This window comes from Puma concolor, chromosome D3, assembly GCF_028749965.1.
Source record: "Puma concolor isolate L17-30 chromosome D3, mPumCon1.1.hap2, whole genome shotgun sequence".
Classification (NCBI taxonomy): Eukaryota; Metazoa; Chordata; class Mammalia; order Carnivora; family Felidae; genus Puma; species Puma concolor.
Genome location: NC_141678.1, coordinates 43032683 through 43104771, shown reverse-complemented (window position 1 = coordinate 43104771; position 72089 = coordinate 43032683). Strand labels below are relative to the sequence as shown.

General features: G+C 36.3%; 1 pseudogene; it reads right to left on the bottom strand.

Annotated features, from left to right (window-relative positions):
• Positions 1-34760: 34760 nt before the first annotated feature.
• LOC112868132 (small ubiquitin-related modifier 2 pseudogene) lies at positions 34761-35150 on the bottom strand (annotated as a pseudogene).
• Positions 35151-72089: the final 36939 nt, after the last annotated feature.

Sequence of the window (72089 nt, the reverse complement as noted above, 5' to 3'; positions counted from 1 at the left end):
TTGTGAGAAGGATGACTAGCACAGTGATATTTAAAAAAAAAAAAAGTAAACGATTTAAGGCTATAAATACCTGGCTATGAAGGGGGGCAATTAGTTAAATAAATGTAAACGTATTTATGCATTTGCTAGGGTGATATCATGCTGGTACATATTTTTTTTTCTTTTTAAACTGGCTTAATGTTTTCTAATTTAAAATGGAGGCCAGGCAGGAACCCTGCTGCAATGTCACAGTGTATAATTATTGGACAGCCAGCAGCAATCTTTAAAGCAAATTTCACACTATCTCTGAGACTAGTGTCATACATTGCTAGTTTGAATTAGTTTGTGAAAGTTATTTATATATCAAACACTTTAAATTAATGAAAGACAGCATTTCATTAATAATTTAGGCCTGGAAACTTATGTTTGCAGAGGTAATATAGCTACAAATAAGTATGTTAAGCAAAGATTAAATATTTAGATTTTATTTTCTTTTGTGATAAATCACTTATAAATTATTTCCTCCCTTTAACTTGTTGTTAGGACCTGAAGGTTAGCTTCTAGTATCTACCAGAAAACAAGTAGCATGTTTAAGCTTAACTTCCCATAGGACCATACTTGTGTCTTTTGCTTCCCACTGCAGCCAGTCAATTCCATCTGTGTCTCCCATGCTAGTTCTCTTCTCACCTTGTGACTCCATTTCCTGTAACAAATTTCAAGTAACACTTGGCTGGGAGCTTTGTGATTACCAGAGGGGGGACCCCTCCCTTTCATATAGCCTAAGCCATAAGGGAGAAATGACAAGGATAATCCTAATATCCCTACTATTTACTATGCAATCTTATTTGCGTTTTCCCTTCTTAAAGAGTACCTTAGACAAGATAGTGGTAGGCTGATTTGTTAAGAATCCAAGCAGGGAATGGGGCTCCTGGGTGGCTCAGTGGGTTAAGTGTCCGACTTTGGCTCAGGTCATGATCTCTCAGTTTGTGCGTTCAAGCCCCTCCCCCCCCACCCCCCCATCGGGCTCTGTGCTGACAGCTCAGAACCTGGGGCCCGCTTTGGATTCTGTGTTTCCCTCTCTCTCTGCCCCTTTCCTGCTCACACTCTGTCTTTCTCAAAATAAATATTAAAAAGAAAGAAAGAAAGAAAGAAAGAAAGAAAGAAAGAAAGAAAGAAAGAAAGAGAAAGAAAGAATACAAGCAGGAAATGAAGCTATGGTGGGATCATGGTAGCACAGGCAGGGCCTAGAAAAGATAGATGGTCAGGAGGTAAAAATCTGGACAAGGCTAGATTGTAATAGAACTGAAGATATGTAAAGCCTTGTTTAGAAGCGGGATCTACCAACAAGGAAGGTCAGGGTTTGGTTAGCAGGCAGAATCTGAGTGGAAATATGGAAAAGCAAACTCAAGCCAGAATTTCAGTCAACACCACGGACAGTTCCCAGTGCTGTCTCAGCACAGGTGTTTGCTCTGATAGCTGCCTCTGGCAGCATAGTTAGGGACAGTGGTAGTACTTGGCACAGTGACTAGACTTACTAATAGATGCCAGTAATAGTACCTCACTCTGAAGTGGATTTGAAGTTGATCAGAATTAGTAAATGCTTCATTGTGTGCACTTTAGAAGTACAATAGTCAGTATACTATAACGCATGGACAACTTGCAGTTTTGAGGTTGAACAATTAAGCTTTGCTTCAAGGACACTGGAAAGATATAATAATTATCTTACAGATCTCTATGGAAATTGGGAAGCAGTAAGTCATAATGGTTAAATGCAGGCATTTATGGCCCTGAATATCAGCTGTATTATCTGAGTTCCTTAATCTTTCCAAGGCATAGTGTATACATTGTGAGCATACTCCAGTTATAACACATGGATGATAATAGTGCTGACACTAAAGGGTTGTTGAGAGGATTAATTGTTAGTCTTTATTACTAGAACAACAATAGAAGTAACAACAACGACAATAGTAATTGTAGTAGTATATGATATTTACTATACTATAATCCTACTTATTCCATTAAACTCTTCAAAACTGGCCACATTGCCACATGGGCCTGAGGATCCTGATGAATGTCTTAAATATGCCAGTCTTATTTGTATGAAAGACTTTATAAAGGTTAGTAGATATTACTTCTTACATTAGAGAAGTGTGGTAAAATCTCTATGGGTTGGCCGATTGAGAACCACTGTTAAAATATAATAAAAGTTAAAAGTCAGAACTACCAATTTAGAGGTATAAATATGCCTGGATACTTGAGTGACCAAAGCTAAGATTGAAAGCTTTAACTTAGGGATGTGTACTTTTATCTCAGATTTATTTTTCTTTAAGTTTATTTATTTTGAGAAGGAGAGAGAGATAGATTGAGCAGGGAAGGGTCGAGAGAGAGAGAGAGAGAGAGAGAGAGAGAGAATCTCAAGCAGGCTCTGTGCTGTCAGCGCAGAGCCCTATGTGAGGCTCAAACCCATGAACTGTGAGATCATGAGCTGAGCTGAAATTAAGAGTCTGACGCTTAACTGACTGAGACACCCAGGCACCCGAGATTTATTCCTTTTAGGGTTGTTTGCTTCTTAATCATGTAAGAAAAACCTTCAACAATTTTGAGTCTACTGTATAGTAATACAGTTAAAATAGTTAAATGATCTGGGGCCCCTAGGTGGCTCAGTTGGTTAAGCTTCTGACTTCAGCTCAGGTCATGATCTTGCGGTCTTTGAGTTTGGGTCCTGCATCAGGCTCTGTGGTGACAGCTCAGAGCCTGGAGCCTGCTTCACATTCTGTGTCTCCCTCTCTCTCTCTGCCCTTCCCCCACTCATGCTCTGTCTCTCTCTCAAAAATAAACATTAGAAAATTAAAAAAATAATTAAATGATCTGGGTGGGAATAGTAATAAGTTTGGTATAAAAACTCATAATTCGGGGCGCCTGGGTGGCGCAGTCGGTTAAGCGTCCGACCTCAGCCAGGTCACGATCTCGCGGTCCGTGAGTTCGAGCCCCGCGTCGGGCTCTGGGCTGATGGCTCAGAGCCTGGAGCCTGTTTCCGATTCTGTGTCTCCCTCTCTCTCTGCCCCTCCCCCGTTCATGCTCTGTCTCTCTCAGTCCCCCCCCCCCAAAAAAAAATAAGCGTTGGAAAAAAAAACCCCAAAAACTCATAATTCTAATAACTAGTTGTGAGTGGTGTGCACATGTGTATATGTGTGTTGGTGAGTGGGTGTGGGTGTGACCAGGGTAGAAATCTACTAAAGAACATGTAATTCACTGCTGTTATTTTGAGTGCCCACATTATATAGCCCATTGCTTAAGGTATAGGTAGGCTTCAGATATCTCAGGGAGAGAGTTTGGAATTGTGAAAAATTGTCAGGGTTATTTTGGAACCAGAATAGCTTAAGTTTGAATTTCAGAACAGAAACTTACTGCACCTTGGACAAGCCCTTGAACTTCTTTGAGCCTCCAGTCCCTCCTCAATAAAATGCAGATAATATTTATTTTGAGAATTGTTAAGGAAATTTGGGATGGCACACAGTAGGCATTTGATAATAGCAGCTGTCATTATTTTTGTTAAATTAATGTACCAATTCAGCCAGTCCTTTGCACCAAATTGTTTATATTAAAAATTCTCTTCTTTTGTGATTTTGCCAAAGGTGAGTATTATTCTTTAAGAGTCCTCTTCAGTGATAGTTTAAACTTTAAAAGTTAAAATGTTTTTAGAATTTACTTTATCTTCTTTAAATATGTAAAACTACACATTTCCCTGCTTTTTTGATGAAGTTTTAAATTGAAATCTTTAAAAAATTTAATGTTTATTTATTTTTGAAAGACAGAGAAAGACAGAGAACAAGTGGGGGAGGGGCAGAGAGAGAGGGAGACACAGAATCTGAAGCAGGTTCCAGGTCGGCACAGAACCCAATGTGGGACTCGAACCCATGAACTGTGAGATCTTGACCTGAGCCAAAGTCAGACACTCAACTGACTGAGCCACCCAAGGGCCCCTAAACTGAAATTTTAATAGCTGCTTTCAGACATTTCCATGAACAATGTTCACACTCTATTAATAGTTTTTCAGGTCATGTGACAGTATGTATTTGTATCTTTAATTGAAAAGCCTGCATGGCTGTTGAATTTAAACAGACTGTTCTTTTCATTAACTTTTACATTTTCTGTGTTATTATGTTTAAAATGAACTTCTCCATCACAGGGAAAACACATTTTCCTTGGTGGGATGAATCACTGTTGACTGATTCATCTTCCTCTCAGGGCGGAAGCTTGGTCTAGTGGCTCAAGCTGTGATGTGTGAGTCAGTTGTTCAGGCTCCATTCCCCTTTTGGCTCTCCAATAGTTGGTTAAATCTCTTGCCCAATGGAGATGGCACCTCCCCTCATAGGGGGATTGTCAGAAGTGATGAATTTGCTCAAGGAAGAGTGGGAAATGGGCTGATGGGGAAAAGTGAGAAAAATATCCGTCCTCATTTAAAGCAACACATTTGGTATTCACCTTTTCCCCTGGATCCGCATTGACTTCAGGGACTTAGTTGTAATCAGAAGCGGTTGGATATTGGAACTTCAATTGCAGACCAGAAGAGATTATTACCTATACAGCCCTTCTCCAATAGTGACATCGAAGTGACTTAATAGGCAATGAGGATTGATTGTTAGTCTAAAGATAGGAGGCCTGTTAAAGCTTTTATTACAGTGATGTTTTCCTTTTAAACAGCACTGAACTGAAGATTTTCTCAGTGTGGTTTTAATCTCTGAGAGGAGAGATACACAGGACTAAAAGCAAACATATTGTTAGTATTTTATATTACTCGGTAAGCTTTTAGCTCTAAACAGGCTGTACATTTTACATTTAGCATATAGAGTAAGGAGAGCTTTAAAGCAAAATGAAGTGGTCTTATGTCATTATGCAGCTATTTACAAAAGAATCCATAAAAGAAGAGATTTTCTTTAAAGATATATCAATAGAATTATAAAGCTAACATTACAATAAGCCAATCATGTACTGATTAAATAAAGATATGCCAAAGCACACTTTTAAGTTTTATGATTTGATATATTGTTTATTTAAATGTATAGGCACAGTATTGGGGCTAGTTTGTGTATGTCCACTTTTGTATCATATTACTGTTTAATTATTCTCCAACTCTGGGCCGCTTGGCTGTTAGAAAGAACATTTTTCAGTCTCATGCTCTTTTCCTTTTCTGTGCTGTTTCTGGGGGCACTTTCATCATGGTCTTAGAGTTTTGTGTCTCAGTTTGGATTCACCCAGGACTTGAATACAGTTTATTTGGGAGATGATTCCAGGGAATAGGAGAATGAAGAAGGGATACAGAGAAGAAAGTCAATAGCATGTTACTAAGCAAGTTACTACAGTGTGCAGCTGTAGCCCAGTGTTACTGGGATTTCTGGGATACACGTGAAACACACCTCAGAATTATCCTCACAGAGGGACAAGGAAGCTGAGGTATTTGCCCCCATCCAGCAGTGGCTGACGGCTCCTTCCTGGGGCATTAACTCTCTTACAGTTTGCCTATGCATAGGCTGAGTGTGCTTCCATCGGTAGAAAGAACTTGCAGGCATGGAGACACAAGTGTTCTTGGTAAGCAGGTTTCAACACATAGAGGTGGTGCCAGTGGGATATGAGCAGGCATTAACCCTGCTTGCCACATACTCTTTTATTCGTAGTTATTTTTTCCAGCACAAATTTCTCCCAGGTCTCTAAGAATACATTTGTTTTGCTTCTTCCTTTGGAAGTATTGCCATAATAGTTTTTTATTCTGTTTCTTTTTAAAAATTGCGGCAAAATATAGGCAACATAAAATTTTACATATTACCATGTGGAAGTTCAGTGGCATTGAGTACATTCACAGTGCTGTGCAACCATCAGCACCATCTATTTTCAGACCTTTATTGACATCCCAGACTGAAGCTTCTTCTCCATTAAACAACAAATCCCAATTCCCCTCTCCTAAGGCTCCGGCAACCACTATTCAACTTTCTGTCTGTATAAATTGGACTATTCTAGTTGCTTTATATGTGTGGAATCATACAGTATTTGTTCTTTTCTGTCTGGCTTATTTTATATAGTGTCATGTCTTCAAGGTTCATCCGTGTTGTTGCATATACCAGAATTTCATTCTTTTTAAAGATTGAATAATATTCAATTGTATGTATATATCACATTTTATCTGTTCATCTATTGATAGACACTTGGATTACTTCACCTTTTGGCTGTTGTGAATAATGCTTCTATGAACACTGATGTATAGATCCTTGCTTTTAGTTCATTTGGCTGTGGAATTGCTGAATCACATGATAATTCTACGTTTAAGTTTGGGGAACTACCAAACGGCTTCCCCAGTAGCTGAATCATTTTACATTCTCACCAATACACAAGATTTTAAAAAAAAGTTTTTTTCTTTAATGTTTATTTTTGAGAGAGAGAAAGAGAGAGAGAGAGAGAGACAGAGTGTGAGGGGGGGAGGGGCAAAGAAAGACAAATAGAGACACAGAACTGGAAGCAGGCTCCAGGCTCTGAGCTGTCAGCACAGAGCCTGATGCAGGGCTTAAACCCATGAACTGTGACATCATGAACTGAGCTGAAGTTAGACACTTAACCGACTGAGCCACCCAGGTGCCCCAATATATAAGAATTTCACTTTAACCACATCCTCATGAATACTTGTTATTTTTAAAGATAATAGTCTACTAATGGGTGTGAAATGTATTCTTTCTCTTATAACTTACTTTAATATTATTTTGCTGTATTCTTTGAACATCTCTGGTGTAGAGAAAAGCACACTTTAAAATATTTATATAAAATTTAGTTGATCTAAAAAGTTCTTTAAAAAATTTTTTTTATTTTGAGAGGGAGTGCATGTGCAAGCAGGGGAGGAGCAGAGAAAGAGGAACAGAGAGAATCCCATGCAGGCTCCCTGCTCAGTACATACCCCAATGTGGGGCTCAATCTCATGACTGTGAGATCATGACCTGAGTCGAAATCCAATTGGAAGCTTAACCCACTGAGCCACCTAGGTGCCCCTAAAATGTTCTTTTAGATAAACATTTACATTTTCTGTTATATATTGATACATTATCATTATAGATAATTTAGAAAATATAAAAATATATGAAGCAGATAAAATTCACGTGTAGTCTTATGAATTAAATATAATTAATGAAAAATAAAATTTATTGAATAATGTATTCAACACATTTATATGACGGTAATTTTTATATTTTATTTTCTCTTTTAAAAATTTTAAACTTATTTAAATTCAAGTTAGTTAACATACAGTGTAGTATTGGTTTCAGGAGTAGAACCCAGTGATTCATCACTTACATAAAACACTCAGTACTCATGCCAACAAGTGCCCTCCCTAATGCCCATCACTCATTTAGCCCATCCCCCCCACCCACCTCCCCTCTAGCAACCGCCCCATTTGTTCTCTGTATTTAAGAGTCTCTTTTGGTTTGCTTCCCTATTGTTTTTATCTTATTTTTCCCTCCCTTCCCTGATGTTCATCCCCTACATGCTTCTCGAGTTCCACATATGAGTGAAATCATATGGTATTTATCTTTCTCTGCCTAACTTATTTTGCTTAGCATAATGCACTCTGGTTCCATCCATGTTGTTGCAAATGGCATGATTTCATTCTTTTTGATTGCCAAGTAGTATATTATATATATATATGTATATATATATATATATATGTGTGTATATATATATATATATATATATACACCACATCTTCTTTATCCATTCATATATTATGGTGACTTTTAAAGCCTGGATACCAAAGCCACACCGTCTTGGAGTTAAATCCTCACTCACTCTCTGTTTGACTTTGGGAATGTTGCATGACCTCTCAAAATCTCAATTTCTTTTTGTATAAAGATGGGGATAATAACAATAACTTAAGATTGTCATGGGCATTAAATGTTCATCATTGCAATGGTGTGTTATCAAGCAAATTACTGAAAAAAATAGACCAGAGGCCTGCTGCTTTAATAGACTAATGAAGAAAGAGATCTTAATAAAGAAATCATTATAATGAATATATAATTGCAAACTAAGAAAGGTTCTGTGAAAAAATACACAGTTCTAGAATAGCTTCCAAAATAAGTAAGTAAGTAAGTAAGTAAGTAAGTAAATACATACATATATACATAAAAAGGCCTGACTTGGGGTGCCTGGGTGGCTCAGTCGGTTAAGCGTCTGACTTTGGCTCAGGTCATGATCTCACGGTTTGTGAGTTTCAGCCCCGTGTTTGGCTCTGTGCTGTCAGTTCAGAGCCTGGAGCCTGCTTCAGATTGTGTCTCCTTATCTCTGCCCCTCCCCCACTCGTGCTCTGTCTCTGTGTCTCTTTCTCAAAAAATGAATAAACGTTAAAAAAAAAAGGCTGACTTAATCAAGGGTCCCTGAAGTCTTCCTTAGGGAAGTAATGCTTGGGGGAATCTAAATATTGAAGATGTGTTAACTGTATGGATTTTGGGGTAGGATTGCCATGGGAAAGTATTTTAGGCAGAGGAAAAGATTGTTTTATGATGGAAGGAGAAGATATGGGAATATACAGGAAATAGCACTATGTTCAAGATTGGAGAGTCAGAAAATTACTCATAGAAGGGGAGATACTGAGTTTGGTTTTGAAAGAGAAGGAATATTTTGCAGGGTAGAAGTTGGAGGAAGGCAGACAGTATGCTCCAGGCAGAAGGAACGTTTTAGAAGCTTCATTCATACTTATCATTTGGTGTACTGGGAACCTAAAGTATGAAGAAGGTAGTGGTAGGACGTTAAAATGGAGAAGTAGGTAGAGGCCAGATGATGAAGGATGTCAAAGCCATGAAGAATCTAGAGTGTTATCTGTGGGCAGTTGGGGAACATTGAAAGAGTCATGGAGGAATATGACCAGTTTGCATTTTTGAAACAACACTGTGGGATATATGAAAAATGGTTTCAGAGTTGAGGTGAGATTGGAAGCAGAGAAATAAATCAGGGGTTAGGGTAATTATTTGGATAGTCATTTCAGGAGATGATGAGAACCTGGATTGTAGCTGTGATTGTGGGGATAAGCAGGATGGAGAGTTTTGAGAGACTAAGTCCTAGAATAGCATTTAGTGACCCATGGGATATGGAGGATGAGGGAGAGAAATACAGAATAAAGTAAGCTTTCTGGTTTGGGTGGTTGGAAGGGTTGGAAATATGGATTAAGCATGCACCCGTCCTCCCCACCCCCCACCTCCATCCTCTTGATCATAGAGGAGGAAATGGAGACAAAAGATTTCAGTTTGGAACAAACAATTCTAAAATTTGTATGGAATCACAGAAGATCCCGAATAACCAAAGCAATCTTAAAGAAAAAGAAAAAAAAAAGCAAAGCTAATGGCATCACAGTTCCAGACTTCAAGTTATATTACAAAGCTGTAGTAATCAAAACAGTATGGTACTGGCACAAAAATAGACACACAGATCAATAGAACAGAATAGAAAACTGAGGAATGAACCCACAGCTATATGGTCAATTAATTTTTGACAAAGCAGGAAAGAATATTCAATGGGAAAACAATCTCTTCAACAAATGGTGTTGGGAAAACTGGACAACAACATGCAAAAGGAAGAAATGGGACAACTTTCTTACATGATACACAAAAATAAATTTAGAATGCATTAAAGACTTAAATGTGAGGCCTGAAACCATAAAAATCCTAGAAGAGGACACAGGCAGTAACCTCTTTGACATCTAGCATAGCAACTTTTTTCGAGGTATGTCTTCTGAGGCGAGGGAAACAAAACCAAAAATAACTGCTGGGACTACATCAAAATAAAAAGCTTATGCACAGTGAAGGAAACAATCAACAAAACTAAGAGGCAACCTACTGAATGGGAGAAGATATTTACAAATTACATCTGATAAAGGGTTAGTATACAAAACATATGAAGAATTTATACTACTTAACACCGAAAAACCAAATAATCCAATTAAAAAATGGGCATAGGACATGAACAGACATTTCTCCAAAGAAGACATCCAGATGGCCAACAGATAAGAAAGATGTTTATCATCACTTACCATCACTTACACCTGTCAGAATGGTTAAAATCAACAACACAGAAAACAACAGGTGTTGGCAAGGATATGGAGAAAAAGGAACCCTTGTGCCTTGTTGGTGGGAATGTAAACTGGTTTGTATTTACCCAAAGAATACAAAAACACCAGTTCAAAGAGATACATGCAGCCCTATATTTATAGCAGCATTATTTACAATAGCCAAGATATTGAAGCAGCCCAAGTGTCCATCAATTGATGAATGGCTAAAGAAAAGGTGATATCTATCTATCTATCTATCTATCTATCTATCTATCTATCTCTATATCTATATCTAATAATATTATTATTCGGCCATAAAAATGAATACAATCTTGCTATTTGCAAAGACATGGATGAAACTAGAGAGTATAATGCTAAGCAAAATAAGTCAGTCAGAGAAAGACAAATACCATGTGATTTCACTCATATGTGGAAGGTAAGAAACAAATGAGCAAAGGGGAAAAAAGGGAAAGAGAGAGAGACAAATCAAGAAACACTTTTTTGTTTTTTGCTTTATTTTGAAATAGACTCTTAGTATAGAGAACACACTGATGGTTACCAGAGGGGAGGGGAGTGAGGGGATGGGTGAAATTTGTGATAGGGATTAAGGAAGGCACTTGTGATGGATACTGGGTGTTGCATGGAAGTGTTGAAATCACTATACTGTACACATGAAATTAATATAACACTGTATGTTGGGGTGCCTGAGTGGCTCCAATCAGTTAAGCATCTCATTTTGGCTCAGGTCATGATCTCACGGTTTGTGGGTTCGAGCCCCACGTCGAGTTCTGTGGTGACGTCTCAGAGCCTGGACCCTGCTTTGGATTCTGTTTCCCTCTCTCAATACCCCTCCCCTGCTCACAACTCTGGCTCTCTCTGTCTCTGAAAAATAAATAAATGTTAAAAAATTAAAAGAAGGTAACACTGTATGTTAACTAGCCAGAAATAAAATAAAAACTTAAGGATTTCAGTTTGGACATACGGCTGGAAGGTAGCTGAAGGCTATATATGAGCTTGGAGGTGTCACAATTGTCTGGGCTGGAGATACAAATCTGGGAGCTATCAGTACATAGATGGCAGTAGAAGCCAATGAAATACTGTTTTACCTGCCCCTCCTTTCCATTTCTTCCCTCATATCCTCTTCTCAAGGCTAACTCCTTTTTTTATTTTGTTTTTCAGCCTAAAAGTTATTGCCTCCGACAGGCTTTCCATCCTCTGAGTAAATTAGGTGCCTTCTTTGTCCACTGTCCTGAGCCTGTTGACCCTCAGCACTCTCCTTAGTTGCTTGTCTTCCTGGCACGATCAGTGGGGGCAGGGACTATGCCCATCTCATTTTCTTTTGTGTATCCAGTGTCTAGCAGAATGCTTGGCACGTGGAAGGTACTTAAGTAATATATGTTGATTTATTGAATACATTAATAAAGAAGATTGTTCAGGAAAAATCAGTAAGTGAAAAGAAAACATCAGGGTCCAATGGAGACAGAGATCAAATAAAATGAGCATTAAAGTATCCTTTAAGAGCCAATTATTGATCATGACCATTTATGTTTCTGTCTTTTTTTTAATATATATAGTTAAAAAAATTCAACACAGTAATTATTCCAGACATAGACATTTTATTTTCTCTCACTTAGTATTTTAACACAAGGATTTTTGTCGTTATTGAAATATCTTTGTTTTTCACTTAGACTTTATTTCATTTTTGTCGGTTAGGTAGTAAGTTTGTGGGCACTCATTTGCTGTATAGTGGTGTGTTTTATTCATACTGGGATGATTTCAGAATTCCTATCATCTGATCCTTATGTGCTTACTCATTTATACATTCATATAGTTACTTAATAATATGTAAGATTTAGATGTTAATCTCAGAGAGCTCATTGTAGGATGGAAGAGACAGATGTACATACTTAATTACAAAAAGAGAACTTATGTACTCTAACACAGGTCTATGCTAAGTACCATGAATGTATAGTGAGGTAGCACCCTGCACATATTCCCCAAAGCCTGCTTCAGGATGATATCTGAAATTGAGTACTGTTGTATTCTCTTCTTAATATTGAACAACATAAAAATTCTGTGTCTAGATATTTATCTTTTAAAGCTTTAGATCATATGTTTGTTTACTTCTGTTTAGAAAGAAGGGAAAGTGGTGTTAATTACTTGCTATGTACCTGGCACTGTACTAGGTAAACTTATTCATATCGTTTACTTTAATCTTCATTATTTCCTTAAAAATAGTTGTAGTTATCCTTGTTTGACAGAAGAAGGAGTTGAAGCTCAGAAAAGTTAAATTATCTCCCCTTAATCACGTGAGTCACAAATAGGAATTCAGAGAATTAGTATTCAAATCAAAGTCTGCCTAATACAAAAGACATTGTGCCTTTATTTATTCTAAATATGTAACTCAGTGTGATTCTTAAAGAAAACTAGGACCTTGAAAAGAGACTTTTGTAGATGTAGAGGATCTATATATCCTTATCGTTTTGTATAAAATGTTTTAATGTTATACTGCCCCAAAAAGTTATTGTTTGATTTTCCATGGTAATACAGAAATGTTATAACACAAAAAGGACATTCATAGATAACCTCATACTTTATTTTTTACAATTTTTTAAATGTTTATTTTTGAAGGAGAGAGAGACAGAGCATGAGCGGGGGAGGAGCAGAGAGAGAGGGAGTCACAGAATCCGCAGCAGGCTCCAGGCTCTGAGCTGTCAGCACAGAGCCTGATATGGGGCTCGAACTCACAAACTGTGAGATCATGACCTGAGCTGAAGTCAGAACACTCAAACAACTGAGCCACCCAGGTGTCCTCATACTTGCTTTTTATCAATAGTTTCACCCTATTCCCTTCCTCTCCTATTGGGGCTTTTCTCAAATCTATTAAATAGAAGAAAAACAACTGACTTATTTGATTTCCAATTCTTTTAAATGTCTTGTGGTAGCACTAACAGTAGACAATGAATCCCGCTAAGAAATTATAGGTCAAAATAAGGAAGAACACAGCAATATTTGAGCACTAATCTTCAGTTATTTGCCATATGTGCACCTCAATCAGAGCAGTATTCCTCAGGCATGAACTGTCTTCTTTCTCCCTCTCCCGCTCTCCATCCCTCCTCTCTCCACCCCCTTGCAGCTTCTCACCACAGTGCTAGGTACAGAGTAAGGCCTTGATAAATACGTATTCAGTTGACAGGAGCAGGAGCCAGAGGCTGAGCTTATCCCACAGTATAATGTCAGCTGCAGAATAACAGAGCATGCTCTGGGTGATTAATGTATTTATGTATTCAACTGGTATTAGCAATATCCTCCCTGCCATCTTTCCACTCCATGTCCCTCATCTCTCAGCCCTGTGTTTGTAGAAAGGTATTTTATAAAGTGTGGTTGTTAATAAAATAAGCAAGAGGAGGCATGTGTGGGCTAAAGGTGTTAGGGAATTATTTATTAGAAGACATTCAATTCATGTAACTGTTCTGCTTCATATATACATACACACACACACACACACACACACACACACACACACACACACAGATTGTAGATGTGGCCAATCAACATTTTCTCAGTAGCAGTAAGTGAGATTGAAAAATTATATATTCATGGAATGGTGACTTTACTGCATCAGTCAGGGCTAGTTTTTTTTTTTAAATGTTTCTTAGGAATATAACATACGGTCTAGTTAAAAACAATGTCTCTAATGAAGGTCATAAGTGATGTTTTATTTTGTAGAAATGCAATGAATAAAGCAATAAGCAGTGATTCCTGTTACCTAAAGTATTCCAAGCTGATAAACAGAACCAGAAGAAATGATAAATAATTGCTGTTTAGTTACCAGAGAGTTGGATGTTTTCTGGATGATTCTTCTTTCTCCCTCCTCCGTCTCCCCCTCTTCCTCCTTATTTTCCCCCTCCTCCTCTTCCTCCTCCTCTTCCTCTTCTTCCCCTTCTTCCTGATTTATTGAGATATGATTGACATGGGAAAAGCTGTACGTATTTGATGTATACAACTTGATGAGTTGTATACATACCAACGAAACCATTGTCACTATCAAGGCCATAAACATATCCATCACCTCCCAATTTTCTTCTGCCCCTTTAATTATTATCATTATTATTTTTTGGTGTGTGTGGTAGAAACATTTATGTAAGATCCACCCCCTTAGCAAATTTTTATCTTTTATCTTTTCAAATCTGGAGTTGGAATAGTGATTGAAGCAATTAGAATTATAGTTTTATATTCACATCAATACAGAAAGGATATTTTTGGTCAGTTCTACATAGATTTAGGTATATTACGTACAATTCTCAACAAGATACTTAAGGCAGTACCTTTTAGCAAAAGGGGTTGTATAAGAAATACTTGGTTCATACAATGTGTGGGGGTTATAACTAATGTTTACAAAGCATATATAGCTAGCCACATGTCTTTTGCTTATATTGTGAGCTTTGTAGACCATTGAAACCTTTTTTTCAAGTGGAAAGTTGGCATCTTTCCACTGGCCAGAAGTAGCCAGTCATCCTTAATGAGGCACATGTTGTTTTGTTGGCTTAGTACTCTGGAGTCCTCCTTTATCCTTATTTCTGGATCCATTCCACAATGTCTTGATCTATTTCTTCAGAAACTGTGGTGGTTAGCCTCTAGGGAATTCTTGTTTTTGTTGCTAGACAAGTTGGAGGGACTTTAACATTCTCACTGTAGACCCTTTTGGGTTGAAGCCAGGGCTTTGCTAATTGTTAGAGACCCTACCCTTCTGGGTTTATTGTGGGGGGTTCTCCTTGTCCTTGCTGTTGGCTTCCTACACTTTAAGCTGTCTGGTGTGCCTTGTGTCTCTGTACCTGGTGGAATGGGTGAGGTAGTATTTAATTCTTATGGAAAACCGATCATTTTTGGCAGAGAAAGTTTTGCTGGAAGTATCATGTGGAAGATTAACTCCTTCGAGAAATACTTCTGTTATAACCTCTGTACCTGGGAACAGACACTCAGATTTCTTTATGTTCAAGTCATTCATAGTCATAGCTGTGCCATGCTAGTAGCATCAAAGGGCCTTTGATCATCTTTTTATTTTAAGCAGTATTAGTTGTTAGCTACCATATATGATTTATACTTTCCATTCAGATGTGTTTTATTTAATCTTGTGTGTTGATTCAATTTTAGGATTTCAGTTCTAAATGATTCCTTTTTTTGATGACCTCTTACCTCTTTCTGCAGTTTTACCATTCAACTCAATATTGGTTGGAGATGAACATCTCAGTCAAAGAGACTCAATGCATTGACCTGCTAATGGACAGTCAGCTTCTCTTTCTGGGAATTTGAATGTTGATATATTGAGAGCAGTCATTTGGCAGTGACCAAGACTCTATATATGGTCATGAAGACTTTAGGCTAGGGGCCATGTGAGAACTTTGGTTTTAGCTAACTTTGGTCAGATTCCAATTCTAAACAGTCATATGATCAAAAAGGTCTGGTGGTATGTTAAGGGGGTCATTTGTGCACCAGAAAATAGGGAACACAAAACAATTATTTGCTAATAATATTTGAATGTTTGCCATACTATTTAACTGTTTCACTATCTCGCTGACTTTTCTTCCCTCTGCTAACAGTTGTGAGTCTAAGAGACTAAAATTATTTGGGTGAGAAACCTTAGTTATCTATATGCAAGAATCATGTGTTCATTCCTAGAAAAATTGTAATGAGGCCTCAAGGTAGGCTAGTTTAAGAACATGCTTAGAATGAAATTGGATTTAGGGTCTTGGCAATACATGGCCTTGTGAGGTAATTTGCCAAACTTGTCTTCTGCTCAAGGGAAATGAACTTCAAGGCAATGAATGGGCAGTTAGAGTCCTTGAAAGAGTAGGGGTTAGTTCTGTGAAAAACACAGACTAGTTTGGAAGAATGTCAGGGGTAAATACCCACCCAGTTGGTGGTACTGGCATCCTGCTTCTTGGAGGAGAATGTAGAGTAGGAGAGGGAGGTCTCCACTCCCCTAAAAACATGAAGATTTTATTCCTGGAGGCTCTGAACTTAAGTATGGTTAAGTAGAGGCAATGAAACTGAAGCAAGTGGGACAACCTTGAAGAGCAGAATTATCTACACAATGGAGGAAAATAATGACTACTATTTATTGTATGTAATATGTGCTGAAAGTTGTATTAGGTAATTTAGATCATTTCTATCCTGACAGTAAACATGAAACATTGATATTAGTTTTATTTTGCAGAACAGGAAATTATTGCTTAGATTGTCTTATTATTTGTTAGTAAATGAAATGAAAACCCAGGCCTTTTGATTCCACTGAAAGTCCTAAAATAACCCTGCTTTGTCAGACTTTGGAGGATTTCTTATATTTTCCAGTAAAATCCAGAACATAAAATAGATCATCTATACTTCATTTTTGGACAAATGGAAAAGTGACTGAGTCCTTAGATATATCCCAAAACAAACAATAAAAAACCTCTCTCAAAATACCATATTCTGTTCAACTTTCATACCAACTGATTTCATGATGCCACATTTCAATCAAAAACATTTAGTGAGTTTCCTATAGGAAGAAATCTATGCTATTGAGATTGGCATTCAAAGTTCTCTGCTCAAGTGGTCTTTGAAATTCTCAGTAGAATCAATCCTATCTTTCTAGACTCCTCCCACTAGAAACCTAATCTTGGGCTGCAATCAAACCTGTCATTGTGCTATTCTCTTTCCTTCTGTTCATTAGCACCAGCCATCACCATGGCCTCTACCACCATCTGTGTGAAACATTCCTCATTTGCTTTGTTCTTTGAATTTTTGTTACGTTTTTAGTCTATATTTTTTATATAGCAAAACATATTCTAGTCTACTGTAATTATTTAAGAACCTCTACTAGAATCTATACATCCAGAGGAAGGATGCTTGTGTTAAATGTCTCTTTTTTTTTAAACAAAGGAGCACTTAAAGATTTATTCACTATTTATTCACTATTATGATAAAGTTTATAGATTCATATTTGATATTATTGGTACTAGTAATGATAATAACTCATTTACTGAGTATGTATTGTGTGCAGGACACTGTGTTAGACATTTTATATAGATCTTTTATTACTCAATCTATAATAACATTCCTGGGGAGGAAGGAGTTGAGGTAGCTAGCCTGTCACTATCTTCCCTGATTACTAGGAGTACCCTCCTGGGAAGAGAGAGGGAAGGTGGCCCAGTATAGGCTCCCTGTAAACATAAAAACAGATGGATCTCCAGGGAGATAGACTGGTGATATTTTCTAGGAAGATTTTCCTTCTCTATGGATACTTAGGATAGGATACCCCTGGTTAGGATTGTTTATGGTAAACAAACCAACAATCTATGGATTTATGAAGGCTGACTCCCTGGCAAATGTCAGGTATGTCATACAACTATCTGGGGGCAAAAAATGGAGATGTTTTATGACTTGAATGCTCCTCACTATGTGGGGTGTCCTTAGAGATCTCATCTATTATTCTGAGCCAGAGAGCACGTGTCCAAAGCAGGCACAGAGAACCCAGGAAGCCAGACAGTGTCCTGGACCTTTCCCTGCTTTGTCTCTACTTCTTAATTGTTTGTATCTCCTGAGACCTGTGAATGAATATTTACATTATATGGCAAAGAAGAATTAAGGTTGAAGACAGAATAAAGATTGCTAATCTTTTGAGCATAGAGAGATTATCCTGGATTATCTAGGTGGGCCCAGCATAATCACAAGAATCCTTAAATGTGGAAGAGAAACGCTGCAAAGTCACTGTCAGAGCGATGCAGTGTGAGAGACTTGATCAGTCATTGCTGGTTTTGAAGATGGAAGTGGCCATGAGTTAAGCAATGGAAGCAGTCTCTAGAAGCCAAAAAAGACAAGGAAAGGGATTCTTCTCAGCTTCTAGAAGGACTATAACCTTGACAACATCTTGATTTTAGTCTAGTGAGATCTGCTTTAGACTTCTGACTTCCAGAACTGCAAGATAAATTTGCATTGTTTTAAGCTACTAAATTGGTGGTAATTTCTTATAGCAGCAATAAGAAATGATTATAATAGGATATAACCCATGTATCTCCATTTGTAAAATCACCTGTCCAATCTGATGTGACTATTAAGTAGCACATTCTGCATTGAAAGCCAGGTTCATCTGACTCCAGAGTCTGTGTTCTGCTGTTTCATAGGCTCTGTTCTTATTAAAAGATGCCCCTGTGAAATTTTCTCTTGATAAATAGCTATAGTTTTTGGTTTCCTGTTTTTGTTTATAACACTTTTTTTCTGTTGCATTTAGGTTTGTTTACTTCCTAGTGAGAGAAATCATTTCCACCCACTGTCATGCCTAGCAGAGAGTTTTCCCCAGGTTTTTGGATGGGGCTTAAACAGTAGAATTAAGATCGCTCTGAGTATTAATTTGAGTTGTTGAGGTAAGAGAGATTCTGACTCAGCAGTCATATTAATTATAAATATTTGCAAGTCTTTGAGAAGAAAAGGTTTCTTACCAGCCTAAATTAAATAAACTTAAGTTATACAAACATACAAGTTTAGTATGGCATAGTTTTAGATGGTATCTTATGTCAAGAACAAATTTTGCTATTTATAAGATTAGATAAGAAACGTTTAGAGTCAGAAAAACTTTTAAATTCAAGCGTCTACTTATTTGTGTGACACTGGAATAATTATCTCTTAGCTTTAATTTCCTGATCTTTAAAATGGGGATAACGTAACTAAATAAGGTTCAAGTGAGAATTCATGTAAAGCACATTGCAATCCATAAAACATTATACAAACATAAGGTATAATAATTATTATTGTTATGAGATTTGAGAGAATATATGAGTCTATTTTAAATGCAATTCACTTGCTGAATAAAAAGTTTGGCTGATTATCATACCCCTAAGGAGTTACTACTGTCAGTTTTGTTTGAACAATTACTGGCTGATCAAGAAAAAAATATGAATCAATTTCAATAATACACATTATGATTAGCTTTCCCAAACTAATTTAGAGCACGGAGGTCCCTCAGTGTTCAGAACTCATAACATTTATTGTTTATAATAGTGGTTCACAAACTTGACTACACATCAGAAACACATGAGGAAATTAAAAAAAAATTTTTTTTCAGGCCCCATGCTGAGATACTCCCTTTCCATGTTTTTTTTTTTTTTTTTTTTCTGATGATTTTGATTACTGTCCAGATTTGGATGCCATTAACATATACCAGTCTTTTCATAGTCAGTAGACTTATTTAACCTGTTCTGCTAGGAAATTTTTTATGTTTTCAAAAATTTTCTTAGTTATGTTGTGAGCTTTGTATCTCCACAAAAATGGCTTGTCCTGAATATTATTGCTGATGATGTTTACATGGGGAAAAGTACTGCAGTGCACACAGGCCACAAGTAGTGGTTTGTACTTCAATTATTTGGAGACAAAATAGCAAGTTTTTAATTATTCATAACCTACGCTTAGAAAACCTGGAACTTGAAGAAACCATAGAAATTATCTTCTTCAATCTCTCTTTTTTTCCATCCTCAGATAATGAAACTTAGACCAAGAGATATTAAAAGGCCCATCCAAGGTGACTATGCCAGCCATTCAGAACTAGAATTTCCAGACCTTGTATTTTTCCTCTATTTGTGGTAATTATAGAAGACATAATTGACATTAACAAATAGTCAAATCTAATCTTCACAGGAACTCAATCTTTTCTCTTTTACTAGAATTCTTAATAAGTGACAGAATCCACAAACTAGAATTAAAATGTTTTTCCCCTTGAATTGTCTATGGTAGGTGTCTTAAGTAAGCATCTAAAAAATTAGAGAAGTGAAGGAGAAACCATCTGAATTAACAAGTGTTTGTACCCTCAACTGTTTGTATGTTATTTTATCTGTCCTTCCCTGTATTACCCAAAATGGAAATTACTGCAGTATTAACCTCTGCCAGCATCATTAATGGGACTGATTCAAACTAACACGAACAGATTGGACATTAAAATGCATAATAAAAACCACATACAGAAAGAAAAGAAATTTTTAACCTTGTTAAATAATGAAGCGCTTTTCTATTTGAGGTTTCACACATCCAGATGTAGGATGAAATTTTTCCCCTATAAATTTTTGACAAGTGTACTGGTTATGTTTCAGGAACTATATATTTCAGAAAGAAAGTTCCATTTATTCTAAATTCCTCTTTTGTCTCTTTTATAGTACCATAAATGATCTATATCTTTGTTACTTCTACCAAACACTACATTTTTAAAGGCGTAGGTTGTAATTTACTCATCTTTGACATTCTAGCATCTACCTTATGGTTGACTGTCCAGAAATATATATTCAGCTGTACTGATAAAGGAAGAAAACAAAAAACCTTGAGACCAGAGTTAAACAATCTTTTTCTTACTTCAAAGCTATTTTTATTTCTAGAAATATTCCAATGAAAACTTTTTGTACTAAAATTTGCATAGAAATTGGTTTCTTTGCTTTTTTATCAGATTAATTTTGATTTGACTTTTGACAATGAGATATGTAATAATAATCAAGAGATGATAATGTTTTGAGTTTTAAGGATTAGAGATTAGATTGTTATTTGAATGAGGTATATTAAAAACCAGATTGCTAAAATAAAAAGTAATAATTAGGAAAGGATAAAATTCACTCTTTTAACCAATACCAGGCACTGTCCCAAGTAATGGGGATACAACAGCAGACCAAAAGAGTTCTAAGTCCTTACCCTCCCCAAGGGGAATATGGAATATGGGTGCACATATACTATCAGGTAGTGAGTGTTGTGAAGAAAATCAATGGAGGAAAGGGATGAAGAATGACTGGGGAAGGTAGAGTAGAGGGAGGTAGAAGCTCCTTTTGGTAGAGTGTCATAAAGACTTCTCTGAGGAAGTGATATTAAATCAGCTAAAAATGTGATCATTAAGCATAAGTAATTTTAAAGGTAGTGTACATGGTTATTTTTACAAGTCTACAATAACTGAATACTTGTAAGAGTGGGAGATATTTTAGAGCATGTGTCTATTATATTACAAGTTCTCTCATTTTATAGATAAGGAAACTGAGGCTCTGTTTGAATAGGGACTGCTTGGATCACATAGCCTTTTAGTGACTTGCAACTAGAACCTTGTTTCTCGGTCCCCAGACCAATGATTTTTCCACAAACCAAGCTCTTTTCCATAAGTTTTTAGATGGGAAACCTCTTGAAGGGGATAAAGTTATATAATTTTAGCCCGAGAGAGGATGTATAGAATATGGGAGGGGCAATGCCATTCCTTTATAGGCACATTGAGGGGAAATTATGTCATTGACCAGTTCTGTGTATTTGAGTCTCTGGTGTGTTTTCTTAGAACAAGTTGGTAGTGTAAGTTCTTTTTTACTGGGTTTCCTTGAGTTGTTGCCTGGTCACTGGTACCATGTGGCCCCTAAATTTTGAGGCCTTGAAAAATTCTCATTTACTCTATCCTTACCTAATGGATAGCTCTGCATCTCAGGCCATTTCAGTTTGCTTTTAAGAGACATCTGGTTGTGGATTAAAAAATAAAAAACAAACAACCCCTCCCCTCCCAAAAAAAACACAAAACAAAAATAGGATCATGGAACCTAGCAAAGGCAACCAGTCAACCAGAGGCTCAACTGATTCATATTTTCTCCCTTGCACCTGCTCTAATTTTCAGATTTTAGTGTATGTGGCACACATGAATCCAAGAAAATTGAGAGGATAAATCAGATATTTTCTTTTTTATAGTGTCACTAGTTTGCTTAAATTTCTTTGAATGTCATCATCTATACCAGCATATCATTAAAATAAAAAATTAATGTACTCTGTCTTAGCATGTTCAGGCTGCTATGACAAAAATACCACAGACTGGGTGGTTTGCATACCAAACATTAATTTCTCACAGTTCTGGGGGCTGGGAAGTCCAAGATGAAGGTGCTGGCATATTCGATGTCCGATGAAGACCTGCTTCCTGGCTCATAGTTAGCTATGTTCTTTTTGTGTTCTCACAAGGCAGAAAGACAAGGGAGATCTCTGGGACCTCTTTTATAGGGCACTAGTTTAATTCATAAAGGCCCTACTTTCATGACTTAATTACTTTGCCATCACAATGTAGAGTAGGTTTCAACATACGAATTTGGGTTGGGGTGAGGGGACACAAACATTCAGTTTATAGCACACTCAAATAATTTTAGGATCTTCTTTGAAAGGTTTGTTAAGTCAGTATTAGTGAGATCTTAATGGTACCATGTTTGTCCACTAAGGTATCCATAAAAGAGTATTTTAATAACTTCATCTATTGGCTATTTGATATCTGAGAATCATCTACTAAGAAAACAAGGACAAGGTATTATCTTGAGGTTGCTTTTTGCACAGCAAATATATTGCTTTCCTTTACTCTGTACATTTATTTCACATGGCTCCACACTTTGTTGGCATGACAAATATTGTTCTTAAAAAAAAAACTAATAGTCAGTAAAGCATGGTTATTAATAACATGGTTTCTGGTGCCAGATTATGCCTGGGTTCAAATGCCAGTTATGCTATATTATATCCTAGCTGACTGACCTTGGGTAAGTTTCTTAAGTTCTGTATGTCTCAGTTTTATCATCTATAAAATGGAGGGAGTAGTGGTATTTATTCTGTGCAAATGTTATAGAAATACAAGAAGTTAATACATGTGAAGCACTTAGAGTAGAGCAAATAGAAATATGCTCATTGAACTATTGGCTGTTTATATTATGTTGATTTGTAGTTGTTAGAGGGCTGGACTAAAGTTGCCAATGAAGTCATTTTTTTCCTGGGCATTGTCTGTGCCAAAATGGAAAACAAAATCTATAAGGTGGCCCATGAGGGAAACTTTGGGACTGAATATGGAAGACAAAACTGAGTATTTTGATCTAGGTAAAAGTAAGAATGGTAAAGGGAGTGAGGAACATGTTAGAAGAAGACGAGTGTAGTCTCATCTGGGTTAAAGACATTAGTTGGAGGTGAGTCTTCTAGGTAGATTCTTTAATATTAATTGATACCAAATTAGCCTGTGAATGTAGTTTAAAATTTTCTCATTATTCCGAGGGCTCTGCTGTCTCACATGTGATTCATTGCATATGCCATGGTAAGGAAACTGATATATATATATATATATATATATATATATATATATATATATATATATATATATTATATATATATATTTAAATATATATTTTTTTTTGGAAAGAAAGAATGAATTTGGGATTTTGCAAACTGCCAGGCCATAGGGATTTATATATTTAATTGAGATATGGTTATATTAAGGAAAAGAGCCATGATGGGCTTTTGGTAATGTGGTTATAATTATAAAATGTTCTTCTAGTAAGATGGAGAAATGCTTTTAAATAAGAAGCCTTAGTTGAATAAGGAATATAAAAAGATTCATGGATAAAAAGATACATGGATATAATAATTTTCAGAAGTGCTACAAGTTGGAAAAAACATTTGTTAAGTAGAATGTCCTTTTTCTACCCCGGAACGATGATTCAACTGAGATTTCCTTTATCTGCTACTAACTTTCATGGTTCTTTACTAGTGAGGCAAATTAAAAATGTGTATGTATCCTTAAAAGTTATGTACCTGGCTATTTTGGTTATGTATCTTCAGAAGGGTATTTAACATTCTATGTGGACCTCTGAGGCTCAGCATTTTGTTGGTCACAACCTATTGTACTTTTCACAAATATGCCTGTGTGGATTGTGGTCATAATTGTTCTCTAACAATTCAGTTTTTTTTTTTAGCCTAAAACCAAATTAAAAGAAAACCCATAAGATATAAAAATGAGATATACATTTTGAATATCTCAGTTTTTGTTAAGTGCACTATTGGAAAGGAAAGGAGGGCTATATTTTCTCATTAATTATTAGATTTGGGATATTAAGTAAAAATGACAATTGCAAGGAAAACAATTAATATAATTGTAAGAGTAATTCCATCTAAACTTCTACTTTTGCTGTATATGGGATTGAGTGAACAGAAGCCAAATGAGAGACAGAAATCTGCTTAAAGTAGATAAAGGAATTTGGGAGATCTTTTCTTTGCATATGTATTAAAACCGGGACATATTACCTTGATGTAGTAACCAAGGTCTTGAGACTTCAAAAAATGATTTCCATTTTCTCTTGAAGTTAGTTTCATGGAGTTGTAGATCAAGAAGAGACCTATAAAGTATCTCATTCAGAAAACAGGGTCTTTCTTATGCTACAGGTAGAGTTTTCCAAATGTGGCTCTTAGTAGCTTTTTCCTTAAAGTGTGTTGTGAGTCAAAATGTGGGCAGTTTTCTTTGAGTCTAACATTCTGTTATTCAAGTGTTCCTTTTTTTTTCAGTCTTTAGGGGAAACAGAAAGTTTGATATCCTTTTTTAAATTCACAGAGTTACCACTGACCTTCTGTCTTCTTCAAATCTCCACAGATCCTGTAGTTCACTGACCCTTTATGAATACTCATGGCGCTCAGGACTGTGGGATTTGGAGAAAGGCAGCTGTGTCAGGCCATCTGATTAGAAGTAAATGCATGCACATAATATTCAGATACTCAGTGGAGTTCAGAGATGTTTATAAAAGCTCTGTTGACACAGATTGTGTTATTTGCACCCAGAATACAGACCTGAAGTGAAATTTCCTGAAAATATAAGCCACATATAATGATCTGTGTCTAATGGCATGTGGCGAGAGATGTGAGCATTATATCTTCAGGAATGGAATTTAACTATTGTTAAAGTTAATACAACTAAGATGTATAAAACTTGTCTGTGCAGTAGCTAAGGAATGATGTTTTGTAGTAAAATTTTTTAGCATGTAGGCCATGGTACCATTGGATTGAGTGTTAACTCCAGGAATAGCTTAGTTTAGATGGAGCAGAGATTGTATATTTCACTGATTCTTGTGAAAAAGAGAATTCAAACATTATCACAGTTTTTGCTTGTCCTTAGAAATCTTTTGTTACAACAGAATGCACTGAAAGGAAAATTGACCAGTGTTGTTGAACTCTTTCCAATGGAGTGATGAAATGGCCTATTTGCTTTCCCTTTCCCCTTATGTCAGAAATCCCTTCATACAACATTTGTGAAGTGAAATACACACACACACACACACACACACACACACACACACACACACCCCTTTTGGTAAATAAGTTTTTATGAATTTAAAAAACAAATTAGGGAGAGAGGGAAGATGGCGGCGTAGGAGGACGCTGGGCTCACCGCGCGTCCTGCTGATCACTTAGATTCCACCTACACCTGCCTAAATAACCCAGAAAACCACCAGAGGATTAGCAGAACGGAGTCGCCGGAGCCAAGCGCAGACGAGAGGCCCACGGAAGAGGGTAGGAAGGGCGGCGAGGCGGTGCGCGCTCCACGGACTGGTGGGAGGGAGCCGGGGCGGAGGGGCGGCTCGCCGGCCAAGCAGAGCCCCCGAGTCTGGCTTGCAAAAAGCGGAGGGGCCTGACGGACTGTGTTCCGACAGCAAGCGCGACTTAGCGGCTGGGAGGTCATAAGTTAACAGCTCTGCTCAGAAAGCGGGAAGGCTGGAGGACAAAGGGAAGGAGAGCTGCTGAGCCCCCGGACGACAGAGCTCAGTTTGGTGGGGAACAAAGGCTCTCGCCAGCGCCATCTCCCCCGCCCATCCCCCAGCCAAAATCCCAAAGAGAACCAGTTCCTGCCAGGGAACTTGCTCGCTCCGCGCGCAAACACCCAACTCTGCGCTTCTGCGGAGCCAAACCTCCGGCAGCGGATCTGACTCCCTCCTGCTGCCACAGGGCCCCTCCTGAAGAGGATCACCTAAGGAGAAGCAAGCTAAGCCTGCCCCTCCTGCCCCTGTGCACCTTGCCTACCCACCCCAGCTAAGACGCCAGATCCCCAGCATCACAAGCCTGGCAGTCTGCAAGTAGCCCAGACAGGCCACCCCACCCCACAGTGAATCCCGCCCCTAGGAGAGGGGAAGAGAAGGCACGCACCAGTCTGACTGTGGCCCCAGCAGTGGGCTCCGGGCAGACATCAGGTCGGACTGCGGCCCTGCCCACCAACTCCAGTTATACACCACAGCACAGGGGAAGTGCCCTGCAGGTCCTCACCACGCCAGGGACTATCCAAAATGACCAAGCGGAAGAATTCCCCTCAGAAGAATCTCCAGGAAATAACAACAGCTAATGAGCTGATCAAAAAGGATTTAAATAATATAACAGAAAGTGAATTTAGAATAATAGTCATAAAATTAATAGCTGGGCTTGAAAACAGTATAGCGGACAGCAGAGAATCTCTTGCTACAGAGATCAAGGGACTAAGGAACAGTCACGAGGAGCTGAAAAACGCTTTAAACGAAATGCATAACAAAATGGAAACCACCACAGCTCGGATTGAAGAGGCAGAGGAGAGAATAGGTGAACTAGAAGATAAAGTTATGGAAAAAGAGGAAGCTGAGAAAAAGAGAGATAAAAAAATCCAGGAGTACGAGGGGAAAATTAGAGAACTAAGTGATACACTAAAAAGAAATAATATACGCATTATTGGTATCCCAGAGGAGGAAGAGAGAGGGAAAGGTGCTGAAGGGGTACTTGAAGAAATAATAGCTGAGAACTTCCCTGAACTGGGGAAGGAAAAAGGCATTGAAATCCAAGAGGCACAGAGAACTCCCTTCAGACGTAACTTGAATCGATCTTCTGCACGACATATCATAGTGAAACTGGCAAAATACAAGGATAAAGAGAAAATTCTGAAAGCAGCAAGGGGTAAACGTGCCCTCACATATAAAGGGAGACCTATAAGACTCGTGACTGATCTCTCTTTTGAAACTTGGCAGGCCAGAAAGAATTGGCACGAGATTTTCAGTGTGCTAGACAGAAAAAATATGCAGCCGAGAATCCTTTATCCAGCAAGTCTGTCATTTAGAATCGAAGGAGAGATAAAGGTCTTCCCAAACAAACAAAAACTGAAGGAATTTGTCACCACTAAACCAGCCCTCCAAGAGATCCTAAGGGGGACCCTGTGAGACAAAGTACCAGAGACATCACTACAAGCATAAAAAACATACAGACATCACAATGACTCTAAACCCATATCTTTCTATAATAACACTGAATGTAAATGGATTAAATGCGCCAACCAAAAGACTTAGGGTATCAGAATGGATAAAAAAACAAGACCCATCTATTTGCTGTCTACAAGAGACTCATTTTAGACCTGAGGACACCTTTAGATTGAGAGTGAGGGGATGGAGATCTATTTATCATGCTACTGGAAGCCAAAAGAAAGCTGGAGTAGCCATCCTTATATCAGACAAACTAGACTTTAAATTAAAGGCTGTAACAAGAGATGAAGAAGGACATTATATAATAGTGACAGGGTCTATCCATCAGGAAGAGCTAACAATTATAAATGTCTATGCACCGAATACCGGAGCGCCCAAATATATAAAACAATTACTCATAAACATAAGCAACCTTATTGATAAGAATGTGGTAATTGCAGGGGACTTTAACACCCCACTTACAGAAATGGATAGATCAACTAGACACACGGTCAATAAAGAAACAAGGGCCCTGAATGAGACATTGGATCAGATGGACTTGACAGATCTATTTAGAACTCTGCATCCCAAAGCAACAGAATATACTTTCTTCTCGAGTGCACATGGAACATTCTCCAAGATAGATCATATACTGGGTCACAAAACAGCCCTTCATAAGTTTACAAGAATTGAAATCATACCATGCATACTTTCAGACCACAATGCTATGAAGCTTGAAATCAACCACAGAAAAACGTCTGGAAAACCTCCAAAAGCATGGAGGTTAAAGAACACCCTACTAACGAATGAGTGGGTCAACCAGGCAATTAGAGAAGAAATTAAAAAATATATGGAAACAAACGAAAATGAAAATACAACAATCCAAACGCTTTGGGATGCAGCGAAGGCAGTCCTGAGAGGAAAATACATTGCAATCCAGGCCTATCTCAAGAAACAAGAAATACAAAATCTAACAGCACACCTAAAGGAAATAGAAGCAGAACAGCAAAGGCAGCCTAAACCCAGCAGAAGAAGAGAAATAATAAAGATCAGAGCAGACATAAACAATATAGAATCTAAAAAAACTGTAGAGCAGATCAACGAAACCAAGAGTTGGTTTTTTGAAAAAATAAACAAAATTGACAAACCTCTAGCCAGGCTTCTCAAAAAGAAAAGGGAGATGACCCAAATAGATAAAATCATGAATGAAAATGGAATTATTACAACCAATCCCTCAGAGATACAAACAATTATCAGGGAATACTATGAAAAATTATATGCCAACAAATTGGACAACCTGGAAGAAATGGACAAATTCCTGAACACCCACACTCTTCCAAAACTCAATCAGGAGGAAATAGAAAGCTTGAACAGACCCATAACCAGTGAAGAAATTGAATCGGTTATCAAAAATCTCCCAACAAATAAGAGTCCAGGACCAGATGGCTTCCCAGGGGAGTTCTACCAGACGTTTAAAGCAGAGATAATACCTATCCTTCTCAAGCTATTCCAAGAAATAGAAAGGGAAGGAAAACTTCCAGACTCATTCTATGAAGCCAGTATTACTTTGATTCCTAAACCAGACAGAGACCCAGTAAAAAAAGAGAACTACAGGCCAATATCCCTGATGAATATGGATGCAAAAATTCTCAATAAGATACTAGCAAATCGAATTCAACGGCATATAAAAAGAATTATTCACCATGATCAAGTGGGATTCATTCCTGGGATGCAGGGCTGGTTCAACATTCGCAAATCAATCAACGTGATACATCACATTAACAAAAAAAAAGAGAAAAACCATATGATCCTGTCAATCGATGCAGAAAAGGCCTTCGACAAAATCCAGCACCCTTTCTTAATAAAAACTCTTGAGAAAGTCGGGATAGAAGGAACATACTTAAAGATCATAAAAGCCATTTATGAAAAGCCCACAGCTAACATCATCCTCAACGGGGAAAAACTGAGAGCTTTTTCCCTGAGATCAGGAACACGACAGGGATGCCCACTCTCACCGCTGTTATTTAACATAGTGCTGGAAGTTCTAGCAACAGCAATCAGACAACAAAAGGAAATCAAAGGCGTCAAAATTGGCAAAGATGAAGTCAAGCTTTCGCTCTTTGCAGATGACATGATATTATACATGGAAAATCCGATAGACTCCACCAAAAGTCTGCTAGAACTGATACATGAATTCAGCAAAGTTGCAGGATACAAAATCAATGTACAGAAATCAGTTGCATTCTTATACACTAACAATGAAGCAACAGAAAGACAAATAAAGAAACTGATCCCCTTCACAATTGCACCAAGAAGCATAAAATACCTAGGAATAAATCTAACCAAAGATGTAAAGGATCTGTATGCTGAAAACTATAGAAAGCTTATGAAGGTAATTGAAGAAGATTTAAAGAAATGGAAAGACATTCCCTGCTCATGGATTGGAAGAATAAATATTATCAAAATGTCAATACTACCCAAAGCTATCTACACATTCAATGCAATCCCAATCAAAATTGCACCAGCATTCTTCTCGAAACTAGAACAAGCAATCCTAAAATTCATATGGAACCACAAAAGGCCCCGAATAGCCAAAGTAATTTTGAAGAAGAAGACCAAAGCAGGAGGCATCACAATCCCAGACTTTAGCCTCTACTACAAAGCTGTCATCATCAAGACAGCATGGTATTGGCAGAAAAACAGACACATAGACCAATGGAATAGAATAGAAACCCCAGAACTAGACCCACAAACGTATGGCCAACTCATCTTTGACAAAGCAGGAAAGAACATCCAATGGAAAAAAGACAGTCTCTTTAACAAATGGTGCTGGGAGAACTGGACAGCAACATGCAGAAGGTTGAAACTAGACCACTTTCTCACACCATTCACAAAAATAAACTCCAAATGGATAAAGGACCTGAATGTGAGACAGGAAACCATCAAAACCTTAGAGGAGAAAGCAGGAAAAGACCTCTCTGACCTCAGCCGTAGCAATCTCTTACTCGACACATCCCCAAAGGCAAGGGAATTAAAAGCAAAAGTGAATTGCTGGGACCTTATGAAGATAAAAAGCTTCTGCACAGCAAAGGAAACAACCAACAAAACTAAAAGGCAACCAACGGAATGGGAAAAGATATTTGCAAATGACATATCGGACAAAGGGCTAGTATCCAAAATCTATAAAGAGCTCACCAAACTCCACACCCGAAAAGCAAATAACCCAGTGAAGAAATGGGCAGAAAACATGAATAGACACTTCTCTAAAGAAGACATCCGGATGGCCAACAGGCACATGAAAAGATGTTCAGCGTCGCTCCTTATCAGGGAAATACAAATCAAAACCACACTCAGGTATCACCTCACGCCAGTCAGAGTGGCCAAAATGAACAAATCAGGAGACTATAGATGCTGGAGAGGATGTGGAGAAACGGGAACCCTCTTGCACTCTTGGTGGGAATGCAAATTGGTGCAGCCGCTCTGGAAAGCAGTGTGGAGGTTCCTCAGAAAATTAAAAATAGACCTACCCTATGACCCAGCAATAGCACTGCTAGGAATTTATCCAAGGGACACAGGAGTACTGATGCATAGGGGCACTTGTACCCCAATGTTCATAGCAGCACTCTCAACAATAGCCAAATTATGGAAAGAGCCTAAATGTCCATCAACTGATGAATGGATAAAGAAATTGTGGTTTATATACACAATGGAGTACTACGTGGCAATGAGAAAAAATGAAATATGGCCTTTTGTAGCAACGTGGATGGAACTGGAGAGTGTGATGCTAAGTGAAATAAGCCATACAGAGAAAGACAGATACCATATGGTTTCACTCTTATGTGGATCCTGAGAAACTCAAGAGAAACCCATGGGGGAGGGGAACAAAAAAAAAAAAAAAAAGAGGTTAGAGTGGGAGAGAGCCAAAGCATAAGAGACTGTTGAGAACTGAGAACAAACTAAGGGTTGATGGGGGGTGGGAGGGAGGAGAGGGTGGGTGATGGGTACTGAGGAGGGCACCTTTTGGGATGAGCACTGGGTGTTGTATGGAAACCAATTTGACAATAAATTTCATATATAAAAAAAAAAATAAAAAATAAAAAACAAATTAAAAAATTAAAAAATTAAAATATTTTAAAAGTTAATTTAAGAAGTTTAAAAATTTAATGGAATGTTACAGTGTGGGGCTAATTAGGATCTGAAGAAACCTGGCCTAAAAATCAGGAAACAGAGAAGCAAATCTTATTCTTGATACTAGCTAATTTTTGGCCTTGTGGAAATCACTTCTGCCTTTTATCCTTAGGTGTTTAATTGGTAAAAAAGATGTGTGTTGGGGGGAGGGTGGAGAGGGTGAGAGAGAAAGAGAGAGGGAGAAATCAGTGGGTTCTTAAATAAGGTGATACTGACCCCCAGGGAACATTTTTATTTGTCACAATGATGGGATTTGTTGGCAGTTACTAGTCATCAGTCTGGGCTGGAAAACAGGCTACAATACACAGGACCATCTTACACAGTGAAAAGTTTCCTGCCTGAAATGTCAGTAATTGGGATTCCACTTTTATTTATTTATTTAAAAAAATTTTTTTAATGTTTCTTTATTAGAGACAGAGAGAGGGAGAGAGAGAGAGAGACAGAGAGAGAGAGAACTAGCAGTAGAGAGGCAGAGAGAGATGGAGACACAGAAGCTGAAGCAGGCTCCAGGCTCTGAGCTGTCAGCACAGAGCCTGATGTGGGGTCAAACTCACGAACCGTAAGATCATGACTTGAGCCGAAGTCGGACACTTAACCAACTGAGCCACCCAGCTGTCCCAATCAGGACCCCACTTTGAGGAAGCTGTAGATAATTCTCTAGGATCTCTTCCAGTTTGTATTCAAATGGCACAATTGGTAAAAACAACAGTAGATTAAATAAAAAAACAAGTTGCATGAAATCAAAACCATAAATACAAAGAAACATTTCAAATTCTTACAAAAAGCTTGAGGCAAATGTAGTCTATATGCTTATTTACTAGGAAGGGAAACAGTTGTTTATTGATGTTTCTGTACCAGTCATTTTCTCAATTGCAGTCACATACATTTTAATGATGCCCAAATTAGATGCTGCTATTGCTATTTTGCCAATAATAAGCCTGAAGCTTAGGAAGGTTGATCAACTTGTCTAAGATTAGATCTAAGTGGCAGAACCAAATGTTAATTTAACCCCATCTGGCTCCAAACCTGGGGCTGTTTCCCAACATTACGCTCCCTTGAGAATGGAAAATAGTAAAGATGATGGTCAAAAAGTACATGTATGTCAGTGACCAGCTATTATGAGCTTGGTTTCCATTCATTGGGCATACTATTCTCTTTTGCCTCTCAGCCTGTGCATAGGCTGCATCCTTTTTTCTGAACTCCTTCTCCTCACCTGGCTAACACATCTTTATCCTCAGGTCTTGCTTGTGCTTTATTTCCTCTGGGAAGTTTTCCTGACCACGTGGCACCTAATTCAGGCACCCCATGTTGTGCTTCAGTGGCTTCCTACACCTTCCTGTCATATGCACACATCCCTTAGTGCCATTTTGTACCTTACCAAATATTTGTTGAACAAAGAGAGATGATAAAAAGTTGATGTAGCAATTTATTTTAAGAAACAAAGTGATATTAATTAATGGTGAACATTTTGAGTATTTGTTTTGTAACGTAGGATAGAATTCATTTTATTTACATATGTAATTTTTATATCACATTTCTTATCACTCTTTATAGTGTGGCTTCCTTTTTTTCATTTAAAATAAGAAGTTTATTTAAACAACAATATGCCTTTAGCCTCTGCTACAAAGCTGTAGTCATCAAGACAGTATGGTATTGGCACAAAAATAGACACATAGACCAATGGAATAGAATAGAGACCCCAGAATTGGACCCACATATGTATAGCCAACTAATCTTTGACAAAGCAGGAAGGAGTATCCAATGGAAAAAGACAGTCTTTTTACCAAATGGTGCTGGGAGAACTGGACAGCAACATGCCGAAGAATGAAACTAGACCATTTTCTTATACCATACACAAAAATAAACTCAAAATGGATGAAGGACCTGAATGTGAGCCTTGAAACCATCAAAACCCTAGAGGAGAAAGCAGGAAAAAATCTCTTTGACCTCAGCTGCAGCAGTTTCTTGCTCAACACATCTCCAAAGGCAAGGGAATTAAAAACAAAAATGGACTATTAGGACCTCATCAGAATGAAAAGCTTCTACACTGCAAAGTAAATAATCAACAAAGCTAAAAGGTAACTGATGGAATGGGAAAAGATATTGGCAAATGACACATCGGATAAAGGGCTAGTATCTAAAACCTATAAAGAATTCATCAAACTCCACCCCCAAAAAACAAATAATCCAGTGAAGAAATGGGCAGAAAACATGAATAGACACTTTTCTAAAGAAGACACCCAGATGGCCAACAGACATGCAAAGATGCTCAACTCCACTCCTCATCAGGGAAGTACCAATCAAACCTACAATGAGATATCACCTCAAGCCAGTCAGAGTGGCTAAAATGAACAAATCAGGAGACTATAGATGCTGGTGAGGATGTGGAAAAATGGGAACCCTCTTGCACTGCTGGTGGGAATGCAAACTGGTGCAGCCACTCTGGAAAACAGTGTGGAGGTTCCTCAAAAAATTAAAAATAGAACTACCCTATGACCCAGCAGTAGCACTGCTAAGAATCTGCCCAAAGGATACAGGAGTGCTGATGCATAGGGGCACATGTACCCCAATGTTTATAGCAGCACTTTCAACAATAGCCAAATTATGGAAAGAGCCTAAATTTCCATCAACTGACAAATGGATAAAGTAGATGTGGTTTATATATACAATGGAATACTACTTGGCAATGAGAAAGAATGAAATCTGGCCATTTGCAGCAACGTGGATGGAACTGGAGGGTATTATGCTAAGTGAAATAAGCCAGGCAGAGAAAGACAGATACCATATGTTTTCACTCATATGTGGATCTTGAGAAACGTAACAGAAGACCATGGGAGAGGGGAAGGGGGAAAAAAGTTACATAGAGGGGAGGAGGCAAACCATACGAGACTCTTAAGGACTGAGAACAACCTAAGGGTAGATGGGGGGTGGGAGAGAGGGGGAAGTGGATGATGGACAGGGAGAGGGCACTTGTTGGGATGAGCACTGTGTGTTGTATGGAAACCAATTTGACAATAATTATATTAAAAAAAAAAAACCCAGAAGGACTCTTGATTTGAAGGGAAAACCATCTGGATTTCATTTCTTTTAGAATAATTTATCCCTAAAGACAGATTGCCCTACATGTAACAGCTATGTACAAAATCGTTCTAAAATTGTCCTTGTTTTACAATGATAAGTGAAAAACTTTAAAATTCTACAATCAAACAAGGTATGCAAGGATTTTTGTGTTGTTCTTTTTTTTTTTTTTTTTTTTTTGTTAAGCAGTGAGAGCAGAATAACGTATTGGGATATAAAGATAAGAGCTGAATGAGCATGCCACTAATGGAGAAAGGGGGTATTTTCACAGAACCGGTAGTTTTTCCCATCCCATCTCCAAGTGATGTTGATGAAAACATATCATTGGCAATTTAGTTTAAAAAAATGCAATATGCTTGTGTACATACACAGTTACCTTATGTTAAATAAAGGAATGGGGAAGGGGAAATGAAAGAATTAACTATACTGTAGTAATCAGGATGTGGTGGGACCAAATTGCGGTTTTCTCTTTGAGAATGTATTCTTGGTCTGGAGGAACAGAGTTCTGGAGTAAAGTAGCAACTTCCCTTTTTAGTAGACACCTCCCGTCTGCTGCTAGAACACAACTATCTTCATCCTCCATTTCCAACTATGCAGGTGTGTCTTTCATTGATTAGCTGCCTATCAAATCGCAATCTGATCTGCCTCATTGACAAACCTTGTCATTCACAATAGGCTTTCATTAGTTTACTAAGTGATGATGTATGCCTCTTAATCTTACACTGCACCACAGAACCATCCTGCCTCACCACCTTCAAATTAATATGATCGTTGTCCTTAGTCTTAACTCCTTTGTTGGGGTTTTCTTTGGCCATGGCAAGTGTCGAAGTCTCAGCTGCCACTTCAGCAAATGAGGTACCGGGCCCACACCCAATGAACACACAAGTAGCACCAAGAGTGACAGAAGGAGGCATTACCAGTGGAGGAAGGAGAGGGCACACACTCTATAATGTCTGTTTCTAAAATCCAACCCTCCTATTTATGTTTTCTTTCTCTCGTACTTTTACTGTTTGATATCTTTTATTTTATGTGTATGTGTTTTTTCTTTAGTCATCTGTTTAAGAGTTAAATATATGATGCTTACATATCCTGTGGGGCAGAATAGCAGAAAGGTAAGCGTGCAGATTATGGAGCCAGACAGCCTGGGTTTGGGGATCTTGGTTCCACCACTTAGCTGCATGACTTTTGGCAGGTCACTTAGTCTTTCTTCATATGTAAAAACTAAGGAAATAGGACCACTTCTCTTTTATGATTGTTTTGAACTATTAAGTGAGGTAATACATGAAACATTTACCATATACCTAGAAGCATTTAAGGGACTGGAGGAAAATTGCCATGTAATGTAAGTGCAGTTATTATCATTAACTTTAATTAGAACTTTTTAGATAAATTTTTTTGGAAAATGTGTATTATAAGAAGGAGGGGAATGATTAAACTTGATTCTCTCCATTCAAGGACAGTTTAAATAGAGACAATTTTGATCCATAAAACCCGAGGCAACTTAAACCAATCAGTACCAGTGTGGAGAAACAAGAAACACTTGTTTCTGTCCTAGGATGAATTTAGTGGTGGAACATCCCAGAAGAGGACATCAGCCATTTAGTGCCATTTTCTTTCTCAGATACAACTTTGTTCTTAGCCATCATGTTTGTGCTGTTACTGTCAAATTTAGGCTTTTCCATTTCTCCTTATTGAAATGGTGAGATTGAAGACTGGTAGGTCTAACAAAGAACAGGTCCCTGGGGATAATTTTGGTGACAGATTTTTGCAATATGGATGTATGCAGTTTTAATATTCTGTTTGTAGAAGTTCCTGAACATTATTAATGATAATTTAACAATTGCCTTATGTACACCTGAGGATTTAATACACCACTAAAGTCATTCTCTCTTCTACACACTGGACCTAGGTTAAGCCTCACAATAACTAATTCGATGCACACCCAGAATTAAGACTTCAGTGGTTCTATTGTTTTTGTGTATGGATCCTGTGCATCTCTAGATTCCAGCAACTAATAGATGACAGTTACGCTGGTTTGCTCAATACTATTTCCCACCAATGTTTTCTTGTCATGCAACTCCATGGGGACCCATTTTAAATCATACCAATAAATCCTAGTTAGTGAAGTGTGTATAAAGACTTCCTGAAGTGCAAAATGCTGAACTAACAATCATATAAATGTTTTTTTATAGTCCCCATCATGTTAGATGTAGTCTGAGAGGTGAGGAATTCTAGATTAAGTACATTTTTTCTTCCTTTGGAAGTCTGGAGAATTTATATTTTAATTGTTTACTAAACTATGAATAGTCTAAACTGCCAAATTATTATGCTATAATGTTAAAAGAAAGCTAAGAAAGCCAAAATTATTCATGACACCATGTGACAGATTTTTATGATAGGGAACAAGTAGTGTATTGTGACAAAAATCAGATCTAAGAGAAAAACCTACATGGTGGGACTGATGGCATTCTCTCCATTTTCAATGGAGAAAGCTTACTTGCTCCACTGGAGAGCATGTTGTATTCTTAAATGTAGGGATATGTGGAGATAAAGCAGAAGAAAATGTTCTTTGAAAAATGAGTCCTATTGATAGCAAATCATGATTGGGTTTTGCTTTAATGTTTACCAAATAAATGCCATTCTATGGCTATATTCACTTGCAATTATGTGGTGTTTATATCTGAACACGCTTGCTAATTAGGAATTGGGTGAATAATGTGGGGGAAAATATATCTGTGTTCTACATAAACATTTGAATAAATTTTTATGACATAATATAAATGCTAAGCTTTCTCAGATGTAGCAAGTGCTGTGGCTATCCCATTTGGTCATTACAATTACAGGAATGTATGGGAACACCTCTTTGTTCCTTAATGGTAAGAAGAACTACAATTAAATTAAGCTGAAACAAGAAAAAAGGACATGTGTATATTTATAGAGTTTGTTATATTAGCCTTTTATTACCACTTATGGGTCTTTCTATTTCTTTTTATGCCTTTGAGTTACCATCTGGTGTAATTTTCTTATATCAATACAGTTTTGTTTTTGCCCACCTCCTTTGTGCTGTAATTGTCAAATACATTGCATTTATACATAATAAAGCCCAGTGATACAATTATATAGTTAAGTGAAGAAATATGCAATTAAACTGTCTTTTATAATTACCTACAGAAAAATTGCCTTTATCCACACTTTTTGTTTTTCTCACGTAGTTTCAAATTGCTGACATCCTTTGTGTGTTTGTTTTTTGATGTTTTATTTTTGAGAGATAGAGAGAGACTGAGCATGAGTGGGGAAGGTGCAGGGAGAAAGGGAGACACAGAATCCGAAGCAGGCTCCAGGCTCAGAGCTGTCAGCACAGAGCCCAACGTGGAGCTCGAACTCATGAGCTGTGAGATCATGACCTGAGCTGAAGTTGGATGCTTAACTGACTGAGCCACCCATGCATGGGTGGCTCTTTGATTTAGTATAAAGAATTTTTGTCAGTATTTCTTGTAAGGTGGGTCAACTAGCAACAGAATCTCTCAGTCCTTGTTTATCTGGGATTTTTTTTTCTATTTTTCTTATGGTATTCCCATTTTACATAGTTTGGTGTGCTTAGTAGTGTCCAACCATTTTTGAGACTTCATTTTACTTTATTCTTTTTTCTCTGTTTTACAGATTGTATAAGTTCTATCAATCTGTATTCAGGTTTGCTGATTCTTTCTTCTGCTGTCTCAAATCTGCTGTTGAGAGACTCTAGTAAAATTTTAATTTTTGGTTATTATACTTGTTAACTCCAGAATTTCTATTTTTTTGTCTTTATAGTTTCTACTTTGTTGATATTCTCTATTTGGTAAGATATTGTCATCATATTTAATTTATTTATTTTAATTAAAAAATTTTTTTAATGTTTACTTATTTTTGACAGAGAAAGACAGAGTGCAAGCTGGGGAGGGGCAGAAAGAGAGAGGGAGACACAGAATCTGAAGCAGGCTCCAGGTTTTGAGCTGTCAGCCCAGAGACCGACACAGGGCTAGAACCCACGAGCTGTGAGATCATGACCTGAGCTGAAGTCGGATGCTTAACCGACTGAGCCACCCAAGTGCCCCCATTGTCATCATAGTTTAAAATGTCTATTTGGGATTTACAGGCATTCAAAGAAACAGGACACAAAGGGGGAAAATCAGGCAATGGAAATTATATTTGAGGGGACCCCAGATGTTAGCAGATAAAGACTTCAAGGCAATTATTATAAATATATTCAAAGATGTATAGGAAACCACACTTAAAAAGAATTTTTAAAGAATTTTTTTTATCTTAGAGAGAGAGAGGTTGAGCAGGTGAGGGACAGAGAGAGAGGGAGAGAGAGAAGCCCAAGCAGGCTCCACACTGTCAGTGCAGAGCTTGATGCACTGGTTCAAACACATGAGCCACAAGCTTATGATCTGAGCTGAAACCAAGAGTCAGATGCCTAACTGACTGAGTTACCCAGGCAGCCCCCCCACCCCACCTTTTAAAAATGTTTATTTATTTATTTATTGAGAGAGAGTGAGAGAGAGAGGGGAAGGAAGAATTTTTAAAAATATAACCAAAAATGAAAGTCAAAGAGAGTTTAGCTAAACACACAATCATCCCTAATAGTCAGGAAAACTATGTACATTCTCAAGGTTCTGACCTTCAAGGAGACATCAGAGGCTGCACATTTAAGAGGAAATAGATCTCATCAAACTAGTGCATCCAAGACACTAAACAATAAGGGAACAATAAGGAAGTAAAGAACAACAACAACAACAAGCCTTGAGGTGTAAGGGATCAGTATCGAAAATTGACTTGTGTGCATATGGGATATATAGACATTCTAAGAAACAGGAACCATACACAACAGAGACAAAGCAAGCAATGGAAACCATATTTGAGGGAACCCCAGATGTTGGAGTTAGCAGACAAAGACTTCAAGGCAACTATTATAAATATATTCAAAGATCTAAAGAAAACCACACTTAAAGAATTTTTTTAAATGCCTATGCAGGCAAGGGAACTGAGACATAGCCACAGGAGAGTGTTTTCTGGCCTCATGTGGCCAGAAGGGCTAGAGAAAACTCCTGGAAGGTGTGTGGCCCAGTGGCACTTAAGCCAAGAGGTTGGCAGAGTAGATGGTTTGTAGAGCAAAGCCAGTGGGCCAGTTCAGTCAAGGAACTTGAGATGCAGGTCAGCTGGAGCTAAGACAACAGACAAAGAGCTTTACCAGCTTTAGAGTTGCTTTTTCTACTGTACCCAGGCAGTAAATCTAATTGTAGCCTCACTCATCCCTGAATACAGCCTTCATCCTGTCCACCCAAGGAGCCTTACCAGAGCACATGGGAAGTTGTATCACCTAGTCAGCAGCTGTATGTTCATGGCATTTGGACAGAGAGCACAGCCCATGACTTACCCCATATGAAGAGCAAAACTGGTGGCCTCCCCTGACCAGGGGATTCAGTGCACACTCTGGAGTGATTTGGGTCCCAAACTAAAAAGATAGAAGTTATGTCCAAGGCAACTCCCCATAAGACTATTGGAAGAATTCTCAACAGAAAATTTCAAGGCTGGACAGAATGAGATGACATATTAAAAATATTGAAAGAAAATAACTGCCAGCCAAGAATACTATACCCAGCAAATCTGTCCTTTAGAAATGAAGGAGGGATAAAGAATTTTCTGAGCAAACAAAAGCTAAGGGAGTTCATCACTACCAGCTTTAGAAGAAATGCTAAAGATGGGGCACCTGTGTGGCTCAATCAGTTAAGTGTCCAACTTCGGTCACATTATGATCTCATGGTTTGTGGGTTTGAGCCCTGTGTTGGACTCTGTGCTGACAGTTCAGAGCTGGAGCCTGCTTCTGATTCTGTGTCTCCCTCTTTCTCTTCCTCTCCCCACTCACGCTCTCTCTCTCTAAAAAATAAATAAATGTTAAAAAAAAAAACAAAACAAGAAATGCTAAAGGGAGTTTTTTTTGAGTGGAAGTAAAAGAATGCTAGTTAACATCATAAAAACATAAAAAGGGAGTATAAATCTCATTGGTAATGGTTACTATATAGTCATAACTAGATTCTGAAATATAGTAGCAGTGCATAATTCACTTAAAACTCTAGTTCTTTTTTTTTTAATTTTTTTTAACATTTATTTATTTTTGAGACAGAGAGAGAAAGAGCATGAACAGGGGAGGGTCAGAGGAAGAGGGAGGCATAGAATCTGAAACAGGCTCTAGGCTCTGAGCTGTCAGCACAGAGCCCGACGCGGGGCTCGAACTCACAGACCGTGAGATCATGACCTGAGCCGAAGTCGGACGCTCAACCGACTGAGCCACCCAGGCGCCCCTAAAACTCTAGTTCAAAAGTGAAAAAAAACAAGTGTAGGAAAAATAACCATAACCTCAACAATCTGTTATTGGTTACACAATTTAAAAAAATGTAAATTGTAATAGCAGTAACTTAAAACGTGAGAAGGAAAAGTAAATTGTAAGTTTAAAATTATATTAAAGTTGTTACTAGTTTAAAATAAAATATTATGGGGGCGCCTGGGTGGCGCAGTCGGTTAAGCGTCCGACTTCAACCAGGTCACGATCTCGCGGTCCGTGAGTTCGAGCCCCGCGTCAGGCTCTGGGCTGATGGCTCAGAGCCTGGAGCCTGTTTCCGATTCTGTGTCTCCCTCTCTCTCTGCCCCTCCCCTGTTCATGCTCTGTCTCTCTCTGTCCCAAAAATAAATAAACGTTTAAAAAAAAAAAAAAAATAAAATAAAATATTATGAGTTTAAGATATTTTATGTAAGCCTGATGATAACCACAAGGGAAAATCCTGTAGTAATTACAAAGAAGAACACAATAAAAAAGTCGAAGCATAATGATAGCAAAAGACATCAAAACACAAAAAAGAGATAGCAGGATAAGAAACAAGGAACAGTGGATCTACAAAATAACAATAGGTAGATTATCCAGACAGAGAATCAATAAGGAAATGGTAGACTTGAACAATACTATAGACTAAATAGACCTAACAGACATACATAGAACATTTTATATCTGACAACAGGAGAATACATATTCTTATCAAGTGCACACGGAACATTTTTTAGGATAGACCATATTTTAGGTTACAAAACAAGTCTTAGTTAAAGAAGATTGAAGTCATGCTGTGTATCTTCTCTGAACACAATTGTATGAAACTGTAAATCAATAACGAGAAGGAAAGTAGAAAATTCATGAACAGATAGAAATTAAACAACACTCTGCAGAACAACTAATGGATCAAGGAAGAAATGAAAAGGGAAATAAAAAAATTTCTTGAGACAAACAAAAATGGTAACACAATGTACTGATACTTGTGGGATACATCAAAAGTAGTTCTCAGAGGGACATTCATAGTAATCATTACTATTAAGTTAAGAAGCAAGAAAGATCCCAAATAAATAACTTAACTCTAGGCTTTAAGGAACTAGAAAAAGAACAAACTGAGCTTAATCTTAGTAGAAGGGAGGATAATAATTAGAGAAGAAATAAATAAAATAGGGAAGAGAAAAATAGTAGAAGAGTTTAGCCAAACTAAGAATTGGTTCTTTGAAATTGTGGGAAATTAAATAGGTATGTCCTGGTTAAGGAGATTATAGGGAATGCATTGCACTGCTTTCTGGCCCTGCTGAAAATAGCTGACCAGTGTCTAGTTAATGCGTATTTAGGGATTGGGTCCTGCTTGAGCTCATGAATTCCTTAGACCATGTTATCTATGGAATATTTTATCTTGTTCTCCACCCTGCTTTTGGCATCTGCTCTTTGTAGTCCTGGGAATGCCTTGTTTTTTGAACGCTTTCTATATGTTCTTATTGGCACGTAGCCACTGACATTGTGCAATGTTTTCCCTATAATGTACGCCTAATAAACATGGGATCTTGATTTCCCTTAGCCTCCCTCTCACCTCTCTTGACTTGTGGAGTCTTGAGTACTCCTTTATGCCACCCTCAGCTTTGCTGGACAAAGCTGAAAGCCAAACCCAGAATTGGTGACCCTGACATGATAAGCCGAACCTGTGTGAAATGGTAAATAAAATCGACAAACCCTTAGCTACATTAACCAAGGAAGAAGGAGAAAGGACCCAAATAAACAAAATTATAAATGAAAAAGGAGATGATTAAACTGATACCACAGAAATTCAAAGAATCATAAGGGCTACTATGAACAACTATACACCAAAAAACTGGACAACCTAGAATGAATGGAAAAATTCTTAGAAACATAAAACTTACCAAGACCAAATCAGGAATAAATAGAAAATCTGAATAGACCAAGTAATAGTAAGGAGATTGAATCAATAATAAAAAATCTTCCAATGAAGAAATGCTCAGACAAGATGGCTTTGTTGGTGAATTTTACTGAACATTTAAAAGAGTTAACACCAATATTTCTCAAACACTTCCAAAAAATCAAAGATGAGGGAATGCTTTCAAACTTATATTACAAAGGCCAGCATTATCTTTTTTTTTTTTAATTTTTTTTTCAACGTTTTTTATTTATTTTTGGGACAGAGCGAGACAGAGCATGAACGGAGGAGGGGCAAAGAGAGAGGGAGACACAGAATCGGAAACAGGCTCCAGGCTCCAAGCCATCAGCCCAGAGCCTGACGCGGGGCTCGAACTCGCGGACCGCGAGATCGTGACCTGGCTGAAGTCGGACGCTTAACCGACTGCGCCACCCAGGCGCCCCATGGCCAGCATTATCTTGATACCAAAACCAGAAGAGGACAGCACCAGACAAGAAAACTTGTGAATATAGATGCAAAATTTCTAAAAATAGAAACCAAATTCAGCAGCACATTCAAAGGGTAATTCACCATTATCAAGCACAATTTATCCTGGGAATGTAGGATTGTTCAAAATATGCAAATCAATCAATGTGATACATCCCTTTTAATAAATGAAAGAACAGAATTATACGATCATCTGAATAGACATAGAAAAGGCATTTGACAAAATTCAACATCCATTCATCCACTCATAAAAACTCAACAAATTAGTCATAGAAGGAACGTATCTCAACATAGCGAAGGGTATATATGACAAGCCTAGAGCTAACGTCATACTTAATGGTAAAAGGCTGAAACCTTCTCTAAGATCAGGAACAAGATGGGGTGCTCACTTTCATCATTCCTATTTCACAGAGTACTGGAAGTCCTAGATAGCAAAAGAAAGAAAGAAAAAAGGTATCAGAATTGGAAAGGAAGAAGTAAAATTATCTATATTTACAGATGATGATATTTTATATATGGAGAATCCTAAATACTCAACCAAAAAGTTGTTAGGTTTAGTCCATGAATCCACTAAAGTTGCAGGATACAAAATTAACATAAAAATATGTAATGGTTTTAAATAGTAACCATGAATTTTCTGAGAAAGAAATAAATCAGTTCCATTTATAATAGCATCAAGAATACTTGAGAATAAATTTAAGGAGGTGAAAGATCTCTACTCTGAGAACTACAAGACATTGATGAAAGAAACTGAAGAAGACACAAGTAAATGGAAAGATGTTCTGTATACACGGAGTGGAAGAATTGATGTTGTTAAAGAGTTAATACTACTGAAAGCCATCTATACATTCAGTGCAATTCCTGTCAAGTTTCCAATGGCATTTTTACAGAAATAGAAAAAACACTGCTAAAATTTGTATATAAGCACAAAAGATCCCAAATAGCCAAAGAAATCCCAAGAAAGAACAAAGCAAGAGACATCACACTTACTGATTTCAAGCTATATTATAAACCTATGGTCATCAGAACAGTATGGCCCTTGTATAAAAACAGACAGATAGGCCAACGGAACATAATCAAGAGTCCAGAAATAAACCCAAATGTATATGGTCAACTAATATTTGCCAAGGGAGTCAAGAATACTGATTGGAAAATACAATCTCTTCAATAAATGGTGCTGGGATAATTGCATATTCACATGTAGAAGAATGAAACTGGACCCATATCTTAACACCACTCACAAAAGTTAACTCAAAATGGATTAAATACTTAAATATGAGACCTCAAAACATGAAACTCCTAAAAGAAAGAATAGGACTAAAGCTCCTTGACATGGATCTTGGTAATGATTTTTTTGGATATGATACCCAAAACACAAAGAACAAAATAAAAAAATAAGTGGGACAATATAAAAATAAAAAGGTTCTGTATGGCAAAAGAAATCATCCACAAAGTGAAAAGACAACCCACAGAATGGGAAAAAAATATTTGCAAACCATAATCTGATAATGGGTTAATATTCAAAATAAAGAACTCTTATAACCTAATAGCAAAAACTCCTGAATAATCCATCTGATTAAAAAAATGGGCAAAAGACCTCCATAGCCATTTTCTAAAGAAGATATACAAATGGCCAAGATGAACATGAAACAATGCTCAACATCATTAGTCATTAGGGAAATGAAAATCAAAACCATGATATCACCTTAAATCTGTTAGAATGGCCATCATCAAAAGGACAGGAGCTAACAAATGTGATTTGGATTTGGATAAAAAGAAACCCTCATGCAATGTTGCTGGGAATGTAAATTGCTACAGTAACCATGAAAAATAGTATGGAGGTTCCTAAAAATTTTTAAATAGTATTACCATGTGATTCAGCAATTCTACTTCTGGGCATATAGACAAAAGAGATAAAAACACTATCCTGAAAAGATATCTGCACCCCCATGTTCATAGCAGCACTATTTACAACTGCCAAGACATGGAAACAACCTAAGTGTGTATCAAAGGATGAAAGAGTAAAGAACTTGTGGTATATGTATACAATAGAATATTATTCAGTCATAAAAAAATGAGGAAATTCTACCATTTGTGACAACACAGATTGACCTTGAAGGCATTGTGCTAAGTGAAATCAGAGAGAGAAAGGCAAATATTGTGTGATCTCACTTATATGTGGAATTAAAATAAAGAAAACAACACCCTCCCCCCCCAAACTCATAGAAAAAGAGATCAGGCTTATGGTTACCAGAGGCAAGGGGTTGGGGGCGGGGGCAGGAGGAAATTGGAGGGAAGTGGTAAAAAAATACAAACTTATAGTTAGAAGATAAATAAGTGTTATGATGTAATGTACAACATAATATTGCTGTGTGATATATAAGAATATTGTTAAGGGGGTAAATTCTGAGAGTTCTCATCACAAGGAGAAATTTTCTTTTTTGTCTTTCTTTCTTATTGTATCTATATGAGAAGATAAATGTTAGCTGAACATATTGTAGTAATCATTTCACAATATATAGAAACCGAAGCATTATGCTATATAAGTTTATAGAAGTTTATAAGTTTAAGAACTTATACAGTGATGTATGTCAATTATTTCTCAAGAAAAATGGAAAAATATTAACTTTAAAAAACTGTTTCATAACCATTTTTTCTTTTAGATCCATAGGGTTTTCAGGCTAAGGTTAGAGATGTAAAAAAACTCATTGCTCACCTTCTTAAAGAAGGAAACAATTTACTTTACAAAATATAGATAATATTTTACAGAAATTCCTTAGTGTAGTTGGTAAAAATTTGGAGCTGGAAGGAAAAAGGTCACCAATTCAATTATTTCTTTTTTATAAAAGAGGAAACAGAGTCTCAGAGTGGTTATATGACTTGCCTCAAGAGAAAAGTGGATGGTAGTGGCATTAGATCTCAATTTTTCTGACTCCTAGGTGGTTCCTTACATTTTTAACAACACACTGTATACCAACAAGCATCGTTGAGAAAAAGCCAAATAAGTTTTTAATTGAACCTTATCCGCCCCCTCCCCCCCCCCCCCCCAGTTGGTGTGGAGCTCAATAAATGACTTTTGGGTTTTAAACATGTGCTCTTTGAGAGCCAAACTTTGCACACAGTGAGACTCTGAAGATGATTTCTCTTTTTGGGAAATTTTAGCTTCTTTGGGATATAAACAAAAGGGCTGCTAGGTCGCCTAGAGCACATGTTGAAGCATGCTAAAGCAGGCTTCTGATTGGCCCCAGCCTTCTGGGTCTCTGTGGGCCTCATTAATTTGATGTGCTTTGCTTCTATGACAATGGAACACTCGCCTAGTCAATTACTTGCACCTGCATTTCTCAGCTTGTCACACTTCCCTTTTCCTTTAGGGTCTGGAAATAAGTGGGAAAGAAAGCCATGTTGAAAGGAGAGACCCCCAGATTTGTTTGCCTCTTGCACCCAGTAAAATGATGTAGATTTCCATCAAATAAGTAAAGGTGAATTTATTTATTTAAAATTTAAAGATTATTTTTACTACAATATATGAGAACATCCAAATTTTAAGAACAGGCACACTCTTTGGTATAGTTTTTATTTATCTCTTTCCATGCTTTTTAGTGGAGGTTTTTGTTTCCACATATGCAATGTAGTTTTTCTATGCTTAAAAGCATTAGACCAATAAATACTGCCAATTCCAATATTTTAAAATAGACATTGTTTGAAATAGTTTTATTCCAGACAGACATTAAAATTCCTATATTTATTTTTTCTTAGAATGCAAATTGTTAGTACTCCACTTTCCATATTGGCAAAGGGTTATAGTAAAAATAAGGACTAGTGAAATCTGGACTTCCTATTCTAATATTGTGTTACTCGAAAGTCAGAATCTCAATATTCAGTGTTGTATAAAGGGCTTAAGAATCTCTTGTGTAAGAACTGAATTTTGCTCTATTTTAGTAAAAGATAATTTAACTTTAAAATGTAAAGAATCTGCTGTTAACTTAGTTTTCTGTTCACATGCTATTTAAAATTTACTGTTTATTTTGTCTACTATTTCCTTCTTTCCTGGTATTTCATAAGTTCATTTTCTCTACCTATGTTCTTAACTCTGTTATCCATAATCACCTTGAATAGGTATAATAGATATTTATTGAGTTCACAGTTTACAGCAACAGTTTAAAAAGTTAAGATTATTTCTTTCCATTTTATAGCTGAGGAATTAATCTTGACCTTATTAAGTTGTATGTGCCTTGTAAGGTGTAAGTGATTGAGGTTAGACTGGAACCCAAGACTGACATAAAAACCTAAGCTTCTGTGAGAAACTATCAATTTTAGGTCTTTCTTCATCCCTCTCTATTATGTTTTTTATTCTAACTTCTGAGCACATGCCAATGTCTCTTTCCTTGAACCAATAACAGGAATTTCTTCTGTAGATTATACTCCTCAAATTCATCTTTTATCTTCCTTTCATTGTTCAACATCTTTTGAAAGATTAGTCTATAAGCACAGACTTTACATCTTCACCTCTGTATCTACTCTTCAACTCAGTACCACTTGGCTTTTACCTCTACTATTGTAGAAAGCTCTTTTTATGAGAATTAAAAGTTATTTAAATGCTAAACTATATAACTTTCAAGAAAACATTTTTTAAAGTTGATTTGTTTTGAGTGAATCAGAGAGAGTGAGTAGGGGAGGGATAGAGAGAGAGACAGGGAGAGGGAGAATTGCAAGTAGGCTCTACACTGTCAACACAAGGCCCGACTCAGGGCTCAAACTCGCAAACCATGAGATCACGACCTGAGTTGAAACCAACAGTAGCCACCCAACCGAGTCACCCAGGCACCCTTAAGAAAACATTTAAAATGAAGTATAAGTGTACAGATCTTAAGTGGACAGTTTGATGAAATTTTATATATTTATATAGTACTTAAATCAAGTTATAAAATATTTGCTGCACTCTAGAAGTTTCCATCATATTTCCTGACAGGCTTACTCTTACCTTTACTCAGAGATGCTCCCTCTTCTAACTTTCTATCACCACAAGTTTAACTTTAGTTTAATCTTGAATTTCTTTTTTCTTTTTTTTTATTTTTTAGAGAGAGAGAGAGGAGGGGATTGGGGAGAGGGGCAGAGGAAGAGAGAACCTTAATCATCAAATGCCCATTTGTGTCTGGTTTTGTTCACTCAGTAGATCTACTAGATTTTGTAACGTGTTTGGTCTAGAAGTAATACATTCCTTTAAGTTGCTAAGTAGTATTCAAGGTGTGAATAAATCACAATTTACTTATTCATTCTACTATTGATGGGCATATGGATTATTTCCATTTCTTTCTATTATGGGTAAAGCTGCTATGAGCAATCTTATACATAATTTTTGGTGGACATAAAGCACTCATCTCCCTTGTAAATATACAAAGGAGTAGAATTGTTGGCTCATAGACTAGGCATGTATTAACTTTTAGAAGATGCTGCCAAACAGTTTTCACATGTGATTTTACTAATCTTCACTACTGCCAGCAACACATGATGGTTTAGGGTTTTAGCTGCTCTGTATCTTTACCAACTCTTGGAATTGTCAGTCTTCTCTTAGGTAGTATTGTTTTTTCAAATTCCATTTCCCAAATATTCCTTGCTAGTAAATGCAAATATAATTGATTTTTAAAAAAAATATTGAAATGTAATTCGCGTAACCTACAATTCATCCATTTTAAGTGCACGATTCCATGGCATTTAGTATATTCACAGAATTGTGCAACCATCACCATAATCAGTTTTAGAATGTTTTCATTGCCTCAGAAGAAACTGTACACCCTTTAGCCATCAGTCTACGGATTCACATTTTCCCATTCTACCCTTCCCAGTCCTAGGAAACCACTAATCTACTTTCCATCTCTATGGATTTCCAATTCTGACTATTTAATATAAATGGAATCATACTATGTAATCCTTTGTAACTGGCTTCTTTCAGTTAGCATAGTATTTTCAAGGTCCATGCATGTTATAGTAGTGATGTATATATGGGTACTTCATTTTTTTTTTTTTTTTGCAAATAATATTACATTTTACTGATATGTTATATTTTATTTATTCATTCATTCAGTTAATAAACACTAGATTGTTACTCACTGTTTATAGTGCTGTTCATTTGAGTTTTCTTTGAATCCTTAGTTTTCTGATGTGTTTTTAACAAGCCATGATTTTGTAACTTATATGGCTTAAGTTGTTCTTATGAGAATGATAGTATTTTGTGATTTTCTGCATCCAGACCAGAGTGAAACCCTCTCCAGGATTTTGAGATACTTAAAATTTTTTCCATCATAGCAGTCCTTTGAAATGTGAGGTGTTTCTAGTATTTCAGAGGTGAGGAAAATGTACATTTCTTGAAGTTCAATGATTTGTCTAGGGCCAGATAGCCAATGAGTACAGTTTTCTTTTAAAACCAGGATTTCTTCCCCTTCCAAATCCAATGCTTTTCCTATTCATGATCTTTTTGGGGGGGCAAGAGAGAGGTAAGAATAATTTATACTTCAGAATTGAGTTGACAGAAGCATTGGTGTTGGATTGTCAGGTATGGTACTACCCAGGGAGGTGGGGTTTAAAGTGGTCTGTCTTCAAATTGCAAATCTTTCCATAAATTTTTCTGTTTAGAATATTGATTTGATTCTAATTTTGCTGCTCTTCTCAGCAGCTGGATAAGTAGACTTCAGAGCATATCCTATTTCGGTAAAGAGCAGCTGTTCTTATGTACTTTCACTCCAGAGCCTACTCTGTGATGTGCCTCATTAGCCTGTTAGCAGCTGGCTTAGCAGAAGTTTTGAGGAACCTGCACTTCTCAGCCAAGGTTCCTGAGACCCAGAGAGTGCTCAGCTACTGATACCTGAAGCACAAATTAACTCCAATTTTAAGGAAGAATTTCTCAGCTCTGAAAAGTCAGTATAAGTGTCATATTTCCAAAGAAAGTACACCTGAAATCCTCCAAATTGTATATTTTGAGATTTCTAAGGTAATAATCCTTTGTTTGCTAAAGAGCATAATTAACAGAAATATGTGTCCTGTGCCATCTTTGAGTTTTTAAAGTGGGGTCCAATTTTCCACTTTGAGATTAATTTAAAGGACACAAGGCTGATTTTAGAGTTAAAGACATCATGTCACTTAAAATAATTTTTTCAGTGTTTTCTCCCCTTTCTCCCATCCCCTTGCATATTTTCTTCTTTGTGGTGGCTGCACCTGTGCAGTCTACTTGGGCTTTCAGCATTTCTATATAATTTGTCCCAGTTGACTCTTAGATAATCCCACAGCCTATATGTTAGGGCAAATTGTATCTTTTCCACTTTATTTTTTCCCTTTCGCCTACCTTTCTGTCAGCCCTCATCTAATCATAGCTTAAATGATAAAGAGGAAGTCAAAAACATATTTGTTATTATATTGGAGTGAAGATTCTTTCATCTGTGAAGTTAGATAACACTTCTAAAGTGCAGATTGTGCAGTTTTCTAAAAAAAATGTTTATTTTTGAGAGAGATAAGAGTGCAAGCAGGGGAGGGGCAGAGAGAGAGGGAGACAGAGGATCTGAAGTGGGCTCAGAGAACCCCATGTGAGGCTCAAGCTCACGAACCTTGAGAGTATGACCTGAGCTGAAGTTGGGTGCTTAACCAACTCACCATCCAGGTGCCCCAACAGATAGTGCAGATTTGAACAGACAATGCCCCTGATGGCAAATGCCTTCAAGGCTCCTCACCCATCTAAGGAATCAAACTCTCCTTACTTGATACACATAGTTCCTTGGGGTCTGATGCAGCTTATTCCTGAAGTCACATGCTAGGCTCCAGCCTTTTTGTGTTCCTTACCCATCATGGTTTTGCCAAGCATACTTGGGATAGCACAATTATGTATTTGATCCCTTATCCTTTTTAATTTCTCTCTAGCATTGAATATGATGGTCCACCTTTTCCTTTTTTTGGAAACATTCTGCTTCTCTTCTGGTGTTTCTCTGAAATCACTTGTCATTTGTCTCTGTTTTAGTTTCGGACATGTTAATTTTGAAATGCATATGAGACAGCCAAGCAGAGATCATAAGTAGGCATTTGGATCTATGGCCTCCTGGCCTCTCTTTCTCAGGTATCTCCTTCAACTGAGCTTCAAATATTGGAACTCTTAAATTCTTAGTCCTAGATCTTTCTGTCCTCTCCTCTCTCTCTTCTCCTTTCACACTCCTCTTCTCCCTTTTCTTCTCTTTGGTGAATTTTATCACTTAGGACAGTTTCTGTACTTTCCTCTTGAGACAGCCCTTTATACTCAAGGCTGTTTGGAAACATGTATATTTCTTGACCAAAATATGAACTCCATGGGAATAGGAATTTACCTTGTTTGTTCACTATTATATCTGTATTACCTAGAAGGAGAGATTGGGACTCCATAGATACTAAGAAATATTCAACTAAATAAATGCCCAAATTTGCCATTCTGTGATGTTTTATGTATATGAGGTCCTTTGAGGCTCTTTTAACTGGAGACCAGCAATTTTCCTTACCCTGGTAGATGTGTGACTGGGTGTGTGGATGGTACAGTGAGAAAAGAAAGGATATATACAAACCAAGCCCTGAAGTCACTGGTAAAGGAGGAGTCATTTTGTGGAAGGTTGAAAGAACAAGATTGTAAATATATCATTAAATTTAATCCAGTTTACTAAATTGTGGTATGGATATGCCACAATTTTATCTGTCCATCCTTTGTCAATGGATATTTGGGATGTTTCTACTTTTCTGTGATTAAGAACTTTGCTCCTATTCAAATTATTGATTAAAAACTTTGCTCTTATTCAAATTATTGATAGAGTCAAATTAATGAATTTCATGACAATGTCCTAATGTCCTGGAAATGTTTCTGAATAACTGAATGGAATTAAAGTTAGGATTGGAATATTTCTTTTTACTTTTTCCCTTTTATTATGTTTTAAAATCTGTGCCATTTGCAAAAAGATGGTCCTATATTACATATGTTAGTTGCACATTATAATTGCATAAGGAACATTTATGAATCCACTCAATCCAAGAACTAGTTAGTATAATAGAAACTTTTAGCTACGTATTAATTCCTTTCCTCAACTAACTCCCTGACTTCCTGCCACTTGTATCAATAATTCTGTACCACAAAGGCAACCACTCTTCATAAATTTATATTATTACATTGCTAGTTGAAAATATACTTTTATAATAAACACCTGTATGCCTAATTTTACTGATTAGCTTCCCTTGTTATTCAGCTTTATACAAATGTATCTCATTTTATATAATTTGTTGAGATATGTTTTTACCCCTTCAATGTTGTGTTTTTAAGTTGTTCTTATGTTGTTGCAGGTAGTTGTAATTCTGCATTTTCATTGTATGCATATGCCACCAAATTTTATTTGTCCATCTCTGTCAATGGACATTTGTGATGTTTCTGCTTTGTGTTGTTAAGAACTTTTTTATTATATAAAATTTTAATCTAGTAACATCTATTTTTAATAAATAGTTTTTATTCATTGTCCTAAAACACATATTTAATGGCATTATATTAGTTTTTATTAATAAGATTTTGCCAATGAAAACTTTACCAGTGTCTGTACTTTTTAGATATGTTGTAAGGAATTAGTATTTTTGTTACTTCCTCAAAAGCACCTTATTATCTCTTATCCCTGGGCCTTCACATATGCTGTTCTCTTTAGTTTGAAGAATTTCTGACTCCCAATCCCTGACTCCCATTTGACTGAATACCTCCTATTCATCCTCAGGTTGTGTCTTAGATGTCACTTTTTTCAGGAAGCCTTCCTGACCACCTCAAGTTGTTGTAGATACTTCCAAACACTTTCACACGCTTACACACCACTCCATATTTCCTTTTAAATCACTCACAATAGCCATACGTTTTATACATTCTGGTTTACTTCTTTGCCTTCACCACTAACATGTACACCTAAAATGGTAAACTTTTGCCTCATTTTGTGATATATGCCCAGAAGCCAGCCCATGGCCCCGCATGAGACAGATATTCAATAAACATTTGTTAAACAAATGAAAAAATTGCTAATCTCTCACCTTCTGCTCACCAAAATTATCAATATGGGCCCCTTATTTTGTTGATGTCAAAGGACAACTATTTGTTCGTCAATGGAATATTTAATAATGTTTTCCCTTTGGAGCAGGTGTTAATTTCAATGCTGTCAGCTGTCAAAGATGGAGATCAGCAAAGAACTAAATAAACAGGGCCGCCATTCACTCCTGGTGTCCCTTGGTCCATGGAGATACATTTCATAAAGACAGCTATTGATTTCTACTATTAGACTGCCAGGAAAGCCAACAATAATTGCTTTAGGAATTTTGTCCATGAATATTTCCTCTTAATTTCCCAGGAGCATGAGCAGCTGCTCCCCCTCTCTCAACAAAAAATTAAAGAGCTGGTAGAAATTAACATACTCATAAATTTTTTTAAAGGGATATATTATTTACTTGAGTTTTAAGTAAATTATTTACTTGAGGTAATGAAGAATAAGAAGCAAATTACAAAAGTAAAGTTTTCAAAGGATTTTCAACTTTTTAAAAAATTTGATACATTTATTTATTATTATAGGATTATCATTGTAGTGGTAGTTATCACTTCTGTTTAATGGTTAGATTAAGTTCTAGTCTTTTTAGCAAGTTTGATGATTATAATTCGATATTGTTGTGTATGTTCACTATACTGTGCATCAGATCCCTAGGATTTATTTATTACTCGTTGCAAGTCTGTTCCTTTAAAAAAAATATCTGTTTTATCCCCTAACCCCTTTCCCTGCTGACTGCCATTTTGCTCTCTGTTTTAACAGGCTTGGATTTTTAGATTCCACAAACAAGTGATTTCATGTATTACTCCTCTTTCTCTGTCTGATTTTTCTCACTAAGCATTATGTGCTCCATCCATGTTGTCACAAATGGTAGTGTGTCCTTTTTTTTCCCCTCATGGCTGAATTAATCACATATATATCATTTTTTCTTTATCCATTCGTTTGTTGGTGGGTACGTTAGTTGTTTTCATATCTTGGCTATTGTGAATAATGCTGCAGTAAACATGGGAGTGCAAATATTTCTTCAATGTCCTGTTTTCCTTTCCTTTGGGTGTTTAACCAGAGGTGGAATTGCTGGATTATATGATAGATTTATTTTTTATTTTAAAGGAAACACCATATTGTTTTCCATAGTGGCTGAACCAACTTACATTCCAGCAAATGTGTGCAAGTGTTCCCTTTTCTTCACATCCTCACCAACATTTTTCTCTCGTCTTAAAATACCCATTTTAACAGGTGTTAGATGATATCTCTCTGTAGTTCTGATTTACACTTCCCCAATGATTAGTTATGTTGAGCATGTTTTCAGGTACCTGTTACCATGGAAATAAATAAAACAAAGACCAACATAAAAATGTTTGCTTCATGGGAACACTTCTATACCTATTTTTATTTATTTATTTATTTATTTATTTATTTATTTATTTATTTATTTTAATTTTATTTATTTATTTTGAGAGAGAGAGAGAGATAGAGAGAGAGCGGAGGAAGGGTAGAGAGAGGGAGAGAGAATCCCAAGCAGGCCCCATGTTGTCAGCATATAGCTCGTTCCCAAGAACTGTGAGATCATGATCTAAGCCAAAATCAAGAGTTGGACACTTAACTGACTGAGCCACCTAGGCGCACCTACTATTCTTATTTTTACATATGTGATATCTTTTCAGTGTTTGATAAATCTGCAAGCTCACTTATCATCCTTTATTAGCAACTATAGGAAGAATCCTGATCACTTTCCCTAAGTTTTCCTTTCTTTCATCTTTGGTTCTCTCCCCCCACCCTATTTCCCATAAATATTTGGATGTTGAGTGAGAATTAGGTTTGTAATGGAATAGACATTTGGAAAACTATACAACCAAGAATCCATTTTGCCTAAGATCATATATAGGTGGATGTGGTATACATATTTTCATTATTTACCTGATAGGAAGAGGATTTCTTTGTTCTTACTTGACTATTCTAGAGGTATGTGTTAGGTACATTCAAGAACTGATTCACAGGGCCAAGACATGAGAAATATGAGGATAACGGGTAGAATCCTTTTTATTTGTTGGGGTTTAGTTCCAAATTCAGAGGGAATGAATAGCCATTTTATTTCCCATCTCAAAAATAAACTAAATGTCATCCATTTTATTGACATGTAGTATTCGTATGCTGGAACTGGTTCCTGCTCTCAGCTCATGAGAACTAATTCTTCCCAAGTTAGCATTCAGTGATGTCACATTGGTACTTAAAATTTGGTATGGTGGGAGTATTGACACCATGGAAATTGGCAAATGATACAAGAGAGGAGCTTTTCCCCCCTTAAAAATTTGTTTTTGATTTGTTTTGATTGTTTATTAGTCCTCAGCACTCCACTGCAGATAGTAGACAACTTAAAAGAATGTTAACTGTGAACCTAGTATCCCTTTCTCTGGGGAAGCACCCTTTCTCAATCAATGTGGTTCTGGGATGGTTGTCAGTCTCTGAGCCCCCACCTCTGTAATGACACAGGTGGATTAGAGTTTTCATCTGTTCTGTGATCATATCTTTTGAGTCTTTTGAGTATGCTTTCATTGTGTGTAGAAGATATATTTTAGTATTTATTCTTTTCTTATAATAATTTTTCATGGAATAGGAGAGATTCAAAAACCATGCTGTGGCCTCTACCATCTCTCTACAATCATCTCACTTAATTATATTTTCAAGAATAATTCATTAAGAGTGATATACACACAGAGTTATGGAAGTGGTTTCTTTGAATTGGGCACAGGTGATACTAGCTGTTGGAAACATATTAAAGTTCTCACGCTCTCTCTCCTTGGAGATTCATACCTTCATGATTTTTCCTTTTCCAGAAACTCTATTATATTTACTGTAATATCTCTAGATAAAATTGATAATTTGAAGCTCTTTTTTTTTGTATGTATCTGAATTAGGAATAATTATTGGGAATATTAATTCCATTTTTAAACACCTCTAGTTACTTAGTGCAAAGTTTTTCCATCATGTCAGAGAAATTTTAACTCTCCCCAAGCTATATATCTTTTTTAAAGTTACACTGGTCATATTGCAGAATAATTCACACAGTGAAAGTGTGTTGATTTCCCTTCTCATTTTGACGGCAATTGCAGGCTGCTATGGGATCTCCTTAGATATTGTTTAAGGAAAATGCATTGTTTCTAGTCTTATGACAGATTCAGGATTTTTTTTTCTTAATTTGGAAAAAATGTCTTTTCAGAGTATCATTCTAAAATTCATTTACATGATGATACAATGTTTATCTTTAAAATGTATTTATATATTTCTTTACTCAAAAGACAAATTGAAATCTACAATCTCAGGCTTATACAGAAACAAATATTTGAAGTTTTTGTTTAGTTGAAACTCCTGAAGTCTTGAAAGGTACAGCAAGTGTCTTTATTTTTCTGCATTATATGTTCTAGTAATCTACATCAAGGCAACACAGCATGAAAAATTTCACAGACCAAACTACTTCAATTATATTAACAAAATCATGACCATTAACTGTGCAAATTTACCTGTTTTACCCTTGTTCTATTTATTGATTTAAAATGCTAAATTGTGATCAATGTGATCCTTTGCTCTTACACTTCAGTGGTTTCCTTTCTTAATCCACATATTAATGACAATTATCTGTTTAAAAATTCGTTTTTTTGAATGTAGTTATATGCACTTATTTTATATGTTCAATTTGAAGCATTTTGATAAACCTCTATACCTGCATAACCATTACCAAATTCAGGATTGGTTATTTGTCTATCCTTATGCTAATACCATATTTTCTTGATTACTATAAATTTATATTAAAACTTGAATCCAAGTAACGTAAAATATCCACCTTTAATGTTACATTTCAAAATTATTTTGCCTATCCTATTTTCTTCCTTTGGTTTTCTATACTATTTTAGAATGAATTTGCCAAGTTTATCAGTAAAGTCTGCTGGCATTTTTATTGCATTAAATTTATAGATCAATATGGGGAGAACTGACATCACAGCAACATTGAATCTTTTTGTCCATGAAGATAGTATATCTTTACATTATTTTATTTTTTCTTGAATTTATTTGAACAATATTATGTAATTTCAAGGTACAGGTCTTGCTTATATGTTGAATTCCTTTTTAGAGTATGTGTTTTGATGATACTGTAAATAATATTTTAAAAACTTTCATTTTCTTGTTATTCATTACTAGTAAAAAATATGGAATTAATTTTATATGTTGATTCTGAATCCTGTGACTTTTTTGATTTAATTAATTAGTAACAACAGCATTTTGGTAGAGTATATAGGTTTTCCTGTGTATACAATCATGTCAGTGAATAATGCCCATTTTATTTCCTCCTTTCCAATTTATATGTCTTTTATTTTTTATTTTATTCTTTCCCCTCTTTATCTAACATGTTGGAATCTCTAGTACAATGTTGAATGACAGTGGTAAGAGTGGACACCTTTGCCTTGTTTTCGTTTTTGGAGGAAAGCATTCAGTCTTTCACTGTAAGCATGACCTCATCTGAAGACATTTTATGGGTGGTCTTTACCAGGCTGAGTAAGGATTTTGTATTTATACTTTATTAGATTTTTTCAAAAAAACTTGTAAAAGAGTATTGAATTTAGTCAAATGCTTTTCTGCATCTACTAAAAAGATTATGGGATTTTTATCCTTTATTCTATAAATGTGGTAAATCACATTATTTGATCTTTAAATATTAAATCAACCTTTATTAATGTAAGAACTTTTCAACAGTATGCTTCCATTTCCTGCTTCGAATCTTTGTTATTGTCATACATTATATTTATATGTTTTATGAGCCTATTAAACATATCTTAATTTTATAAAGTCAGTTTTCTTTTTTTTTTAATTGTATTTTTAAATTTTTAAAATTTACATCCAAATTAGTTAGCATATAGTGCAACAATGATTTCAGGAATAGATTCCTTAGTGCCCCTTACCCATTTAGCCCATCCCACCACCCACAACCCCTCCAGTAACCCTCAGTTTGTTCTCCATATTTATGAGTCTCTTAGGTTTTGTTCCCCTCCCTGTTTTTATATTATTTTTGTTTCCCTTTTCTTATGTTCATCTGTTTTGTCTCTTAAAGTCCTCTTATGAGTGAAGTCATAAGTCATATGATTTGTGTCTTTCTCTGACTAATTTCACTTAACATAATATCCTCTAGTTCCATCCACGTAGTAGCAAATGGCAAGATTTCATTCATTTTGATTGCTGAGTAATACTCCACTGTATATATATATATACCACCTCTTCTTTATCCATTCATCCATCGTGGGACATTTGGGCTCTTTCCATACTTTGGCTATTGTTGATAGTGCTGCTATAAACATAGGGTGCATGTGTCCATTTGAAACAGCACACATGTATCCCTTGGATAAGTACCTTGTAGTGTAATTGCTGGGTTGTAGGGTAGTTCTATTTTTAGTTTTTTGAGGAACCTTCATACTGTTTTCCAGAGTGGCTGCACCAGCTTGCATTCCCACTAAGAATACAAAAGAGATCCTCTTTCTCCACATCCACGCTAACATCTGTTGTTGCCTGATTGTTAATGTTAGCCATACTGACAGGTGTGAGGTGGTATCTCATTGTGGTTTTGATTTGTATTTCCCTGATGATGAGTGATGTGGAACATTTTTTTTCATGTCTTGGTTGGCCATCTGGATGTCTTCCTTGGAGAAGTATCTATTCATGTCTTTTGCCCATTTCTTCACTGGATTATTTGTTTTCTGGGTGTTGAGTTTGAGAAGTTCTTTATAGATTTTGGATCCGAACCCTTTATCTGATATGTCATTTGCAAATAACTTCTCCCATTCTGTCGGTTGCCTTTTAGTTTTGCTGATTGTTTCCTTCGCTGTGCAGAAGCTTTTTGTTTTGATGAGGTCCCAATAGTTCATTTTTGCTTTTGTTTCCCTTGCCTCCGGAGACGTGTTGAGTAAGAAGTTGCTGCGGCCAAGATCAAAGAGGTTTTTGCCTGCTTTCTCCTTGAGGATTTTGATGGCTTTCTGTCTTACATTGAGGTCTTTCATCCATTTTGAATTTATTTTTGTGTATGGTGTAAGAAAGTGGTCCAGGTTCATTCTTCTGCATGTCACTGTCCAGTTTTCCCAGCACCACTTGCTGAAGACACTGTCTTTATTCCATTGGATATTCTTTCCTGTTTTGTCAAAGATAAGTTGACCATATGTTTGTGGGTCCATTTCTGGGTTCTCTATTCTGTTCCATTGAATGGATCTGTGTGTCTGTTCTTGTGCCAGTACCATACTGTCTTGATGATTACAGCTTTGTAGTATAGCTTGAAGTCTGGGATTGTGATGCCTACTGTTTTGGTTTTCTTTTTCATGATTGCATTGGCTATTCAGGGTCTTTTCTGGTTCCATACAAATTTTAGGATTATTTGTTCTAGCTCTGTGAAGAATGCTGGTGTTATTTTGATAAGTATTGCATTGAATATGTAGATTGCTTTGGGTAGTGTTGACATTTTAACAATATTTGTTCTTCCTCTCCAGGAGCATGGACTCTTTTTCCATTTATTTGTGTCTTCTTCAATTTCTTTCATAAGTTTTCTATAGTTTTCAGTGTAAAGATTTTTCACTTCTTTGGTTAGATTCATTCCTAGGTATTTTATAGTTTTTGGTACAATTGTAAATGGGATCGATTCCTTGATTTCTCTTTCTGTTGCCTCATTTTTGGTGTATAAGAATGCAACCAATTTCTGTGCATTGATTTTATATCCTGCTACTTTGCTGAATTCATGGATCAGTTCTAGCAGTTTTTTGGTGGAATCTTTTGGGTTTTCCGTATTGAGTTTCATGTCATCTGCCAAAAGTGAAAGTTTGACCTCCTCCTGGCCGATTTGGATGCCTTTTATTTCTTTGTGTTTTCTGATAGTTGGGGCTAAGACTTCCAATAGTATGTTGAATAACAGTGGTGAGAGTGGACATCCCTGTCTTGTTCCTGACCTTAGGGGGAAAGCTATCAGTTTTTCCCCATTGAGGATGATTTTAGCATTGGGTCTTTCATATATGGCTTTTATGGTCTAGAGGTATGATCCTTTTGTCCCTACTTTCTTGAGGGTTTTTATCAAGAAAGGATGCTGTATTTTGTCAAATGCTTTATTGAGAGGATCATGTGGTTCTTGTCCTTTCTTTTATTGATATGATGAATCATGTTGATTGTTTTGTAGTTATTGAACCAGCGCTGCATCCCAATATTTTTTTAATGTATTGTTGAATTCAGTTTGCTAATATCTTGTTGAGGATTTTTGCATCCATGTTCATCAGGGAATTTTTTTTATTATATTTTAAAGTAACCTCTATACATACTCCCAGTGTGGGGCTTGAACTCATGACCCTGAGAAGAGAGCTGCATGTTCTATTGGATGAGCCAGCTAGGTGCCCACAATATTCTTGGAGATTTAAAAATAAACTACACAAACTGATTTTAATTTTCTTATGTTAAAATAAATACTAAATTTAAGGAAAGTTCTGAAAAAAAGTTATTGATTTTTGAATGTACTCACTGAGGGGATGTATATTTAGCCCTAAAGGATATTAAACATAATAATATAGTGATTTAAAGTTTGGTATTGGCTCTTGTATAAATAGTGTTCAGTAAAACAGAATAAAATGTCCAGATGTAAGATCAATAAATTTGTAAATTTTGTGTGTGTTAAAGATGACTGACTTAATAAAGAATGTTGGGAGAACTGCATAACCACCTGGAAAAAAGATAAAATTGGCTCCTATCCTGAATTCATAAGAAGCAAAGATTGTAGTGCAAACTCCATAAAAATATTAGGATAAAATATAACAAAAATAAAAAAGTATTTTGGTATGAGAAGTTATTTCTAAATGACATATAAAATCTGGAAGCCATACAAAAAATGATCCAAAATTTGGCTACAAATAAAAATAACCTTTGCATGGCAGAAATAACCATAAGGAAAATAAAAATAACAAGAAATTTAGAAAACAAAATTTGTAGCCTATAATTTGCAAAAAGCTAATTCCTTTAATATATAAAGACTTTATATTCATTTATAAGCAAGCAATAAATAATCCAAAAGATAAGAGTAATAATCATGAGCAGTGCACAGAAAGAAATTATAAGTGAAATTACAAGTATGAAAACATACTTAAGTACTTCTGAAAAAGGAGATTAATGTAAATTAAAACCAAGGTGAGTTAGGGAAAAATGCTATTAGATTGTCAAAGATGAAAAACTCAATAATGCAAACTTGTGTTTATGTGTGCTATTAACAAAACTAATAATAATAAACATTTTTGAGTGTTTATTTCATGTCAGGCACTATTTTAAGAGTTTTACATATATTCATTAATTAGTTCCTCACAATGATCCTGCAAATCAAGTAAAATTATTAGTCCTTTTTTAGATGGTGAAATTGAAGTCTAGAAAGAAACAACTTGCTTAGTCACAAAGAAAGTAGGTGGCAAGAGTAGAAATTGAACCCAGGAGGTCTGGTTAAAAGATACGCGAGTAGCTGTACTCTGCTATTGTTGTCTTCCAAATGGTCTGTATGCAGTTGCTTTAACCCTGAAATTCCGGTCAGGCTTTTGTCCTACAGATTTACTCAAACATGTAAAAAATGACATATGTGCACATTCTCTGTAGCCTTGTTTGTGATAGCAGTAGATTGGAAAGAGGTTCGTAAGTAGGAACTGGAACTGGTTATATTTACTCTGGTAAAGATATCCAATGGAATCTCAGGCAGATGAAAGCAAAATGAGAAAGCTTTTCAATTTTCTCACCTGTACATATACTATCATTTGTATAAAAAAGTATGTATCTCGTGTGTGTGTGTGTGATGTGTGTGTGTGATATCATGTTAGAGTTCTGGAAAGATGACACAGGAAATTGGTTCTTGTAGCTGCCTTGGGGAGGGAAATTTGCGTAGGCATAGGAGGAAGACTTACTTTTCATTTGTATATTCTTTGGCATTGTTTAAATATTGTACATGTAAATGTATTATCTACTCAAAACTGAAATGCATTGATTACATTTTTACATGGTTTTGGGAAATGACTTTACCAATATTTTGAAACACTCTGTAGAGAGGAGGAGGGCATGTACCCTTGTTGGGAATAGCTGCCTCTGATGACAGCAGGTGTTATGAGAACGAGTTGTGTTTCAGGATGATGTGGAATCAGATCAAAGGTTGGCTTTGATTAAACCCAGTTCATTTACTTACAGAAACATTTCCCACATCCTTATAAGGGATATTCAGGTGCTGTTGAGGATCACCCTCCCTGTTCTCACCTGTCTCCACTGCCCATTTACACACCAGATGCTTGAGCTATCTATACACCTGTCTGCCGTATGCACTATTATGTGTGGCCCTTCTGGAGACATGTTCTCCAAACTTGTCTCTCTGTTGTATTTTGCACTCGGTCAATCACTGGTTGTGGTTGTCCAGTATCTTTGTTATCTTTTTCTCTAACACTAGAATTCCTGATTGTGGAACCTTAGAATTCCTAGAGATAAACTAAATCTAAGTGTTTATTTTTAAAAATAAGGGCATTTAAAGCTAGAGGGATGAAGAGATTTGTTTTCTCAGACCTTACTTGCCCAGTAGTTGTGGAATCCATTTTGTAGACCCAGCTACTCCCAGATACTTCAGGTCTGCCTCCTTCCTGGCCAGCTTTGCTCTGTTAGATGGAAGTGAGGGGTTCCCCATCATTCTAGACAAAGATTACAAACCATTTTACAATATAGAGGGATGACAAATTGGATGAGAAATTGGGACACACCTATTAATGATGCAAAAAAAATGTTTATTTTCTCATTCAGTCTAAGTTGGGTTTTAGGCACTTTTCTGGCTCACGTTTGTGTGTGTTACCTTTGAATAATGAGGAGTAGTAGAGCATCTGGAGACACAGCTTCCCTTTGTCACCTTGCTTTAAATGTCTCCATTGTGGTTATTTTAGTATTTGTGATGCCATAGAAACTATGTTCTTGAGAAAAAGATGACAGAGATTCTGGACAATAAAATAAAATAAAATAAGAGCAAAATTAAACTATTGGAATTATATCAAAAGAAAAAGCTTATGCACAGCAAAGGAAACAATCAACAAAACTAAAAGGCAATCTACTGAATGGGAGAAGATATTTACAAATGACATATCTGATAAAAGGTTAGTATCCAAAGTCTATAAAAAATTTATACAACTCAACACCCAAAAAACAAATGATCTAATTAAAAGTGGGAATAAGACATGAACCTACATTTCTCCAAAGAAGACATCCAGATGGCCAACAGACACATGAAATGATGCTCAACACCACTCATCATCAGGGAAATGCAAATCAAAAACTACAATGAGATATCATGTCATATCTGTCAGAATGGTTAAAATAAAAAACACAAGAAACAAGTGTTGGCAAGGATGTTGAGAAATAAGAACTCTTGTGCAGTGTTGGTAGGAATGCAGACTAGTGCAGCCACTGTGGAAAACAGAATGGAGGTTCCTCAAAAAGTTAAAAATAGAACTATGCTATTATCCAGCAATTCTCACTACTGAGTATTTGCCCAAAGAATACAAAAACACTAACTCAAAGGGATACATGCACTCCTATGTTTATATCAGCATTATTTACTATAGCCAAGATATGGAAGCAGATCAACTATTCACTGATGGATGAATGGATAAAGAAGATACACACACACACACACACACACACACTCTCTCACACAGTGGGATATTACTCAGCCATAAAAAAAGAATGAAATCTTTCCATTTGCAACAATATGGAGCTAGAGAGTATAATACTAAGCAAAATATGTCAGAGAAAGACAAATGCCATATGATTTAACTAATATGTGGAAGTTAAGAAACAAAACAAATGAGCGAAGGCAAAAAAAAGAGAGAGGCAGACAACCAAGAATCAGGCTCTTAACTATAGAGAGTAAACTGATGGTTGCCAGAGAGGAGGTGGGTGGAGGTGTTGGGTGAAGTAGGTGATGGGGATTAAAAAGTACACATTTTGTGAGGCAAAAACAACCATAGGATTTGAGCATTGGCATTGGTGCATAAATTGCAAAGGTGTTTGTTTTCAGGTAAGTTAGGATACATTCTGGGCAGCATGCTTTTTTATTTAGGGCAACACAACACACTCATTGCATCTAAAAATTCATAGATAACTTATGAATCAATTAAAATTTTAAAATAGCCAACTCATTATTTTAAAGATAACTGTAGAAGGTTGATCACGATTAATAGATAACTGTATTTTTCAAATTAATGAAAAAAAGGACTGTATCTTGTTGCAACACTGTGGTATGAATATTCTGGTGTAATGAATGAGAAAAGTGATGTCTATAACATTAAAATGCATGGGCAAAATGTTACCATCATTAGTCCTGACAAAACTCGAAGACTCATTCTACACACCATCACTGAGGCCTCTTATGTGCAAGGCACTTGCAGGCACTGCTTCTTGACTGCTGCACTCAAAATCATTTTAAGCATATATTTTATAACATATTAAAATTAATTTCAGATGAATTAAAGGATGTAATTTTAAAAAGTCAATAAAGAAGAAAATATTGCTGAAAATGATATGTCCAAATAGGAAGCAGATTCAATCATGAAAATACTTAATAGTTTTAACCAAATTAAACTACTACAAAATAATCACCCTGAACCAAATTAAAAACTAAAGAAAATAGTAGAAACAAAACAATTAGAAAATATTTCATCAGAACTCTCTATATAATAATTCTACTGCTATTATCAGTAATGCTGCAATGTATGCTATTTCTAAATCAATCTTAGTAAAAAAAATTCCATCCCTAATAGTGATTACATTTTTAGAATCTATTTAAGAAAAAAATTAGAGTAATCATTTAAAAATGAAATTCTTTTCATACATTCCTTTACATGAAACTCTTCAATGAATTCAGGATAAAGACCCAAATCCTTATTTTGGTTTATGAGGCCCTACATATATACACCCTTCCCCTCAGCTTAAAAAAAACCCAATACCTATTTATCCTCATCTCTGGTCATTGTTTCCTAGTACATTTTGTCTAATAATATTAAGAAATCCAAATGTCTGTGTTCTCTCTTACCTATTTTATTGTCTTTGTTTCTGTGTCCAAGAGGATGAGAGAGGTTGTGTTAGGGACACATGGTGTTCATCTGGACTCAGATAATTCTGACCCCTTTCCTTGCTTTGGCCTGTGGGTGCAAGTTCCTGAATGTCTCCAAGGTACCAGATGGTTTTCCTAACTCTGCCCATACCTCTTTTAAAAATTCTCTTCATGACATTTTCTTAAAATTTCAGGTGAGATTACCTTCTTGCTAGTACCCTGAGTAATACAGCACTCAATATTCAGAATTAAAAGTGTCAATACTTGTCATGTTTTCTTACTTAAATATTTTAAAAATATTTAAAAAATCAATAATATTGATTTTTAAAAATATTTTTATTTTATTTATTTATATTTTATTTATAGATCAAATATTATTGATTTATATTCAATAAAATGCACCCACTTTGATCATATGGTTTGATGAATTTTGGTAAATGTATTACCTATGTAACCACTAACACAATAAAAAATGTATGCCTATTTTCCTTCAAAAGTTTCTGGAACACTTTCTTGGTCAAATCTCCCACCCAGTTCAATCTGTTTTCTGTAACTAGATTAGATTTGTATTCTAGAGTTTCTAGATGGAATCATACAGTATGTACATATTTGTATCTGACTTCTTTTGCTCAGTGTAATGTTTTCAAGATTCATTCATATTGCATTTATCAGGAAATTATTTTTATTGGCAGGTAGTGTACAGTTATATAAAGTATAATCTGTTTATCTATTCTCCTGTTGATGGCTGTTAGGGTTGTTCCAGGTTTTGATTATTATAAATAAAGCTACTATGAACATTCAAGTACAATTAATTTTTAGTGTGGACATATGTTACATAATGGACTAAATACTAGAAGGAGAATTTCTGGGACATACGGTGTTAGTTCGGTTTAAAAAGAGCTTCCATATTTTTCTCCAAGGTGGTTGTATCAGTTTATATTCCCTCCAGAGTTTCAGTTGCTCCATATCCTTACTTACTACTTGTTATTTTCAGCCTTTTTAATTTTAGTCATTCTAACGTTTGGTGAAATTTCATTGTGGCTTTAATTTGCATTTCCTTAACAACTAACAATGTTGAACATCTAATCAGGTGCTTTTTTGTTATCTTTTTTCCCCCCAACAGACAAATGGGGCTATTTGTCTTCTTATTCCTGAAAAAATATATTCTGGATAAATCCTTTGTCAGATATATGCATTGCAAATATTTTCTTCTAGAGTCCCTTATTTTTTTATTTTCTTAGTAATGTTTTACAAAAAGATAGGACATTTAAAAATTTCATGAGGTCCAATTTTATTCTTTTATGGTTTGTGATTTTTGTGTCCTATTTATGACATTTTTGCATCAGTCATGAAGATTTTCTCCTATATTTCCTTCGGGAAAGTTCTTTTACTTTTCAAGAAAAAAAATTTCTATAGGTAATTTTTAAATTGCCTCTTTATCTTTTCCTGCTTATATTCTCTTCCCTTCATCCCAGTACTAACCACTATCATGAACTTTATGTGTATATCTTGATCTGTATTTAATAATTCTGCCATGCAAATTATGTGCATAGCAATATTTAGCATTGCTTTGTGAATTTATAAAAGCTATATTAATAGTTTCAGCTGTACATATGTGTATCAGAGAAAGGTTATTCTCTGTATAACAAATCACCCCAAAATGTAGTGGTTTAAGTCAATAGCCATTTATTTACCTCAGAGTCTGTGGGTCCATAATTTGAGCTGGGTTCAGCTGAGCATTTCTCGGTTTACCTCTGCATCTTGCTCAGCTCCCGAGTTGGCTGGGGATTGGTTGGACTAGAAGATCTCAACAGGCAATGCTTGTCTTTGCTTCACATTGTTTCTTATCCTCCAGTAGCAGGGTTTATTCCCAATGGTGGTGAAAGAGTTCCAGAATCCACAAGTGGATCAACCCTAATGTTGAAGTGCTTTATAAGGCTTTGCCTGGGTCACACTTTCAATTGGTAAATTGAACAAAATATTAACAAAAATGAGTCTAGAGTCTAAAGAGGGAGTGTTGTCAAAGTTACGCAGCAAAGGTACAAGAATATAGGGAATGGAAGAATTTGTGAACATTTATACAACCTACCAAATTTGAAAAACCATTTTTTCATTCATTTTTCTCTTATGACTTATATCCATATTGATGCAGCTATAATTTATGTATCTTTATTTTGTAGTGTAGCATGACAACATCACAACTCACTAACTCGTTTCCCTTTTGATGGTTATGAGAGTTATTTCCTTTGTTTTTTTGGTTTTTGCTGTTTTCCTCAGTGTTGTAATGAATATCCTTATATTGAACACCTATTGCACATTTGCAAGAATTTTTCTAGAAGTAAAATGGCTAGGTTTTTTAGTAAGTTGTATTTTTAGGAGATAATACTAAATTTCTCTCCAGTTGGTGTGTGTGTGTGTGTGTGTGTGTGTGTGTGTGTGTGTGTGCGTGCTTTATGGATTGATATATGACCCCTTTATTAATATATTATATAAAAGTTTCATACTGATATGGCTATAGTAGCTTTCTTTTGGTTGATATTTGATACTACATCTTTTCCCATCCTTTCATTTTTAATCTTAAACTGTTACTATGTTTTAGATATATTTTTCTGTATAAAAGCATATAGCTAGATTAAAATATGTACATTGAGAGTTTTTAATAAAGTCTATTCTGTTTATAAATATTGTGATTAATATATTTGGACTAATGTCTTTCAATTTTATCTGAAATTGTCCTTATTTATTTCTCATTCTTGGTTATTATTTTACTGAATGCGGTATCTTGGTTGGCATTGTTTTCTCCCAGCAATTTGAATACATCATTTTATTTTATTCCGATATTTTTAATATGTCAGTAATGTCAAACTGAGTTTTCTATTTTCATCTGTAATTTCTCTAAGTGTTGAGGAGAAGGGAGGGACTTAAATATCTGCTCAGTTAACCTTTCAAAACAGAAGGTTTATTTTCTTTACTCTTAATCAAAGACAAAGAGATACTTTATATTCTATCTATCTATCTATCTATCTATCTATCTATCTATCTATCATCTATCTATCTCTCTTTTCTCATCTATTTATCAAGACAGAGACACACAGAATGTTTTATTTAATTTTAGAGGAATGAATAAAATGAAGTTGTAAACAATTGTTTCTACTGTGAAAATTTTATGTTTTACATGTTAATGAAAAATGTTTAAGTAAAAAACTGCAGTATTGTTGAAACATAAATCATAGTTTTTACAAATACAGTGCTCATATCACACTGCTAGCCTCTTCAGAGATGGGTGAAGTAGTGGTAGATAACCAGCCACGTACTCATAAACCTTTTCTGTGCTTCCTGAACACAACTAAGCTTCTTCCTAACCACACTGCATGTGGTGGGGACTTGTAACTGATTCTTGAAAACAGAATGTGTGGGGAAATGATGTTTGCCACCCAGGCTGTCTTCTCATCACTGTGTGTGATTCTCCACCTTCTTTCTCTTTGCTTCATTAGCCGGCTAGATGCAGACAATCCAGCAGATGACTCTTAGGCCCTGGGGGAAATGCAGAGTCCCTCAATAGAAGGAGCTGGATTGCTATGCTACTTATCCTGACCAACACAGTGGCATGACTTGGAAGACTACAGAGTTCTATACATTGTAAAATCTTTGCAAAATTTTTTATGCTATATATATGTGTGTGTGTGCATATATATATATATATATGCACACACACACATACACAAATACATACACATAAATATACATAAGTTTATATGCACATACATAATTTAAGACTATAAATTTGTGTGCACAAAAATAATTAAAGACTATAGTTATTTGTATCAAGGATATAGTTTTTTCTAATTTCTAAGGAGTTCCTGAAGCCTTTCATCTCCTCATTTACTTAAAAATTAGTTTAGGTGAATTGAAATAGTTAAGTGTTTTATTTATTTTTTTTATTTTATTTTTTTTAACGTTTATTTATTTTTGGGACAGAGAGAGACAGAGCATGAACGGGGGAGGGGCAGAGAGAGAGGGAGACACAGAATTGGAAACAGGCTCCAGGCTCTGAGCCATCAGCCCAGAGCCTGACGCGGGGCTCGAACTCACGGACCGCGAGATCGTGACCTGGCTGAAGTCGGACGCCTAACCGACTGTGCCACCCAGGCGCCCCGAAATAGTTAAGTGTTTTAAATATTTCTGGGTTCTGGAGAGTTTATAAGGTATACAATATCAATCAAGGAATATAAGTATGAGAAACTTTACCGCTCAGCCCAAATTTTGTCCACTTTTATCTCTTTCTGACACTTGATATTTCACTATCAGAATCTTATTTATTTGGGTGAATGATTATCTTGCCCTTTAGATTTCTCTGTAAAAATGCAAGCTCTTTAAAAAAAAAAATTAAAAAAAAAAAAAGGGGTGCCTGGGTGGCTCAGTCGGTTAAGCGGCCGACTTCAGCTCAGGTCACGATCTCGCGGTCCGTGAGTTCGAGCCCCGCGTCGGGTTATGGGCTGATGGCTCAGAGCCTGGAGCCTGCTTCCGATTCTGTGTCTCCCTCTCTCTCTGCCCCTCCCCCGTTCATGCTCTGTCTCTCTCTGTCTCAAAAATAAATAAAAAACATTAAAAAAAATTAAAAAAAAATGCAAGCTCTTCTCTACCCCCACTCTGCGGTTGGGGTCAGTGGCAGTGGTGGCAGTATGTGTTAAGTGTCCTTGTTTATACACAGAGAAACTGATTTTGACTAACTTAAGCAAGAGATGTGATATTGTGAGGTGATTGGTCAGAGGTGATTGAATTGAAGACAGAGGTGAATAATTCTTTCTCAGAAAGGGCGGAGAGCTAAGAAGACTTAGGTTGTCAATAGTGGGAACTTGTGGAATTTCTCCCTGGGTTCCACCACTGATTAATTTGGCACCTATTGATTATCTGCCCTTTGGAATCTCTGCTTTAGATTCAGATATGTGGCAAGGAGAACCCAGTTAGTTTAGCATAGACCCCTGGCCTACCCTTGTATCTAGAAAGGAAGGTGAACTGTGATTGGTAGCCCCACCAAGAACATAAGGAAAGGAGAAAGAGAAATTCTTTAAAGAAAGTTTAGTTGGTATAAGAGGGAGATATGATGCCTCTCAGATATACAATAAAATGTACCCACTACAAAGGGGACTGTTAAGCCATTGATGTGTTAGTATAAATAAATTTAGTAGATGTCATCTTATAGTTATATATAGTTGGTCAAGCAAAGGACATGGTATTGAGTGCTATAATCTGGTCACATGCTAGGTACTTGTTTTTAAAAAAAATTTTTTTAATGTTTATTTATTTTTAAGAGAGAGAAAAGACAGCGTGAGCAGGGAGGGGGCAGAGAGAGAGGGAGACACAGAATCCGAAGCAGGCTTCAGGCTCTGAGCTGTCAGCACAAAGCCCCACGTGGGGCTCAAACTCAGGAACGATAAGATCATGACCTGAGCCGAAGCCAGACGCTTAACTGACTGAGCCACCTAGGGGCCCCTCACATGCTAGGTACTTGTATAAAACCCATCCCATTTAATGGAAAATGATGGCAATGGAGTCTGGGAACAGATAAAAGAGAAATGCCATAAAGAGGGAAAAGAAGGAAGCAACAAAGGCTACTTGAAACCAAATTTTCCATGCAAACTTTGGCTTAATGCAGAAATCATGTAATTGTAGGCTGGTGAGTTTGCTATTCCATGGTTTTTCATCCCTACAAAACTTTCTTTTATTTAGATATTTTGTATCACTTCCCGGTACATCAGAGACTTTAAAAATAACCAACTGTGGATAGACTTCTCTTAGAAATCTGGATGATTTATTTTATAGTAGAAATGAGAAGTACCAGTACCATGTGTCAAGAAAGGAGGCAAATACCATAAATCAAAAGTTACATACTATTAAAATGAATTTTCATACTTAAGAAATGCAGTTTCAGGAGAAAAGAAACTAGAGAAGCCGAAATGAAGCACAAGTGCACAGAAATTAACTTCTTAGGGAATCTGAGACTACAGTGTTTTTGTATTTATTTATTGTTATTTATTTATTTTTTTATTTTAGAGAGAGTGAGAGAGTGAGTGTTATTGGGGGAGAGAGGCAGAGGGAAAGAGAATCTCAAGCTTTGTGGGACTTGATCCCGCAACCCTAGGATCATGACCTGAGGTGAAATCAAGAGTAGGACGCTCAACAGACTGAGCCACCCGGATGCCCCTACAATGTTTTCGGGTTTCACTGTTACACAAACTGGGAGGTCAGAAAATATTCATAGGCTTTGGCTTATAAAGCAGGTTCACCTTGCTATAGATAATCTTTGCAGATCTGACCCTGAAAGCTCGTATTAGATGTGTTTACCTAGATGTTTTCTGATTATATATCCCTGTTCTCTTCTTTCTCCCTAATAGGTGGCTAACTCATTTACTGAAGAATCCAACTGGTTTTGATTGCATTCTGGGGTTGAATTATTTTGGCAATTTGGTGTTCAAAGTGAGAGTTGATTATGTTCATATGCCTATAATCTTCTAAAATCTTGAGTCTCTGAGTGTTCCCTCAAATAAAACTACATTTTGAGTAAAGAAATATAGCTTTTTTCTGTTAAAAATGGTTGGGAATGGCTTTATTCTTTGCCACATTCCCTTTAGCTGTGAGAATTAACCAGGCCCTTTGTATAGGATATTTTTTTATTCCAAAGTAAAATTAAAGCTGCATCAATTCAGACATTTTAAAATGAAGAATTAGTGATTATTTGGAAGAGGCTGACATTTACCCTTGTATCATGAAAAAAGAATAATATAAGCAATATTGTTGGGATATGTTTATCCT